The 62,609-nt window shown below is 38.5% G+C and overlaps 3 protein-coding genes, 1 long non-coding RNA gene and 1 pseudogene across 4 annotated transcripts; 2 read left to right on the top strand and 3 right to left on the bottom strand.

Annotated features, from left to right (window-relative positions):
- Positions 1 to 9,646: 9,646 nt before the first annotated feature.
- On the bottom strand, positions 9,647 to 14,755 carry LOC122639131 (glycosyl hydrolase 5 family protein-like). Its single transcript, XM_043831960.1, has 4 exons — positions 14,351 to 14,755; positions 12,831 to 13,078; positions 11,184 to 11,704; positions 9,647 to 10,080 (listed from the first exon to the last, which is right to left on the bottom strand). Exons 1-4 carry the CDS (start codon positions 14,753 to 14,755, stop codon positions 9,647 to 9,649), a joined length of 1,608 nt encoding a protein of 535 aa, XP_043687895.1.
- Positions 14,756 to 22,243: 7,488 nt separating this feature from the next.
- On the bottom strand, positions 22,244 to 54,692 carry LOC122641076 (glycosyl hydrolase 5 family protein-like). The gene is made up of 4 exons (XM_043834395.1): positions 54,290 to 54,692; positions 24,572 to 24,819; positions 23,063 to 23,583; positions 22,244 to 22,687 (listed from the first exon to the last, which is right to left on the bottom strand). The coding sequence occupies exons 1-4, from the start codon at positions 54,689 to 54,691 to the stop codon at positions 22,254 to 22,256; spliced, it is 1,605 nt and encodes a 534-aa protein (XP_043690330.1). The 5' UTR covers position 54,692; the 3' UTR covers positions 22,244 to 22,253.
- Positions 38,674 to 54,540, top strand: LOC122641078. Its single transcript, XR_006329799.1, has 3 exons — positions 38,674 to 38,807; positions 39,589 to 39,786; positions 54,496 to 54,540. It is a non-coding gene; the product is annotated as an uncharacterized LOC122641078 (long non-coding RNA).
- Positions 42,393 to 53,787, bottom strand: LOC122641077 (glycosyl hydrolase 5 family protein-like). The gene is made up of 3 exons (XM_043834396.1): positions 53,538 to 53,787; positions 50,159 to 50,679; positions 42,393 to 42,912 (listed from the first exon to the last, which is right to left on the bottom strand). Exons 1-3 carry the CDS (start codon positions 53,750 to 53,752, stop codon positions 42,476 to 42,478), a joined length of 1,173 nt encoding a protein of 390 aa, XP_043690331.1. The 5' UTR covers positions 53,753 to 53,787; the 3' UTR covers positions 42,393 to 42,475.
- A 4,899-nt stretch (positions 54,693 to 59,591) lies between the features above and the next one.
- The window catches only part of LOC122639130, a 3,370-nt pseudogene continuing 352 nt past the window's right edge, over positions 59,592 to 62,609 (top strand).

The raw sequence follows: 62,609 nt of genomic DNA, 5'->3' as shown, positions 1-62,609 counted from the left end.
TGGGAATTGATTATAAGGATTAACTAATGGGAAGGTATTAAAGAGGAAACTGCTTGTCGGTTCAGATTCTGGGCCAGAATTAGCCAAATAGCTGCAATGTTTGGGCTGGCCAAGTCCAGAAATCGGTTCAGATTCTGGCCCAGAATTAGCCAAAGAGCTGCGAGGTCTGGGCTGGCCAAGTCCAGAAATTAGTTTTTAAGTCCTGTTTCTAGTTTCTACAAGGAATAGAAGATTTTTGAGTAAATTATTCCCCCCTCCCCTCGATTATACTCAAATGACAAACCCCTCCCCTGGGTATTGAGTAATGACTCTTCCCTCCCTGCATTAACAAGATTCTATCAACCGTACCCATTCCGTAAAAAATGGCTGTTAAGTGATGACATCACCCAAAATATTTTCTTTTAAATCCCAAAATGCCATTGTGTTTGTGATATTCCAATAATACCCTTAACCATATCAAAACCCTAAAAACTTAGCCACCACCGCCGCCACCACTTCCGTAGCCACGGTCACCACTACCGCCGCCCTCACGAGGTCCAAAACGAGACTAACGCCATTGATGGTGATGATGAGAAAGCTATTGGGATGCAGAAAGGGAAGACCATAGAAGATCCACATTACACAATTCAGTATAGATGCAAGAAACGGATTAGGTTTGAATCCCTCCACCGCCTTCTTCCATACCTTGTATATGGTTAAAACAGGGAGAGATAGAGAGAGAGAGAGAGAGAGAGATGTGAATAAGAGGGAAAATTCCAATTGGATGTGTTTTGAATCACTTTGAATTAAATTCCTAGTATGTGTTTCATGGTTTAGGTTAAAATTTCAGATGAATCAGTATGGCTATTGAGAACAAGCAACCTCCATCTAGGTTGTTCATGAAACCCACTCTCTCTCTCTCTCTCTAGCTTTCCCTTGATGAAGCCCTCTCTCTTGGTTTTTTAATGTTTACATTTCTTCCCCACTGAAATTTATTCTGCTCTGTGCAGTTCAGGAGAATCAGGGTTTACACATCTACGGTGGTACAGAGATTGAGAAGCAATGAAGAATGTCTCCTCTTTAGCTGCCGAGACATATGAGACACCAAGACCTCTTTTGAGCAACTTTTTGGGTTCTTCTTCATACTGGTGAACCCCAACGACATTGTTGCTCCCATTAGTTTTGTGTGTTTAAGGTTTCTTTAAGATGTGCATTTTTTACTGCTTTTGAAAGAACTCTGTTTTTATTGTGTTGTTTTGTGTGCAATTCTAGCAATTAATTGTTTATGCTATACAGTCGTGGCATCCTCTTTCTGTTTTCCTTGCACTATTGAAGTCTTTGTTCTGGGTGCTCAGGCGAATGATGGCTGAAACAGAGAACAAGCAAACAATGGCGAAATTCGTGACCCAGTAAACTCAAAGCATCATTGGATGAGAAGCGGCCTGGAATCTCTTCTGGTGAGCGATTAAAATCGCAATAGCTAGATGCGTTGCAGCTTGTACTAGCGATATTCAATTCAATTCGATTTGATTTGGAGTTGCAGGAGGAGGAGGAGGAGGAGGAAGAAGAAGAAGAAGAAGAAGAAGACGGGGCTTAGAGGGGCAATATAGTCTTTTTATAACACTTAACAGCTATTTTTGACGGAATGGGTACGGTTGATAGAATCTTGTTAATGCAGGGGAGGGGAGAGTTATTACTCAATACCCAGGGGAGGGGTTTGTCATTCAAGCATACTCGAGGGGAGGGGATAGTAATTTACTCAAGATTTTTCAACAAAGCCAAATGGATGAGCCGCTTTGAATTCAAGAGTGGCATGTACCTTCCCCTAGGCATAGTCGATGCAAAATGATCAACGCACCCCTAGTCTTTTTTGCCTTTTTAGGCGATGCGTCAATCATTTCACCTGCACCTGTGACTAGGCATTGGGATGGAGAGAGCCCCTCAAATATATATGAAGGCAGCAAGAACCTGAATAAACCAGTGTGGGATTACAGATCCATAAATTTTAATGTCTCTTTCATGTTTGGGTAGAATGAAATGTCATTGTGGATTCGAGCAGGGGGAAGGCGGTATTTTCCACTCGCCTTGTATGTGGGGCAAGACTGGGCGCATGGAAATACTGCCCACCTTGGAAGTAGAGAAGTCTCTTCCATGTCATTGTACACGCGGATGGGCATGCAAGGAAATAATCAAAAAACGATGGCCTCTAATACCAATTTAAGTATAGCAACCAAAGAAGGAAAAAACAAGAAAAAAGAAAAAAGAAGAAGACGACAACAAACAATCTCCTATATTAATCTTTAGCCTCTTAAATACAATACCTTACCAACCCTACCTTTCATCTTGAATACAGATTATGATCAAAACAATATCATCAACAAAAAGCATACACTAAAGAATTTTAGCTTGAATGTCTTTGTTTTGTTTTCGTGATAAATTAAAAAAAAGAATTTTTATGTTAATGCCTTTGCATGTGCTTTCATTGGCCCTCATACTGGTGCAGATGCTACACGATTAGACAACGATCTTTTGCCCATAAAATAAAAGAAAAAAATTCTCAATGAAAGAGTGTACCGTTCACGTCCAAACATAGAGATGGGGGCGAAATGATTATCCCACCCTCCATAAAAAATCAGAATACTATCCCATGATACCAACGTGCGTGCTCTCATTGACCCTCATGCGGTGTCGGGACCATGCTACCAAAATTAAATTAGAAATCCAAAATTACATGACCTTCATTAATACTTTCAATAAATAAGATTCATCTTATTGACTTTTTATTTTGGTAGAAAGATTCATCTTATTGACATGTCATGTGACTTAATGGCATTGGAGTTGCATCCCCAACCACTCCAGTGTACTTTTCCATTTTGCCAAACACAATTACTGAGAAGATATTTTCTTGGTAAGTCTAGCCAAGTTCTGAACCTATCATTTCCTACTTTTCCCGTTCTGAGTTTCCTTTTTGTCCAAGGAAGAACTTCAATTGCGTCCGAATTTAATTTTCTGATTCAAAATGAACCGCATTAGGTCGGGCAGAGTTAATGCTTTTATTAGGTCTGATTCAATTTGTCAATTCCCATCCCAGGACCGGCCAACTGCACCCCGCCCAGAAAACTAACCAAACACAGCCACGAGGGATTGGGAAAGCGAAAGACCGAAAATTTTGACTCCAGAAACTGCAATAAAATTGTAATTAGAAGTAAGCTGGAGGTTATTTCAGTCATTTAAAATATAACGCCATTTATGGGACTTGATTGTTAGGGAATTTCGGTCAACTTCATTGAGGCAACAAGCAAGGTGGACCTACCAGCATTAAATGCTAGGGAAAAGACCGTAATCAATAACAGGATAATGGGGGTATTTATGTCATTTAAGGTTAGGGTATTTTAGTCAACTCAATATCCTCCATTAAATTTGCACCAGCCAACTTTAGAGCATTTATAAAAGAAGGAATATTGAGTTATTGACATTAAACTCGAATCTTACTTAAAAAAAAAAAGACATTAAACTCGAATAATGACGGCAGAGTTAACGGCAGTTAATCAAAGCCGGCCTTCCATTTAAAACCAACCTGCCAGTCTAAAACCTCACGTCATCTCTCCGTCACCATCAATTAAACCAACTTTCCGTCATTAAAAGCTCTAATTAATTCAAACTCTGTTTTCCAAGAACCTTCAACTTTGAGCCGCCGACGTGGAAAACCGTATTCAATCATAATTCACCACGTGTTAAACAGTGGGCCCAGCATTAATTTCTTGCCGCACATCAGTTGTAGAAGAAGTCACTGAGCTATACACACGGGTTCCGTGTCACGACGAAATTGTGACATTTAATGCGATATAGATTTTGTTAGGTTTTTAATTGTGAAGTCTAGACTAACGTGCGCTTGAGGTGGCTATAATTCCGTCGTTCTCAAAGGGGGGTTCCATTCAATGTCACGCGTTAATGTTATCGTTGGCTATTAGTTGAGGCTTGGAGGCAGATATTAATTAGAATGCAGATATTAATTAGAATGCGTGTGCGTGTGTGTGTGTGTGTGAGTGAGAGAGAGAGAGAGAGAGAGAGAGAGAGAGTTTAAAAGTCTAATGGGACCTTAAAGCATTAAAGGCTAATGGTCATTTAATATGCTTCGCTTACTTTGTTATGGACATTTAATTTCATGTTCATTGAGAATGGAATAAATGGACAAGAAACAATTACAATTATCAAAGTGAGAAGATTTTAAAGAGTTAAAATAATATTTTCCATGAAAAATGGACAAAAAAGTGTTGCTTGGGAATTCTCCCATGGTAGAAATTAATTGGGTAACTTTAGTTCTATAAATAGATTAGATGTTGAGAGTATAGTTTCCAAGCAAGTACACTAGTTTTGAAGGGGATCAGGATCTTCTGCAGTACGGGCGGGGTGGCGGTGCACATTCAACGGCACAGTCGAGGCCTGGTAATACACATGGCACACATGGCCTCTGCTGTACCACCGGATGTGCACCACCGTCCCACCGGTACTGTTAAAGATTTTAATACTTTTGAAGGTCACCAGCATTTATTTTGATTTTGGTGGTTAATGTAATTTGTGAGGGCAGCCTAAGGGTGAAATACCTTCACTATCCAAAATAAAGTCTGGATTACCACAACCAACAAAATTTTAGAAGCAAATCATTCTTCCTTAGAAGAAATTGTCACACATTAGAGAATCAGAAGTCACAAGGCACAACGTCTCTCTTCGAAGTTCATATAGATGACAAGTCCGAAGCCAAAGCCAAAGATATTAAGAGTCTTATGTAACAAAAGAGTTATACCAATCAATACTTACAAATAGTGGGTGACTAGTTAGGCCAAATATAGTCACACATTCTCAAAGAACAAATAATCCTTCATAAAAATGGAAAAAAACAAAAGATAATACACCACTATTCAAACCTTTTGAGCCATTTGATGACATGCTTAAGGAATTTTCAAGACATGATAGTCTCCAAAAAATATCATTGACAAATTAAAAGTCTTAGGGCTGGTTTTGGTTTTGTATGACTTCGATAGCAATTTTGGATTGATTTCATGAAATAGTCAATAAATCCATTTTGATCAAGAAATTGAAATTGTTTTGTTTGCATCAATCTAAAATATTTCAAGAATAAGAAATTCATTTAATACTTCATTTATGAGAATAGATTCTTTCTCTTTGTTTATTGAATATATTTTTTTTGGGAGAAAGTTTGGGGGCTGCAAACAAATAATTTTCGAGGCTGCAAAAGAAAATTGTTGTATTGCTAAGGGTTGAGGAAGAGGTGATTGACAGTTTCAGAGAGGGCTGCAACATGATTTCACTTCTCATTGCCATAGACACATGTATATCACTTTTCTCCCACTCGCACCAATTTATACCTATTTTGGTTGAGAACGTACAATGGATGCAGAAAGCCATAATACGGCTTTTGAGGATCTGTGATGATGGGGTTGATGTTCTGAACAATAGAGCACATTCTGTTATAGCTGTGATGCTACTAGTGAGGCCTCTATCTCTAACCCATCTTCTTGTGACAAGAGTATGCCATTGTTGAAGGGCCTCTCACCAGAGTCATCCTTCTCTGACAATGTGATCTGTTTTTTCAAGGTCCATAGGTTCCAGTTAAGAGAGGCTCTCATTTCATCGAATCTTCTACGTATGCTTCTGTTTCTTCCCTATTGATTGATCACAAGCCTCTAGCTAGGTCCATGTTACATGCACACCATGCAGGCCATGAATGGGTTATCTACATTGGCGATGGGTATGGTTATTGTAGTGTACTACAATGATAGGGTGTATTACAATGACCGTCTTACCCCTGTGCGAGCACCTTGCCCGAGCAAGGGTAAGGCAATCATTGCTCTGCGCCCTATTTGTGCACCGATCAGACTGCTACAGACAACGCGCCATAGAAGATCTGGATCCGTTGTTATTGTAACTTGTAGTGTCATGGAGTTAGTGGGGGTAATTATTTGATATGGTAGAAATCATGGTAACCAAGTAAGTTATGTAATGGCTATAGAGCTCGGGCTATTATTAGTGATCATGAATGAAGAAAGGATAGATTTGAAAATCCTACAACCAATGCTCTAACGAGTAAAGGTTGGCTACTTGTAAATTATGCCAAGACATCATGGCTTCATCAGTGAAGCCAACTAGCATAATGATTTCTATCTCTCTTTCACCCTATTTTTTTGTTCTCATTTAATCTCCTAGTTTCTCTCTATCTTACTCAACTTATAAAGATAGCTAAGAGGGGATCTCCCATGCACACATCAACTTGGTATCAGAGCCATGTTTGGAGGCTACCACATTTACCCAGGCTTTCATGTCTCCCAACTTAAACAATAGATATGCGAGTGAATTCTAGTATAAACACAACTTCTAGTAATGAAGGACGATGAATCGAGTCTTCATCTGTGACCTTAAGCCACCCTTGAGTATAGACGATACAAGGATGAAACACATGTTTTAATTCACAGGCACGGTTTGTCTCCAGTAGAGGTGACTTGGGAGGATCTCACCACTATCGCCATTTGATTTCTTGAAATGGGGCTTGAGGACAAGCCAACATTTTATGGAGGAGGAGCTGTGTTTTTTTGGGTGTAAATCGGGAGCTTATATTAATATAGTTAAAATATAAAAAAATTACAATCTGTAGTATTTCTTTCCATTGGCATCATTCCGCAAAAGTGTGGAATGTGCCTCTGGAAGATCTATACAAAAGGACACTTCTTGCGCCGAGTGCATGAAACCCGCCAAGAAGTCAGCACAGTATGTAGTTGGTTTCATGTACATGGTGTGAAAAAGAGCAACTACGGAATGAGTTTCTTAAATCTCGCATATTTTCAACCAACCATATAACATCCCGAGGAGTCTGGTAAAGCCCAACAATCATCTGTATGGCTACCAAAGAGTCAGAGCAAATCTGAATCTGAGGTAATCCCAATCTAGCTTGTAGTAGTCCACACTTGATAACTTGGAGCTCCAAATGCACAATATTCCCATCCCTTACTCCCCATGCTGTAGCAAATATTGGCCTACCAAGATAATTACGCCCAATGGCTCCATAGCCCCCCATAGCTTGTCTCACCGAACCATCACAGTAAATTAGTTGTTACATGCACACCATGCACGTCATACATGGGTCATCTACAATGGCAATGGATATGGTTATTGTAGTGTCATGAGTAAATTAGCAGTTATTGTAACTTCAAGTGTTATGGATTAGTGGGGTAGTTATTTGATATGGTAGAAACCATGGTAGTAATGGTTGTAACCAAGTAGTTTATGCAATGGCTATACAACTCTATTTATCTCCCTTATAATTAGTGATCAAGAATGAAGAAGGGATAGACTTGAAAATTCTAAAACTAATGCTCTAACTCCAAGGCTTCATCTGTAAAGCCAACTATCATACTTATCTCTACCTCTCTTCCCTTCTACTTTCAATCTTCTCATTTATCTCCAAGTTTCTCTTTATCTACTCACCTTATCAAGATAGCTAAGAGGGGATCTCCCATGCACGCATCTGTCCATCACCATCGAGGCCTGCTTATGTATCTATCTCTCATTTTTAGTTTATTTTCTTTTCGTTTTTTTTCTTTTTTGGTAGAATTCTGTCCGTCGGGTGGCTCTACACTAGATAAGGGCCAATGAGGGGATGCACGGATTTTTTGACAAACAAAGACAGCCTTAGGCATTAGAAATTCTGCTCAATTTTTTTATTTTAGAATTTTCATTGTTTCTTTATTCTTTCGATAAATTACATGTCACCTCCTGATTTTCAAACGAAACTCAAATCACCCTTGGGTTTTTTAAATACTCAAATCACTCCTTGTACAGTAACGATGTTAATCTGCGGTTAGTTATTGGTGTGAAAGACTATTTTACCCTTGTACTAAAACATTATAATTAAATTTACAATACTACTCTTTCTTAATCTTCAAACTAAAATACCCTACTCCTTTGCTGCAACTCTGCTGCTAGCACCGCCACCGCCGCCTCTGCTTCGCCCTAGCCCTAGGGTCCATTCGATAGGGACGACAGTGTGACCGCTACCATTGGACCTGGTAAGTATCCAACGTTCTTCATTTCAGCTTTGTTCAGCTCTTACCAGAGATTCAGTCTTGAGCAGAGACCAAGCCTCACACTACTAAATCCGTTTCTCCTCCTCCTCCGTAACTTCTTACCTTTTTTTTTTTTTTTTTTTTTTTTCTGTTCAAGTATACACCCTGGATTCTTCAATTGTTACATTTCCTTTATCATTATCATTTTTCATTTTTTTTCCCCATTGTTTCCTGGTTCTGTGTCACTTGTCTATTTCTGGGTTGCAATTAAAGCTTCAGTTTCTAGGTTCATTTTCATTCATTTTTTGCCTTTTGGGTTTGATCGATCATGGCTGGAAAGAAGAGGAGAGGAGACGAAGTCTTCTGAGAAATAAGGTTGGTAGACATTTGGGAGACAAAAAGGGTTGAATAGGGGCAGTGGGTTTTTCTAGGAAGTTGCAGTATAGATTGAAAAAGGATTCATGGAGAGAGGCTAGTAGTAGACATTTGGGAGACAAAAAGGGTTGAAAAGAGGTAGTGGGTTTTTCTGAGAAGTTGCAGTGGAGATAGAAAAAGATTCATGGAGAGAGAGAGACCTAAGAATCGAAACAGAGAAGCGAAGCAAACTGAGAAGATCTATGCTGAGCACTCTAACCTGATCGAGACGAGTCAAAGGTCTTCAGGGGTGAAAGAACCAGCAAAACCGAAGCCTACTTGGACGGCTGGAGCTGCTGCTTCAATCTCCGACCGATCTGTTACTTCAAACTCCGACCGTTGAAATCGCTTGAGTCCCTCTTAATTCCTTTAGAAGAAGAAAAAGAGTGATGGCGTTTTTTTAATAATTTCTGATTTTTCTTCCATTTACCCTAACCGAAACCCTCTTCTATTTCTCATCTTATCTCAATTCCTTGAAGAGCCGAACTCATCTTCTTCCATTTTTTCTGTTCGTATTTCCTACTTTCAAACCCATTTTTCTATTTTCCTAACACTTGCCTCCCACTAACCTAGAATCCCGCCTAGAATCCCGTTATCCATCTCTCTTTCCATCCATTTCTTTTTGTTTTCTTCTTATCCCACCTCCACCAAGATACCAGCTACCATCTAATCCACCGAAAATCCCATTCTCTTCTTCCCTCCATTAACCCGAAACCATCAGCAGCTCATATTTTCATGCTGCTAGAGATTGAGGTGCAAGTGTGAGAAAGAGGATGAATTTGAGGTTTTTAATTGCAAGGGTAAAATCGTAAATCAATAGTGCTAAAGGGTTATTTAATTGGGTGACATCATCACTTAACAACATAAAACTAACGTTAGGGACAAATTTATTATATTGGGGTATAAACCAGTGGTGATTTGAATTTTAAAAAAAATCAAAAGGTAATCTAAGTTTCATTTGAAAAACCAGGGATGACATATAATTTACCTTTTTTCTTTTGGTATTCGACCTTAGCATTTTACAAAGAAATGCTGGAAACAGTGCTTGCAATATATGTAGATGGTATTCCTTCACTAGATATATCAATTGGATTACATAAAGGGTTGTAATTCTCTTGGAATTTTTTTCATGAAGGTGGATTTCAAATGTACATTTTAGGAATCTCAAAACATTGTCAATCATAACGAATGGTACTAGGGATGATATGAAACCACTGAGTTGCAGGTTCACATGATCCAATCAAGCATTTGCATTGATTTGTGACAATGGTGTTGTTAGAACCTAAATCCAAGCACAAGGTAGTATTGCCAACCATTGTTGAGAAGTGGAACTTGGAACTTGTTATTCTCTCCCATTTGGCACTTGGGCTATTGCAATCACCATCAGTTCCAAACTTGACAGGTTTACCTTCTCCATCAGCTTGTAAGCAGTAGTATGAATCTTTAATTTGCAGATTCTTTTCAGGTGTATAAGTCCATGATTCAGGTTGGGCACAAGAATCAAGCTTAACAGGTACTACTGGTGGTGCCTCTGAACTCTTAGGGACACACAATCCGGTAAATGGATGGTAAATTATATCATACTGTTCATGATCAGAAAGACCCGGTCCTACATCACATTGTAAAAAAATAGATGGATAAATAAAATAGGAAGCTTCAATGATGATCATAGTATTAGATTACACACGAGTAACGATCGAGAATCTAGCTCTAATACCATGTTGGAAGTGTAGAACCTAACACGATGCAGAAAAGAATGAAAAAAATGCAAACAACAATCACATAATACGCACAAGTATTTACGTGGTTTGGCAAGATTGCCTACGTCTACGACGGGATGAGATATGTTTCACTACCAATGGAGAATAGGGTTTTAGCCGCTCATCCTCACACCTCTCTCAGATTTTTGTTCCAGAGAAAGAACACTCACAACATATTTATAGCGAAACTCTATGCAAGAACTTTACTGAAATACTCATATAAGACTCGAAGCCTTCGGCTTCTTAACGGCCCTTCAGAATCAATCCACAAATCAAGCAACGAAATACAAGACATCGTACCCCCAACACATCTCCCCTTAACAATCTAGGCTTTTGGGTTGGACCCACCTGTTGAGATTTGGTGTCTTGACTTTTAAGGACTATATGGGTATTTTGGTAAATTTCCTGTATAGGGTTTCGCTATAAACATGTAGTGAGAGTTTTTTCTCTGTAACGAAAAAATTTGAGAGAAACGTGAGGAACGAGCGATTGTAACCCTATTCTCCATTCTGAAAGTTCAAGATTGGAAGGAGAAGAGCTACCTTTAAGTGATAGGGGGGCCCTCATCTCTAGTGCGGGATGGGATGGTTATACTCTTTCCCTGTTTCAATCATAACCAAGGGGCAACTTTCGTGTAGTTTGTGAGGGTTGTTTCTCTAGAACAAAAATCTAAGAGAAGTGTGAGGATGAGCAGTTACAACCTTATTCTCTATTGATAGTGAAACATATCTCATCTCACCGTGGATATAGGCAATCTTGCCGAAGCATGTAAATCCTTGTGTTCATTATGTGATTGTTGTTTGTGATTTCCATTCTTTTTTGCATTGTATTAGGTTTCGTTTTCAACAAAGATGGTACCTCAAGTATATGAAGGTATCAAGGATCTAGAGATTCTGATGTGGGATTTCAAGACCAAATATGATTGAAAACAGAAGGATAATAGATAGCATACCTCGGAAAGGAGACTGTAAAGCAGAGAGCCTTTGCATGAAGCTTGGGTTCCGGACTTCTGACCAGTCCCAATTCAAGACACCATAGTATTCATTCATTGCCATAACAGTTTCTCTATAGTAATAACTGCCCATAAGTGCCCACAAACCCCAATCTAAGTCTAATTCAGCTGCAAGAGCAAAAGCACAGCTTGAGAATCGGTTATCAGCCACATCATTTCCTCTTAGATTCACACCCCACTCACTCATAAACAATGGATATCCTTGATCCAATAGAAAGAATGCATGATCCCTAAAAAACTGCACTTGACTTGCACATACATCGTTAGGGTTGCCATTCCTCCAACCATCAGTGGCAGCAAAACTGTTCCAATGAACCTCAAATACAAGCTTCTCTTTGAAAGAAACATTCACTGGTTGATTCTTAAGCATTCCCAAGTCTTTATCAAAGTCATTACCAGAGAGAATAACAAGAACATTGGGGTTTGCATCGTGCACTACTTCTGCTCCCTTTTGCATGAAGCTATTAGCAAAGAAGATCGAAGAGCATTAGTTGATCCTCGGATTATAAATTTAGATTAAGGGGGAGGGGGTGATGCAAGGAAATAGATCTTCTACAACGCACGGCCCTGTCCTGCCTGTGCTACATAGACATAGGGCCGCGCACAATGACTGCCTTACCCCCACTCAGGCAAGGTACTCAAGCAGGGGTAAGACTGTCATTGCATGTGGCCCGGTGTCTGTATAGCATAGGCAGGACAGGGCAGTGCGTCATAGAAGATTTGGATCTGTGATGCAACTAGTGAAGGTATCCTAATTTAACCCTTGCATTTTTTTTTCTTTTTGATAAAACCCTTGCATGTTACCTCTAATCAAGATATGTTTAAACTATTTGACTTTTCCACATTTTTAGGAAAAAAATTTAAAATTTATAGAAGAAGAAAATGTTTTTTCACCTACTCGAGGGTTATCATCACTCTTATTGTAAGAAGTCTGAAAATGACCTTAGAATTCCAATCTTTTTTTTTTTTTTTTTTTGGTAAATAACTTAGAATCCAATCCAATCGGATTAAAAAACAAAGAATTTCATCACTATGGGTGAAGAGAAATTCATTATCTGACGGACAGAACAAATTTGTTCCTTCCAGTTACCTGCCCAGCCTAGTTCCCCAATACCTGTAATAATTTTCCAATTTCACATAGGAGCTCTATTAAATGTTGACTTTTTAACTTTTTAAAAACAAAATTTTTTTTTAACCCTTGTATCAAATTGCACTAATTTCGTACTAAAAAATTTTTGCACCAATTATATAAATTTTGAGAATAAAACAAGGGACCAAAAAATAAGGTTACAAATCTATTGAACTTGACACCCATTTCAAGTTCTTTAAGTTAAGGGTACCTAAAGTGTCAATAGAATATCCCTATATATGCATATGGGACTTAATGGGAGTGTCTAAATGACACCTTTACTGGTGTACTTAGAACCTTACACCGTCATTTAATTGCCCCTTTGTCTTATTCCTGATAATTCTTTAAGTGTATAAGAGGGTTTAATCAAGCCCATGTGTTGCAACAGATATGAAAATCTTGTTGTAATCAAGGTTGGTGAAAATTTATATTTAAAAATTAGAAATAGGTAAACATACTTGTACCAAACGCTGTTATTCATCCGAGGTCCTCGCAACTCATTCCTCAAGCTCATGCCGATGACATTGGAAACACCATTGAACAATGTGGCAATTTTGTTTAACCCATCAAGCCAGATGCGTGGTTTGAAGTAGCGATCGCCAAAGAAGCCATTGCCATCATATCTGTTGCAACACCACATAGGTTTGCTTACATGGTTGTCTAATATCACCATCACATTGTTCTCCCCAAGGTTCTTAACCACTTCCTGCACAAGTTATAATAAGAAGTTTACTAACAGCAACTATAAAATGATTCAGATAGAAAAAACTTCCTTGGCTTTTGCCATAAACCAAGTTTCTTTCATTGTCCATGAGTATCATATTTGGTAATGTGTTGTAACATGCATGTTCCGCCTTTTTATGGGGATGTAGTGGTCATTTTGCTTTTCCCTGTGTCTAGAAGCAGAGGCAGCGCACCTGCACACGCTTATATAGCGTTCTTTCTCCCCTCATTTATTAAACTCAAAACTTGCAAAAGCCCGGGCCCAGCACAATCCCAAACTGAGAAAACTTGAGCCCAATTACAATTAATGGGTTGAAGCAATTTCAACCCTCTGACATCGAGTTGGGTTCAGGCTGGTTGTTCCTTGTAATGTTTACAAAAACAATTTTTTTTGATTAAAAAAAAAAAAGAAAGATGAAAAAAGACTATTTTGAAAATAAAAAATCCTGCAATGTTGTTGATTTAGGTGTTTTGGTTTTGGGCATTGTTTTGAAAAGGTTTTATAGAAGTTTTGCAAAATTCACTCTTATGTAGGACTTGCATTAAATGAAGTAAGATTGGCATAAATGTCAATCCGAAATGACATAAAAACCCCTGCATCAATGGAGTTGATGGGAGAATCTCTTATGTACGAACATCTTCCTTAAAAGTTTATTTATTGTTTCTATGACGAAAAAGCTCAAAACCCATATAAAAGGTAGAATCCAAAATGTTTATATATGCTTGCATATAATTGTCAATTATAGTCCAAATTTGGTGGATATGTCCTCTTTTTGGAGGTTCCCCTACGGGAGAAAATCTGTTCGGCTACTTGAAGTGGAAAAAAGAAAACCTGCTCTGATACCATGAAGGAGAATGACATTCCAATATTATTCAACACGGAAAAGTTACAAGAATATATCTGATTACAAAGATGGAAAGACTCTAACTAATGTGTACTCATGTTCACGATGGATTATCCCTAACACTACCATGTAAATGTCCAACCCAAGAGATGAAACTATTAGGTGGATCGAAGGACTCACAGATATATGAGGGAGCAGAAGGTCTTAGGGGTAATCAATGTGGGGCTATTCTCCCAACAACTATGTGATGGTGTTTTCACTAGGAAAATTGTAGAAACATAGCAATACATGTATATATAGTGTTACACGATTGAGATAGACCAACAAATTTGACGAATGAATTAATGAGAAAACTCCGTTTTTTCATAAAATAAATATAAATAAATAATAGGAAAATAAATTGGTCTTGCCTGGAGAGCTTGGACTACGGTGATATCAAGCAAAGAAGGATTATTGACTTGCAGGCCAGCGATGGATTCAAAAAGATTGAAGCTCTGGAAGGATTGACGAACAGTCATAGAGGATAAGGTGTCATTGGTAACCATGAAAGTTGGCCATGTAAGCCTAACACAATTGAAACCCATGGATGCAATCTTTTTTGATATTGTATCCAAAGGTTGCTTGCTGAGACCCTCAACCAGCATTGGCTGAAGGTGTCCAACCCAATTCACACAAGCTAACTTCACTCGTTTGTCATCTTCATCCACAATCCATCTTGAATTTGTATGGAGAGGCAATGATGGCAGAGCCAACACCTTCTGGGAGATGATCAAATGAGCTACTACAAGGGAAAATAAGGTGTAGAACTTCTCCATCTCTCTCTCTCACAGCTGAGTTTGGAAAAGAGAGAGTGATTACTTATAGCTGAGTTAATGGTTGGGTGGTGAGGTGGAGTTGGAAGTGAGTAGGTTCCTTGGAATTGGGTCCACGAATCTTAGGCCTATTAATAGCATGTTGGACTGTGGAAGATACGAAAATCCATAAAAAGCAACTCTTTTGAATTTATCTTGGCTGATCTGTAGTTTTTGTTATGGGTTGTTTTTGGATTTAATAATGGGTTTGGATTTACACCTCACTCTCTATTCTGATTTCTGAATTTAGGGTAGAGAAAGAATGAGAAAAGTGACGGTTTTTTTTATTTATGAGAAAATAAAAATATTAACTGACTAAAGAGAAACCATGTACAAAGACTTAGTTATGTGAGTCTTAACAAGGTTGCTAGCTACAGCACAACAAAAAGGGTCTCGGGTCTCTCTTAGAAGTATACTAATTGTCAGGGGTTGCTAAGTCACGGGGTCTGGTCCCAATTAATGTGGCACACTAGCACACACAGAGAGAGAGAGAGAGAGATCTTCACCTCATCGGTGTGTGTATGGGTTTAGTCTCACATCGGGTGTGTGTGTGTGTGGTATGTGTTGTTAATATCTATCATTCTATGATCCTAAAAGTCAGTTAATTTTTTGAGATTGGTGTGTGATTTGTATGATTACATTTTCATTAAAAAAGAAAAAGAATAAATTACATGTCGTCACTGAGAGAGAGAGAGAAAAAGAAGAGAGAGATCTTCACCTCATCGGGTGTGTGCATGGGTTTAGTCTCACATCGATGTGTGTGTGTGGTATGTGTTGTTAATATCCACCATTCCATGATCCTAAAAGTCAGTTAATTTTTTGAGATTGGTGTGTGATTTGTATGATTACATTTTCATTAAAAAAGAAAAAGAATAAATTACATGTCGTCCCTGAGAGAGAGAGAGAAAAAGAAGAGAGAGATCTTCACCTCATTGGGTGTGTGCATGGGTTTAGTCTCACATCGGTGTGTGTGTGTGTGTGTGTGTGGTATGTGTTGTTAATATCCACCATTCCATGATCCTAAAAGTCAGTTAATTTTTTGAGATTAGTGTGTGATTTGTATGATTACATTTTCATTAAAAAAAAAAAAGAATAAATTACATGCCGTCCCTGGTTTTCAATCAAAACTTAGATCACTCCTTAGTTTTTGAAAAAACTCAAATCATCCAGTCTACACTACTCTAAGGGTAACGGTGTTAGTTATTGATATGAAAGGACTATTTTATCATTGTACTAAAACATTAGAATTAAATTTACAAAACTACCCTTCCTTCATCTTCAACCTAAAATACCCTTTAGATCTAAAAACCCCAAAATCCATCATCTTCCTCACATGACCTGCAACTCAAGCGCCGTGAAATTGATCACTAGATGGAAGTATTTCATTGCTGAATCTCCCCTTATGCTTATCAGATTGACATTCGTGGCCTAGATCAGCTATAAACTCGATCAGTGATTCTGAAACCCTAACCCCCAGATCACTGAGATTGATCTTCCTTCTTGTACCTTTTAGACCTTTAGAGTATCAAGTAGCTTTTTTGAAAATATGAAATGCCCAAAAGAAATGGTTGTTGATCAATGTCACAAAATACCCAGAAAGGAAATCTATACAAAAACGAGTTTAGCAGTTCTTTTGGACATTCAGGAAAAAAAACAAAAAAGAATCCAGAGAACGTTTCTAAAACAAGGAAGAAAACAGGGTATCTATTTTAGTAATAAAAAATGTCCTATTCATTCTCATCCGTTTCTTATACAACAAGAAGGGCAGATCCTAAGCCTCCCTTCTTCATTGAATGTTGCAGACAAAGTAATTCCTTTTACCAGAAAAAAGTGATCCGGAGATGCAATGGAGCCCGTTTCAAAACGTCCTCAAGAGCCCATCAGCGGAGATTCTTGTAGGCGACGGCGGTGACGGCAACGACACCGGAAGATTCTCCATTCCTGCAAAAACCATCTCCCTCTTCCATCTCTCGCTGAAGCCCAAATCTCAACCCACCGCCCACTAAAATCCAGCCCCATTCCCTCCCGATTCCCCTTAGCAGAACCCAACCATCTTCCCTTTCCCTCTGTGAATCGATCGACCGAACCCCACTTTGCAGGATACGACCTAGGTGAAACAAAAAACAAAAGAGAGTGAAGAAGAAGAGGAGATAGAAGAGTAACAGCTATTCTGTCCTATTTTTTTACCAGACCTGATGTTCCTTTAATTCCTTCAAATCTTCCAATTAGATTTGGCCCAGATTTTTTGAGGATTGGCTCATCCCATTAAGAGTGATACTCGACCTAGGTTTGGAAGGGATTTGATCCCCTGATTTGCTTTAATTTAAATCTCTTATTTCCTGGACGGTAGTTGGGTATACCGGTTGACGGCTCACAAGTTCGTTTAAGTCGCCTTCCCCAAAGCTCTTCTTCTTTTTCTTCTCTCCGGTGAACTTCTGCTTGAGATTGAGTTGCAGGTGTGAGGAAGATGATGAATTTGGGGTTTTTAGTTACAAGGGTAAAATTATAAATCAACATTTGTCAAGGGTAGTTTAGAGATTTAAAATTATTTAACTGGCTGACATCATCACTTAACATCATAAAATTAACATTAAGAACTAATTTGTCATTTCGGGGTCAAAACCAAGGGGTGATTTTAGTTTTTTCAAAATCCAAGGGGTGATCTGAGTTTCGATTGAAAACCTGGGGGTGACGTGTAATGTACCAAAAAAAAAACATGATATCACCCTAAATATATTCAATTAAATCCCAAAATACCCTTATGTTTCTGATGTCTCCGGCGGTAAATATTCCATTAATGATCTCTATAAAATTTTAAGATTGATTTCAAGTTTTTCACATTTGAAAACACATAACCATTTTCCATACTCTCTCTATGTTTTTCCTACAACCAACACATTGCACCATTTTCAGCTTTATTAAAATATTATTTTCTGGCCTGAAAACTATCAAGAGAGCCAGGCGATTCTGTTGGTAAAATCTCAACCTTGTTTGATAATGCTTTGAGAAGCTACATTTCTGATTTACCACCCTTGTTCACCAGCCCCATCTCTTTTTATTTTTGAGATCTCTGAAATATTAAGCCATACTTACATAGGAAAAAGAATCAGTTCAACTCGGTGCCAATTTACTGGCGTCCCCCCTTTAATATGCTGAAATTAAATGTTGATGGTGCGAGTAGGAGTAATGCAGGAGTGAGTGGTTGTGGGGGTATCATACGTGATAGCAAAGGATCATTGATTGCTGCCTTCTCTAATTTTTATGGTATCTGTTCTAACTCGGTGGCTGAAACGAGAGCCCTTCTGGATGGGTTGCGACTTTGCACCAGTTTGGGTTTATATAGTTTTTTCATTAGCTCGGATTTGGTTTCAACTGTGCATTTTCCTACACAAAGGAAATGTACTCTGTGGAGCTGTTGGTTTTGGTTCCAGGAGATTCTCTTTCTTTGTGACTCTCTTGGTGTTTGCATTCACTTTGCTTATCGTGAAAGCAATCGTATTGCAGATTTTTTGACGAATTTAGCTTATGATTCTTCTTTCCACGATGCTCAAGATATCCCACAGAGTTTATGTCGGATTATTAGTAAGGACAAAGCTGGTTTATTGGTCTTCAGAATGTAATTATTTTTTCAGGCAGTTTTTGTTCATGTAATGTGTGAGAGAGCAAGGCTCTTTGGATTGGGGTAAGGTGGGTTATGTCCCCCCCCCCCCTCTTGTATCCTCTTTTTTAGTTGGTTTATTAATAAATTTTTAGGGCCAGCCCGGGTCGCAGGTAATATTCAGGTTAACAAAAAAAAAATCGATTCAAAATAAGCTTTGGAAGACCTCAAACTCAAAGTTGACAATAAAGTTGTCCTAACTCCAGTAAAAAAAACATTCATCATCTAAACTGATTTCTCCTCCAATTCCAAACCAAAGTCACGCTCCTTCCACGCCATTGAAGAACTCAACTTGAAGATTTCATCGCCCAAGCCAACCTAGTTCAAGAAAGTTGAGCACATCGTTCTGGCGGATTTAAAAAGTCTCCCACCCCATGACAAGGAAGTGACATCTGATGTGGTGGTTTTTCGTGCTCGAAGGAGGGTCCTGCAAGGGTTTCAAGACGGTTGGCTGGTATTTCACTTGTTTGGCAGATCAAATGCTTTGTCATTGCGCTCTGGTCTGGGATATGCTTTTATCTTTCAATTGACCATTTGATTGGCTCATTCTATGGGCAACGGCGATCGAGCATTATTGTTGCTCAGAGCTGAAAACTTCAGATCTGGTTCTAAATCTACCGCCATATTTAATTTCAGGAATTTATCTCTCAAATAATGGTCTGGTGCTGGAATCTCCAAGGCCTGAAATCCATAGGGTTTGTAATTACTTAGTTAATCCATAGAGATGGTCCTACAGGTTTAGGGTATTAAAGAAGAAGAAAAAGGAAAGAAGCAGAGGGGCAGAATAGGATTCGGTTGGTGGCAACCATGGAGTTTGGAGGTTTGAGCTGGGATTTTACATTAGAAAACGGAGAGGATAAGAGATGAAGGAGAAGAAGATGATTCGGTGCGTTCGGCCATGGTGGAGGTGAAGAAGAAGTTGGGGATTTGCTTGCCGCTATAGTTAGATGAATTCGATCATTGGCTGTAGGAGGAAGAAGAAGAAGAAGAAGAAGAAAAAATATGAGGTTAGAGATAAGGGTATTAGTGTCTTTCCATGACATTTCTAACACCGTCAGCCAATATAGGTACGGTTGATAGAATTTTTCAATTTTAGGGGAAGGGAGAGTCATTATTCAATATGTAGGGGAAGGGAGTGTCATTAAGGCATAATCGAGGGGAGGGGACAGTAAAGTACCCAAAAATAAATAATGATCTTGAGGGTTTTTGATGATTCAACAGGTTCTAGAATATGAGGAAAAGTGAATCATGATCTAAGAGATATGGATTGATAGTGAATTGTATCCGCTAAGGGGAGGAAGGTCCAGGTTACACAAGGTAGTGATGTAAACGGATGGTCGAAAATCCAAATTCGATCTGCATCCAAATCCATTTAGAGTTATCTGTATTTGACTAGGGAATATCTAGATCCAATCACATCCGATCTGTATCCGAGTCAAATTCGATCCGTTTACACGCCTAGATTTTGGGGGACATATCGTTATAAGGAAACAATATAACCTTTGAAAACCAGCCTTTCTTAGGACATCTTTGGTATAATTTTATTTTTTATTTTTTATTTTTGTCTTCAAAAACGTTTTTGATTGTGTTTGATATCGTTTATGGGGTATGTTTCTATTTAAAAAGGATTGTAAAAAAACCAAAAATAAAAAATAGATCGAAAGTTGTTTATGATTTTTGGTTGAAAATCATTTCTGACCATTTATGCGGGGACTTTAATGAGCACGTGCTCATAGGTCTCAAAATCGATAAGTAAGAGTGTCATTTCTTTGTTTAATTAGAAATATCCACCCTCCTCCTGCAACTTCTTCTTCTTTCTCATCCGGCGACCCCATTGTCACTCCCAATCATCTTATTTGTCCTGCAACTCCACCCACCCCCTCATCTTCTTCTTCCGGCGACCCATTCCCCAATACCATCGAAGCTCTTTCTGCCTCTGCCTCTCTCTCTCTCTCTCGCGCCGTTCGGTACTCAAAAGCAGTCACTGTCTCCTTTGATCTCTGTCGGACTTGGTTTATGAGGTAGTAATTGTTTGATCTATCGATCTATCTTTTTCTTTCGATTTGTTTCCTATTCCGTACGGCTACTGATCGTTTTTTAAGTTTGATTTGTGGTTTATTTTCACTGGATCGATCTGTAAATCTTTTTTGCTTTATGGGTTTTGTTAAAGTAGGCAAAAGAAATGATCTTTTCTTGTCTTCGATTGTATTTGAGAGAATGGATTCGGAACGATTGTTTTTTTCTGTCGTTGTTCTCTTTGTTGCTGATTTGGGTTTTTTGTTTTGTCGATTAATTGCTTCGACTTGATGCTATTGGGATTTTTTGTGTTTGATTGATTTGGGTTTTTTGTTTTGTCAATTATTTGCTTCGATTTGCGCTCTAATTGTTTTCTGTTTGAAGGGCTTTTTGCGTTTTTATCGATTTCCTCCCCATGTCGTCTTCTTCTTCTTCTTCTTCTGCTTCCGCCATGATCAAGAACGTACTTGCAGAAACAGAGAATAGCCCCAAAAGCCTTTCAAACAACGCAATTCCTCTTCCATTTCTCTTTACTCACCTAAACTCTCTCTATTCATTCTTATCACCTGTGTCATTATCTTTATTTTCCTCCAAACTCTTACTTTAATACAATCCATACACTCTTCCCCATCCTCCCCTTCCTCATGGGTTTTCCTACGCAAATGGGAGAACGTTGTCAACACCACAATTAACTTCAAAAGGTAGATTATTTTGTATATTGGGTCAGGACACACACTATGGTTCATGAAATAAGGAAAACCCAAAGGGATTGATACCCAACAACTCGGTTCTGAGTTTATGCTTTGGGAAAGAAGATGGGTAAAGGTGGCATCTCTCCACCCACCCACTTCAAAAAACTATTATGCACATAGGTATGCCAAACATATTTCTTTGTCTACAATCTATTTTGTGTAGTGGTTACCAAACAATTTTTATGTTTTGACGAAAAATGATTTTCACAAATAATTTTTGTTAAATAGACAAAATTCAAAAATAAAAAACATACCAAAAAGAGCCTTAAAATTCAATAATTTGAGGAAATCAAACATGGCCTTTCAAAGAATAAGAAAGGGCAGGGAAAAAAAATTCAATATTTTGTGACTGTGTGCCTGATTTAATTGGCCAGATGCTCTATGTGTGTGTCTATTAGCTTCAAATGTGGTGAGTCGAATCTCGGGTTCATTGCTCACCTAATTGATTCACTATTCACCATATGTTGACTCATTGTCTTCAAATTGGATTTTGGAATGGACTTAGAGACCGTGAAAAATCAGCCTCTGATCCAATTGGAAAGTTTTAAGCCCCCTTGCGCTCTAGTAGTTCAATTACAGCAAAAGAAGAATACAATGGACCTTACCATTTTCTTTTGTTTTTTTCTTTGAGCATTTTACAAAGAAATGTTGGTAACAGTGCTTGCAATATATGTAGATGGTATTCCTTCACTAGAAATGTTAAGATTAGAACTTGATTTCATTCCTTGATTATCTCTCGACAATAGAAAATATATATATAGACGAGTACATTGGTGAAAATCCTAACTAATTACAACTTGTGAGATCTTTAGAGATCCACTTGAAATGGGAAAGCCATCCTTAGTGATCTAGTTACATTGCATCACAGTGATAATAACTAAGTAGGATAGAGATATATATCTGGCCAACTCAATCTTGGGAGAAAAGATAGTGAGATATTATCTTGGTTGATAAGAAATATCAATTGGAATACATCTCTGATTTTGTTTTAATGAAGGTGGATTTCAGATGTATATCTTAGAATCTCAAAACATTGTCAATCATAACGTATGGTACTAGGGATGATATGAAACCATTGAGTTGCAGGTTCACATGATCCAGTCAAGCATTTGCATTGATTTGTGAGAATGGTGTTGTTAGAACCTAAATCCAAGCACAATGTAGTATTGCCAACCATTGTTGAGAAGTGGAACTTGGAGCTTGTTATTCTCTCCCATTTGGCAGTTGGGCTATTGCAATCACCATCAGTTCCAAACTTGACAGGTTTACCTTCTCCATCAGCTTTTAAGCAGTAATATGCATCCTTGATTTGCAAATTCTTTTCAGGTGTATAGGTCCAAGATTCAGGTTGGGCACAAGAACCAAGCTTAACAGGCACTACTGGTGGTGCATCTGAACTCTTAGGGACACACAATCCCGTGAATGGATGGTAAATTACATCATACTGTTCATGATCAGAAAGTCCCGGTCCTGGACCACACAGAAAAATTAATAGATGGTAAATCAAATAGGAAGTGTTGGGGGTACGATGTCTCATATTCCATCGTAGGTTTTGGAAATTTTTTTAAGGATTATATGGGTATTTCGGTAAAATTCATGTATATGGTTCACTATAAATATGTAGTGAGGGTTTGTTCTATTGAACATATATTGGAGAGGTGTGAGGACGAGCGGCTGTAACCCTATTCTCCATTGATAGTGAAACAAGTCTCTTCTCACGGTGGACGTAGACAATCTTGTCAAATCACGTAAATCCTTGTATTCATTGTGTGATTGTTGTTTGTGATTTCCATTCATTTCTAGCACCATATATTATTGAAAACAGAAGGATAATAAATAGCATACCTCGGAAAGGAGATTGTAGAGCAGAGAGCCTCTGCATGAAGCTTGAGTTCCGGACTTCTGACCAGTCCCAATTCAAGACACCATAGTATTCATTCATGGCCATAACAGTTTCTCTATAGTAATAACTTCCCATAAGTGCCCACAAGCCCCAATCTAAGTCTAATTCAGCTGCAAGAGCGAATGCACAACTTGAGAATCGGTTATCAGCCACATCATTTCCTCTTAGATTCACACCCCACTCGCTCATAAACAATGGATAACCTTGATCTAATAGAAAGAATGCATGATCCTTCAAAAACTGCACTTGACTTGCACATACATTGTTGGGGTTGCCATTCCTCCAACCATCAGTGGCAGCAAAACTGTACCAATGAATCTCAAATACAAGCTTCTCCTTGAAAGAAACATTCACTGGTTGATTCTTAAGCATTCCCAAGTCTTTATCAAAGTCATTACCAGACAGAATAACAAGAACATTAGGGTTTGCATCGTGCACTACTTCTGCTCCTTTTTGCATGAAGCTATTAGCACAGAAGATGGAAGAGCATTAGTTGATCATTGCATTACAAATTTAGATTTAGGTGGAGTGGGTGATGCAACTAATGAAGGTGTCCTAATCTAACCCATCCATGTTATCTCCAATAAAGTCATGTTTAAGCTATTTTAATTTTCTACATTTTTAGGTCAAAGGTTTAAATTTGATAGAAGAAGAAAGTTATTCTTCTCCTACTCGAGGGTTATAAGCCATATGGAATACATTCCTCGTTGGGTAAGGGGTGTGGATTCCATTTGATTGGCATCCAGCATATGAGAACCATTCTAGTACGAGAATGTGAACCAGCCTCTAATTCACTCTTATTGTACAAAGTTGACCTTAGAGTAAATCTATCATTTCACATAGAAAGTGCATTAAATGTGGACATTCAATTTTTTGAAATTCTCTTTTTTACATGAAATTCCATTAAATAACTTTCGAGAATAAAACAAGGGGCAAAAAAAATAAGGTAACAAATCTATTGACACCTTAGGGACCTTAGGGAGAGTCAATAGAATATCCCTATATGTAGGTATGTGATTGTCTAAAAGACACCTTCATTTAATCACCCCTTTCTCTTATTTCTAAAATCTCTTTAAGTTAAGGGTATGAAAGGGTTTAAGCAAACCCATGTGGTGTTGCAACAGATATGAAAATCTTGCTGTAATCAAGGTTGGTGCGTAACCAATGCATGAGGCTCCTGCCATTGCGGGGTCTAGGAAGGGTTATAATGTACGCAACCTTCCCCTATGCTTTAACAGAGAGGTTTTCTAGACTCGAACCCAGGACCACTTGGTCACAATGGAGCAACCTTACCGTTTCACCAAGACCCGCCCTTTGAGTTTCAAAGCATTGCGAACAACTAATCACTCACTAAATTTTCTTCTAAATAGAAGATTTGAACAATGCATGAAATCTTTATATTTGAAGGCATAAATTTAGTTTTAAAAAAATTTAGAAATATGAAAACATACTTGTACCAAACGGTGTTATTTGTCCGAGGTCCTCGCAACTCATTCCTCAGGCTCATGCCAATGACATTGGAAACACCATTGAACAATGTGGCAATTTTGTTTAACCCATCAAGCCAAATGCGTGGATTGAAGTAGCGATCGCCAAAGAAGCCATTGCCATCATATCTGTTGCAACACCACATAGGTTTGCTTACATGGTTGTCTAATATCACCATCACATTGTTCTCCCCAAGGTTCTTAACCACTTCCTGCACAAGTTATAATAAGAAGTTTACTAACAGCAACTATACAATGATTTAGATAGAAGAAACTTCCTTGGCTTATTTTCCATGAGTGGATTATCTCTCTCTCTCCCTCTCTCCCTCTCTCCCTCTCTCTCTTTCTCTCTTCCTTGTAATGTCTACAAAAAACAATTTCATCTTACTCAAAAGAAAAAAAAAAAAAAAAAAGTAAGTCTTCCTGACATTTGCTGGGCCAAAAAGCCCAAAACCCAAATAGAATGGAGAATCCAAAATAGTTACATAGTTACATCATGGTTGCATATAATTGTATGTCGCAGTTCAATTATAGTCCCAATTTGGTGGATATGTTCTGTTTTTTGTAGAAAAAGGCTCGAACTCAGGGGTAACCGATGGGACTATTCTCCCAACACTTCCCTTCACGTATAGATAGGACGGAACTGTGTACACATGTACAATTAACATAGGCAAGTCTGGAGGCTCCTATAGTAAGATAAGAGAAAACCTGTTCTACTACAAATTTGAATGTCCAGCCCAAAAGCTCAAACTATAAGGTGGAAGGACTATATAAGGTCACAAAAGGTATCAGGGGTAATCATACTGGACCTGGCTATCCTCCAGCCGTGGCAGGAGCCCAGCAAAAACAGGGGGGGAGGGGGGTTTGATCATTTCACAGGGGGGCAAATTAAATCACATTGGAACTATTCTCCCGACAACCTTGTGACTGTTCATGCAAAGAACATTGTAAAAACAAACGAAAACATGTATATATAATATTATACGGTTGAGATTGACCAACAAATTTGATAGGGAAATAAGTTGTCTTGCCTGCAGAGCTTGCACAATGGTGATATCAAGCAAGGAGGGATTATTAACTTGCAGGCCAGCGATGGATTCAAGAAGATTTAAGCTCTGGAAGGACTCACGAACAGTCATAGAAGATAAGGTGTCATTTGTAACCATGAAAGTTGGCCATGTAAGCCTAACACAATTGAAACCCATAGAAGCAATCTTCTTTGATATTGAATCCAAAGGTTGCTTGCTGAGACCTTCGGCCAGCAACGGTGGAAGGTGTCCAGCCCAATTCACACAAGCTAGCTTCACTCGTTTGTCATCTTCGTCTACAATCCATCTTGAATTTGTATGGAGAGGCAATGATGGCAGAGCCAACACCTTCTGGGTGATGATCAAAAGAACTACAAGGGAAAATAAGGTGTAGAACTTCTCCATCTGCATCTCTCTCTCTCTCTCTCTCTCACACACACACACACACACACAGCTGAGTATGGAAAAGAGAGAATACTTATAGCTGAGTTAATGGTTAGGTGGTGAGTTGGAAGTGAGTAGGTTCCTTGGAATTGGTTCCACGAATCTTAGGCCTATTTATAGCATGTAGGACTCTGGAAGATACGAAAATCCATAAAAAGCAACTCTTTTGAATTTATCTTGGCTGATCTGTGAGTTTTTGTTATGGGTTGTTTTTGGATTTAAATATGGATTTGGATTTACAACTCACTCTCTATTCTGATTTCTGAATTTAGGGTAGAGAAAGAATGAGAATGGTAAGTCACGGGGTCTGGTACCAACTAATTTGGCACACTAGCACAGGGAGGAGTGTCGAGCTTGGAGAGAGAGAGAGAGAGAGAGAGAACAACTTCATCTCATCGGGTGTGTGTTGTGTATATCCGTCATTTCACGGTCCTAAAAGTCAATTAACCTTTTGGGATTGGTGCGTGATTTGTGTGATTATGCTTTCATAAAAAAAAGGGCAAATTTGACGGACACCCCATCTAAGTATTCAATATGTCATGGAACCGTGAGATTCCACTATGCCACGTGTCCTCATCTTAGGTGTGCACTTGAAGTGTAATTGACGAAGGTGTAATTGAGACGATAAAAATCCCAGGGCATATTATCGAGCAAATCTACGTTCAGGGAATTTTTATCCTCTCAATTACATTGCCCGTACTTGACGTCAAGTACATCTAATAGAGGGAGTTGGACCCCATGTGGACCCCACCTTGGGCAGTGTGTTCGGGCAGGGGGTAGGATAGTCATTTCTGCCTCCTCTATTAGATGTGCTTGACGTCAAGTACGGGCAGTGTAATTGTTAAATCCGTGCTCAAAACCCAGTTTAAAATCCGATCTGACCACCGGTCTGGTTTGAACCTTTTGTGTAGAACCGGGAGTGGAGTACGCTCGTGAACTGTGGGTCATAATACTCAAGCCATCACACAAGATTGTCGACTGCGAAACAGGGGAAGTCCTTGAGGAAAGATCCACCGTCAGAGACAGGGGGAAAATCATCCACAAAAGCATATTCTTGGAATTCCCTTATGATGGGGATCCGCGGGGCCCGCACCTGAATCGCCCTTATCCACTTAGCGATGACTGGGAGTAAGTCACTATCCGAATAATTCATGCCTATGCATGATCATTAATAAGCATAAGAACTAGAATGGGCTTGGGCTTAGGAGCTTAGCATTTTTCTATTTGTAACTAGAACTTAGGACATGGGCCATGGGCCATGGGCCCAAGTGGATCCAATGGCCCAATGACTTAAATTAGACCTTGGGCTTATACCTAACCAAACAAGCTCCTAAGCAAATGGACCTAAGGACTTGAGACTAACCAAACAAGACCTAATGCCTAGATGGGTTATTAAAGACCCAAAACTACTATTCACCTCACATTACAATCCTAAATCGTGGAGAGGAGAGGAGAAAAAGAAAGAAGAAGATGAGAAGAAGAAAGAAGAAGAAGAAAGAAGAAGAAAGAAGAAGAGGAAGAAGGAAGGAGAAGGGAGAAGTATGGTGGAGCACAAGCTATCATCATCAACCCTTGGTGAGTCTCTCTCTCTCTCTCTCTCTCTCTCTCTCTCTCTCTCTCTCTCTCCATCTCTCTTTCCCTAATTCTATTACCTAGGGTTTGAATCGGTTGAGCACACCTTGAGTGCTTCATCTACTCAATTGGAAGGTCATTAATGGCTGACCTTGTGTCTCGTGGGGGTACCTAACCTCACATTGAGCCTCTCTCCCTCTACATCTATTTCTATTAACTAGGGTTTTGGGAATGAACTACCATTGATGGATCATTACTTACCTAAGTAAAGAAGCCATGAATGGATAGTATCATTCTTAAGTAATGAGAGCCAATGAACCCTTATGATTTCTATTTCACCTTAAACCCTTCCCCATTGATAAGCCCTAAGTGGGGTTTTACCTCCATTTATGGGTTTCACCAACCATTTATGGAAAACCCTAGGTGTGAGGTAGAAATCGATGAGTTTTCTTAACAAGGAAAACCCATCTAAGCGTTGGATTCATGAACCCATGTGGGGGATGGCACCTTTAATGGAGTGGAACTCATAGCCAAGAACCCCTAAATAACCCTAAGAATACCCCATTTTATCCCAAGGTAAAACCATTCTCAGAATGGCATGAACAACAAGACTAGCACATGGACAGGCACATGCAAGTGCCTGTCCCTGAGAACCTAGATCTGCCGGTGGGAAGTCCGAGAGGGACAGACACATGGACAGGCACATGATATAGCCTTGCTGTATGTGCCGGTCCCCTATTTCAGCCTTGTTTGATAACTTATGGGGCTCAACTCTTCTAGCCCTAAGGCACTAATCTCTCCCCACGTTGTACACCCTCTTTAGGTTGACTGACCCGGCTCGGGGGCGCATTAGTAAGTGGGACAGTGTACTTGGCATCGAACGTCGATTTGAAGAACTCCGTACTGACGATTGACTGAGAATCAAGGTGAGTGAGTTAAGCAAACGTCTTAATTTATGGAATGTTTGTGTGTCGTGTCTTGCGAATGCCATTCATGCATGTGTGCTATAATATATAATTATTGGTAAGATATAGGACGATATAAATATTTAGATGTTGATAGGACTTTACATTCTTGTCTTGCGATATTATTTATTTTATTGCACTGTGGTGCGAATGGTATTGGATTTAGTTATGGGACTCGGTGCCGGTTGGTGCTGGACCTGGGGATTCCATAATATGGACTCACTCATGGCATGTAGATCTAGGGCTTCGAAAGCGGGATCCAAGTGTCGGTGGGTGCTGGGCTTGAGATTGCTGTACTTGAAATTGCATTAGAGTTGTCCATTGCATTAGGTGGAAACGACATGGTGACCGATCGACTACCTTCGGTATTCACATCTCGTACTTGTATACGTACGTATGGGCTAGAGGGGCGAGAGGATAGCCGACCGACAGTATTTCGGTATCTATGGACTCGGCCTCTGGCCTATGCACATGCTTACCTCACTCATACAGTAGGTGAATGCTGGCTAGGATAAATGTTTATCCAGTACTATGACCCTTACCCACAGAGGGTTAGGTGTCGGTCAAATCCGTGGGTTCCGACCGTTATTCGGGTATACCCACCCAGGAAGTTCGGGCACCAACCGTATTTTGGGCCGAACGCTAGGACGGGATTTGACTTGGGGGTTTGCGTATATCTCTTGGTGGAGACTGGTACGGCAGGCTTCCAGCGCAACTCGGGTTTGTCATCGCCGGTATACCATCCGTTTATGGTACCGATGTCGGGGATGCTACCTAAGGTGTTGCTATAGTACTATACCTGACTTAGTTGTGTGTTAGGTGGATAACAATAAAACTATACATCATCATTCATTCATTCATGTAGCATGATTGTAAATTATATGTGATATACGGTCTACTTTGGTGGTATGGGACACCTTGGTATCCGTTCATCATGTATGGTTTGCAGTCAACCCCATTCATTATTATTATTGTGTATGCTTGTGTGGCTTAGCCACTCATTGGGCTCAGTTGGAGCTCACTCCTCGAGGAAACATATTTTTAGTTGATGCAGATACATTCGAGCAGGACGGTGCAGAGTTCAAGACTCCTGAAGAGTCATGAAGAGTGGTGGACTCCTGAATATGAGGATCATGGACCGGAGTGCTATTGTGAGATGTGTTCCACGAGGGAACAATGATTCTTGGCTGGTGGCCATCTTTTGTTACACTTTGATAAACTATCTTTTGTTTCAAAGGTGTATTCTTTTTATTCCTTTCTTGATAGGTGTATTTATTATACAGTGATAATACATAGATCCTGATTAGAACGAATTGTACATGAAGGGATAAACTTGAGTAGACAATATTTTATATGCTATCACCTAGCTTCTGCTAACTCTGATGTTATTAATATTAATCCTTTCCTTTTACCTATTGTTTGTCGTTGTAAATGAGTTAGTCTTGGATACTGCATCAGTGATTCTGGTGGTTGGGGAGCGTAGTTGTATGCTCTGGTTGCATTTTCTGTCGGTTTAGGGATGGGGGTGTGACAGTAATTGAGAGGATAAAGATCCGCGTTCAGGTTTGTGAAGACTTGGGGTTTACTCCAAAACTCCCAGATGGCTCAAAACCTTATTTCTCTACTGTAATCCCTAATATCGCCATTAAATCGACTATTCTCAATTGGTGCCGTACTAATGGTGTCGAACGACCAACATCTCCAAAGCTCTGCTTTGTGGAGAAGCTCGTTCGTGCACTAATACCGACTGAGAAATCAACTCTCAATTCCACGAAAGAAGAAGAAGAAACAAAGAAGGAAGAGTTGCTAAAAGGAGTGGTGGAGAAGCCTCCAGTCAGATTTTCTTACGCAGCAACCGAGTTAAATCGCCGGCTGACTCACTTCTACACAAGCTCTGAGGAATCGGTAAAGGCCGCGCTTCCCACATGAGAAACACTTGCCCTTGAAACCACCTTCAACGAAGGGTTTGTCATTGGTGGAACCAATCTCTGTGATACGTTTGCGGAACAGAGGGTATAGCGAGCGAGGGTTGCAGAACTGAGGGCATGGATGGGGTGGGGTTGCAAGGGGTGTAGGTTTGGGCGGCGATTGCAGTGGTAGATTATTGAGGAGGTTGGGTTCGCAAAGGGGGCTGTTGGTTGTACTAGTGGTGGTGGTGGTGACGGATGAGAGTCTCAATTGAAAACGAGAAGAAGAAGTGGAACAAGAAAGAAGAAGAAGAAGAAATAGTAGGTGGGTCCCACTTATTTGATTAAAAAAAACGTTAATAGGGAAGATGATGGAATTATAAGAGTTTTTTATTAAATTACTAAGGGGGTAAAATGAACATTTTAACTTTGGTTGCTAGCTGTGCTTAACGTCAGGGGGAAGGTTGCCATTTTGACCAAGTTTAGCAAGTCCGTGACATATTGAATACTTAGAGGGGGTATCCGTGAAATTTGCCCTAAAAAAAAAGACGACATCTTCACCTAAGAGGTACCAAAGGATATTGTCGGATTTAGTTAGGGCTGTAAATGAATAATCAAAAATCTGAATTCATTCCGCATCATTTTGGGATATCTATATTCATTTAGAGATATCTGGAAAGAAAATCCAAAAAGATGAATATTTAATAATAAAAAAATTTAAAGTAAATTACTTCCCCCTCCCTTCAATTATACCTTAATGACAAGCCCTTCCCTTGCATATTGAGTAGTAGGTCTGGATCAGCCATCCACATGGGCAGATAATTTTACACCCCATCCATCTCTCCATGTGACATGTGTCCAATCACAAACGAAGAGTTACTTTTTGGTTATGTATTTATTTTCAAATTTTTTTCTTTTTGTAATTTCTCCCCAGAAGAAATGTGTCCAATACGGCTTTAACTTCACTTCCCCAAACTCTCTCTCCTTCCTTAGTGTCTCTGCAAATTGTAAATCAACTCCTTCGTCTCCATCCGTGTCTTTGCAAATCGCCTCCTCAGTGAACTCCCTGTTTTAGTAATTGGCAAGGTTTTAATTTCCTTGCTTGCCCAGTTAAACTCTATACTCCAAAGAGTATACCTGATGGTTTAGGGTTTCTTTTTCTGATGACTCTGATGAGGAAAGGGAGTTCAGAAGCCTCGGTTGCTTCTCATGGGTGTGAGAGATGGAGAACCAAAAGAGGGAATGTAGAAATGTTGAAGTTGATGTTGATAGCTTCGATGAATATGCAATGAATAAAAGCGATAGACCCATTCCAGAAATATGTTTTTCGATTTGCAGAGACTCTGAAGAAAGAGAGAGAGAGAGAGAGAGAGAGAGAGTTTGGGGAAGTGGAGTGAAAGCCATATTGGACACGTTTCTTCTATTTAGTGGGGAGAAATTACAAAAAGAAAACTTTTTGAAAAAAAAAAGCATAACAAAAAAGTAACTCCTCCATCTAACACGGTTTGCTGTTGGACACATGTCACGTGGAGAGATGGGGTGGGGGTGTAAAATTATCAACCCTTGTGATAGCTGATCCGGAGTCGCTCTCTCCTCCCTTGAAATCAAAAGATTCTATCAACTCTATTCATTCCATGAAAAATCGTTATTAAATCATGATATCACCCTAAATATATTCAATTAAATCGAAAAAATGCCCTTATATTTGTGATATCGCCGACAGTAAATATTTCATTAATGATTTCTCTGAAATTTTAAGATTGATTTCAAGTTTTTCAAATCTAAAAATATAGAACCATTTTCCATACTCTGCTTCTGAGTTTTTCCTACAACCAACACATTGCATCATTTTCAATTCTATTAAAATATTATTTTCTAGCTTGGAATTCATCAAGAGAACCAGGCGATTCAGTTGGTGAAATGTCAGCCTTGTTTGATAATGCTTTGAGAAGCTACAATTCTGATTTACCACCCTTGTTCACTGGCCCCATCTCTTCTTTTTAATTCTGAGATCTCTGAAATATTTGGCCATTAATTACATAGGAAAAAGAATCGGTTCAAAGTAGGGGTGTCAATGGGTCGGGTTGGGCCGGGCCTGCCTAAACCCTGACCCTGACCCTAGAGGCCTTAACTTAAACCTTGATCCTGACCCAACCCTGGCAGGGCCAAGAAACCCTCAACCTTGACCCGATCCTGCCAGGGTTTTCCCTAACCCAGCCCGGCCGGACCCGACCCTGATAGGGTTGGGTCGGCCTTGATTGACCCTGTCTTGACCCTGATTGATATATATCAAAAAATATATCTAAAAAAATCCTAAAAATTTCTTTAAAGAAGAAGAATAAGAGGGCAAGGAGAGAGAGAGGGAGAGACGGACTTGCAAATTTAAATAAAAATAATTCACAAACATCTATAAATCTTGACTGCAAGCTTATCTTAAGTACCTCAATTACATTTTCCTCAAGAACTCAAATTATTGAACACATGAGATAAAAAGAACAAAGTTGGCAAAAGAATAAACAATAAAAATTCATAAATCCTAAGAGCTTAATTTATATATTGCAAGAGGCTTTAATGTTTTATCAATAGCCAATACAACAAATGCAACATTTTGACTTGAATTTAAGGGAGAGAACTATCTACCCACCATAAACAGAAAAACATATACTGTTGGTTCTGTCTATGATGTTCATTTACAGAATAAAGTTCCAACTTTCAATGGCTTGAAGATTTATAAGAACAGTAGCAGGATTGTAAATGAACAGAAACTAATAGTGTATTTGGGTAGGCAAGAGTGAAAAGATAAAGAAGGGATTGTAACTAATGTGAAGGGTCACACTTGGAACAAAGCAAAATAATAGACTAAGTAGAGAATAAGGAATGACGGGCAGGGGTATTAAGGGAAATAAAACAAATAGGGGTTTGAATTAGACTCACGATTGAAGTCTTCTTCAACCTTCGGCTAACAGAACCAGGCAGAACAGGGCTTCAATCTTCTTGAGAGATAGATCTCTCTCATCTGGAGGTCTTTTGTTCTGAAATTTTGAGAGTAGCAACTGCACCCCAAGGCCTCTCAATCCTCAATAGCATAAGCAACTAATAGGAATAAATGCAAATAGTAGCTGGGTAAAAGAAGAAGGAAATCAGTGGAGGGAGGAGTGCACGCAAGGCTCATGGCAACCATCGGTTAACCCAAAAAAAATTTCATTCCAAAACTCTCAAATCTTAGTATTGGTGGATTACAATGGTATTTAAAAAAAAAAAATTTGAATACTCTGACTCTAAAACTGAAACTAGAAACCCTAATTAAAACATAAATAGAATTAGACTCTACTATGGATTCAACTAAACAAACTTCGGCTCAAACTCTGCTTCTTATCCAACGCCTATCTGCATCATTGTACCTTCATGTTGTACTCCCTAGTATTCTACCAGACTACCAGAGTACTCGCGACCCTCCTCTCTCTCTCTCTCTATCGAAATCCATGAACAAACATTGTTGGAAGCAAGCCAGCAGAGAAGACGAACGTAAGAACTCGACGCAGGTAAGCAGCTTCCTTGATCTTCACTGAAGCTTAATAGCAGGGAAGGAGGAAGATGGAGGCACGATCGTCGAGCGGCGGCTTTTCGGATCTGGATAATTGAAAAAATGAAAAGGGATTTAGATTTTAGGGTTTACTATTGGCTTTTTGTCTTTTCCTTTATAATATATACATTAATATATAATATTATATATCTATAACTAATACAGGGTCGGGTCTGAGCCGGGTCGGGCTAAGCCCGAGGTCTTATCCCGGACCCGACCCGACCCTGCCAGGGTCAGCCAAAAACTCAACCCTAACCCACACTTCGGGCTGGTAGATCAGGGTCGCGTTGGGTCCGGGCTCAGGGCGGGTTCGGGCCAGCCGGGCATTATTGACACCCCTAGTTCAAAGTAGTAAAGCTTTGGAAGACCTCAAACCCAAAGTTGACAACAAAGTTGTCCTTAACTCCAGTAAAAAAAATGCATCCGATCACCTAAACCGATCTCTCCTCCAATTCCAAATCAACGTCATGCAAGACCTTCTCCTTCCACGCCATAGAAGAACTCGACTTGAAGATTTCATCGCCCAAGCCAACCCAGTTCAAGAAAGCTAAGCACATCGTTCTGGCAGATTTAAAAAGTCTATCCCACCCCATGACACGGAGGTGAAATCTAATGCCTACCGCCATATCTAATTTCAGGAATTTATCTCTCAAATAATGGTCTGGTGCTAGAATCTCTAAGGCCTGGAATCCGTAGGGTTTGTAATTACCTAGTTAATCCATAGAGATGGTTTTACAGGTTTAGGGTATTAAAGAAGAAGAGAAAGAAAAGAAACAGAGGGGAAGAACAGGGTTGGGTTGGTGGCAGCCATGGAGTTTGCAGGTTTGAACTGGGGTTTCACATTAAAAAACAGAGATGATGAGAGATGAAGGAGAAGGAGATGATTCGGTGGTTTCGGCCATGTTGGAGGAGAAGAAGAAGTTGGGGATTTGCTTGCTGCTATAGTTAGATGGATTCGGTCATTGGTTGCAGGAGGAAGAAGAAGCAGAAAAAGAAAAAAAACGTCTGAGGTTAGAGATGAGGGTATTAGTGTCTTTTTTCATTGTATTTTTAACATCGTCAGCCGGTTGATAGAATCTTTCGATTTTAGGTGAGGGGAGAGTCATTATTCAATATGCAAGGGAAGGGAGTGTCATTAAGGCATAATTGAGGGGAGGGGACAGTAATATACCCAAAAACTAATTAAATAATGATCATGAGGGTTTTTGACGATTCATCAGGTTCTAGAATATGAGGAAAAGAGAATCATGATCTAAGAGAAATGGATTGAGAGTGAATTATATCCACTAAGGGGGAAAAGGTCCAGGTTACACAAGGCAGAGATGTAAACAGATGGTCGAAAATCCGAATTCGATCCACATCCGAATCCGTTTAGAGGTATCCATATTCGGCCATGAATTATCCATATATGATCAAATCTGATACGTATCCATGCCAAATTCGATCCGTTTACAAGCCTAGATTTTGGTGGTGATGTCGTTATAAGGAAACAATATAACCTTTGAAAACCAACCTTTCTTAAAGGTCAATAATTTGAGGAAATCAAACATGGCCTTTCAAAGAATAAGAAAGGGAAGAGAAAAAAAGTTCAATATTTTGTGTCTTTGTGTGCCTGATTTAATAGGCTTAGATAATCTGTGTACGTTACAGTGTGCGCTATGTGTGTGTCTAATAATTTCAAATGTGGTGAGTCGAAATGCTGGTAACAGTGCTTGCAATATATGTAGATGGTATTCCTTCACTAGAAATGTTGAGATTAGAACTTGATTTCATTCCTTGATTATCTCTCGACAATAGAAGATATATATATAGAGGAGTACATTGGTGAAGATCCTAACTAATTACAACTTGTGAGATCTTTAGAGATCCACTTGAAATGGGAAAGCCATCCTTAGTGATCTAGGAAATTACATTGCATCACATGTGATAATAACTAAGTAGGATAGAGATATATATCTTGGCCAACTCAATCTTGGGAGAAAAGATAGGGTGAGATATTATCTTGGTTGATAAGAAATATCAATTGGAATACATAAAGGGTTGTATTTCTCTTGATTTTGTTTTAATGAAGGTGGATTTCAGATGTATATCTTAGGAATCTCAAAACATTGTCAATCATAACGTATGGTACTAGGGATGATATGAAACCATTGAGTTGCAGGTTCACATGATCCAGTCAAGCATTTGCATTGATTTGTGAGAATGGTGTTGTTAGAACCTAAATCCAAGCACAATGTAGTATTGCCAACCATTGTTGAGAAGTGGAACTTGGAGCTTGTTATTCTCTCCCATTTGGCAGTTGGGCTATTGCAATCACCATCAGTTCCAAACTTGACAGGTTTACCTTCTCCATCAGCTTTTAAGCAGTAATATGCATCCTTGATTTGCAAATTCTTTTCAGGTGTATAGGTCCAAGATTCAGGTTGGGCACAAGAACCAAGCTTAACAGGCACTACTGGTGGTGCATCTGAACTCTTAGGGACACACAATCCCGTGAATGGATGGTAAATTACATCATACTGTTCATGATCAGAAAGTCCCGGTCCTGCATCACACAGAAAAATTAATAGATGGTAAATCAAATAGGAAGTGTTGGGGGTACGATGTCTTATATTCCATCGTTAGTTTTTTGAAAATTTTTTAAGGATTATATGGGTATATATTTCGGTAAAATTCATGTATAGGGTTTCTCTATAAATATTTAGCGAGGGTTCTATCTCTAAAACAAATATCTGAGAGAGGTGTGAGGACAAGCGACTGTAACCTTATTCTCCATTGATAGTGAAATAGATCTCACTTCACTGTGGACGTAGGCAATCTTGCCAAACCATATAAATCCTTGTGTTCATTGTGTGATTGGTGTTTGTGATTTCCATTCTTTTCTGGGATCATATATGATTGTAAACAGAAGGATAATAGATAGCATACCTCGGAAAGGAGATTGTAGAGCAGAGAGCCTCTGCATGAAGCTTGGGTTCCGGACTTCTGACCAGTCCCAATTCAAGACACCATAGTATTCATTCATTGCTATAACCATTTCTCTATAGTAATAACTTCCCATAAGTGCCCACAAGCCCCAATCTAAGTCTAATTCAGCTGCAAGAGCGAATGCACAACTTGAGAATCGGTTATCAGCCACATCATCTCCTCTTAGATTCACACCCCACTCGCTCATAAACAATGGATATCCTTGATCTAATAGAAAGAATGCATGATCCCTCAAAAACTGCACTTGACTTGCACATACATTGTTGGGGTTGCCATTCCTCCAACCACCAGTGGCAGCAAAACTGTACCAATGAATCTCAAATACAAGTTTCTCCTTGAAAGAAACATTCACTGGTTGATTCTTAAGCATTCCCAAGTCTTTATCAAGGTCATTACCAGATAGAATAACAAGAACATTAGGGTTTGCATCGTGCACCACTTCTGCTCCTTTTTGCATGAAGCTATTAACAAAGAAGATGGAAGAGCATTAGTTGATCATTGCATTACAAATTTAGATTTAGGTGGAGTGGGTGATGCAACTAATGAAGGTGTCCTAATCTGACCCATCCATGTTATCTCCAATAAAGTCATGTTTAAGCTATTTTAATTTTCTACATTTTTAGCTCAAAGGTTTAAATTTGATAGAAGAAGAAAGTTATTCTTCACCTACTCGAGGGTTATAAGCCATATGGAATACATTCCTCCTTGGGTAAGGGGTGTGGATTCCATTTGATTGGCATCCAGCATATATATGAGAACCATTCTAGTACGAGAATGTGAACCAGCCTCTAATTCACTCTTATTGTACAAAATCTAACACTGACCTTAGAGTAAATCTATCATTTCACATAGAAAGTGCATTAAATGTTGACATTCATTTTTTTGAAATTCTCTTTTTTACCCCTACATCAAAGTCTATTAAATAACTTTAGAGAATAAAACAAGGGGCAAAAAAAGTAAGGTAACAAATCTACTGACACCTTAGGGGGTGTCAATAGAATATCCCTATATGTAGGTATGTGATTGTCTAAATAACACCTTCATTTAATCACCCCTTTCTCTTATTTCTAAAATCTCTTTAAGTTAAGGGTATGAAAGGGTTTAAGCAAACCCATGTGGTGTTGCAACAGATATGAAAATCTTGTTGTAACCAAGGTTGGTGCGTAACCAATGTATGAGGCTCCTGCCACTGCGGGGTCTAGGAAGGGTTATAATGTAAGCAACCTTCCCCTATGTTTTCACAGAGAGGTTTTCCAGACTCGAACCCATGACCACTTGGTCACAATGGAGCAACCTTACCGTTGCACCAAGACCCGTCCTTTGAGTTTCAAAGCATTGCAAACAACTAATCACTCTCTAAATTTTCTTCTAAATAGAAGATTTGAACAATGCATGAAATCTTTATATGTGAAGGCATAAATTTAGTTTTAAAAAAATTTAGAAATATGTAAACATACTTGTACCAAACGGTGTTATTTGTCCGAGGTCCTCGCAACTCATTCCTCAGGCTCATGCCGATGACATTGGAAACACCATTGAACAATGTGGCAATTTTGTTTAACCCATCAAGCCAGATGCGTGGATTGAAGTAGCGATCGCCAAAGAAGCCATTGCCATCATATCTGTTGCAACACCACATAGGTTTGCTTACATGGTTGTCTAATATCACCATCACATTATTCTCCCCAAGGTTCTTAACCACTTCCTGCAGAAGTTATAATAAGAAGTTTACTAACAGCAACTATACAATGATTTAGATAGAAGAAATTTCCTTAGCTTATGTTCCATGACTGGATTATCTCTCTCTCTCTCTTCCTTGTAATGTCTACAAAAAACAATTTCATCTTACTCAAAAGAAAGAAAAAAAAAAAGTAAGTCTTTTTGACATTTGCTGAGCCAAAAAGCCCAAAACCCAAATAGAATGGAGAATCCAAAATGGTTACATCATGGTTGCATATAATTGTATGTCGCAGTTCAATTATAGTCCAAATTTGGTGGATATGTCCTGTTTTTCGTAGAAAAAAGTTCAAACTCAGGTGTAACCGATGAGACTATTCTCCCAACACTCCCCTTCATGTATAGATAGGACGGAACTGCGTACACGTGCACATATTAACATAGGCAAGTCTGGAGGGTCCTATAGTAGGATTAGATAAAACCTGTTCTACTACAAATGTGAATGTCCGGCCCAAAAGCTAAAACTATTGGGTGGAGGGACTATATACGGGGACCAAAGGTATCAGGGGTAATCATACTGGACCTGGCTTTTCTCTAGCCGTGGCGGGAACTAGAGGATCCAGCCCAGCAAAAACAGAGGGGGTTTGATAAATTCAGGGGGCCGAATTAGATCACATTAGAACTATTCTCCCAACAACCCTGTGACTGTTCATGCTAAGAACATTGTAAAAACAAACGAAAAAATGTATATATAATATTATACGATTGAGATAGACCAATAAATTTAACAGGGAAATAAGTTGTCTTGCCTGGAGAGCTTGCACAACGGTGATATCAAGCAAGGAGGGATTATTGACTTGCAGGCCAGCAATGGATTCAATAAGATTTAAGCTCTGGAAGGACTCACGAACAGTCATAGAAGATAAGGTGTCATTTGTAACCATGAAAGTTGGCCATGTAAGCCTAACACAATTGAAACCCATGGATGCAATCTTCTTTGATATTGTATCCAAAGGTTGCTTGCTGAGACCTTCGGCCAGCAATGGTGGAAGGTGTCCAGCCCAATTCACACAAGCTAACTTCACTCGTTTGTCATCTTCGTCTACAATCCATCTTGAATTTGTATGAAGAGGTAATGATGGCAGAGCCAACACCTTCTGGGAGATGATTAAAAGAACTACTACAAGGAAAAATAAGGTGTAGAACTTCTCCATTTCTCTCTCTCTCTCTCTCTCTCTCTCTCTCTCTCTATGAGCTGTGTTTGTCTTGATGAGTTTGGAAAAAGAGAGAGTGATTACTTATAGAGATGATCCAATGGTTAGATGGTGAGTTGGAGGTAAGTAGTTTCATTTGAATTGACCCACGAATCTTAGGCCTATTAATAGCATATAGTTTTTGCTAACTAATTCTGCTACGAAACAATAAACCTTGTGGAAAAAACCAAAAATCTGTAAAAGCAACTCTCTTGAATTTATCTTGGCTGATCTGGATTTTTTGTTATGGGTCGTTTTTGGATTAAAATATGGATTTTAATTTACACCTCACTCTCTTCTCAATTTAGGGTAGAGAAAGAGTGAGAAAAGTGTTGGGTTTGATGGTTTTTATTTAGACCGATTGAAAATTTGGTTCAATGATCTAGAAATGGTAATGGACAAGGTGGAGAAGCTTCTTGTTGTTGTTGTTGGGCCATGTTGGGTCTAAGCTCATGTGTGCAAGTGCCATATGAGTTGACAAGCATATTCTTTTATGAAGTGTGGAAACTATCGCGTCACTTGGGAAAGTGTGTGTAATGGGTTTTCTCTACCATGTGAAGAAAGAGAGTTAGTGGAGGTTTGCAAAGTGGAGTTACCCAAAGAGTTGTGCCTTCCATGTGGTGGAATTTTCAAAGGAGGTGGAGTCTCGAGGAGGTAGAGTTTTCACAGTAAGTGGAATAGTGAAGACTTCAACAAGATTGGATCTTCCAAATAAATGAAAGTGGTCGATGATTGAAGACATTAAGCAAGGAGTCTTTCAAGAGACACCTTGGAAAAAGGCGTGTAGAGGAGGAGAGAGAGTTAGTGGGTTTACTCTATGGAGAGAGAAAACTACAAAGAGAAAAAACTACAAGGCAAAGAAGAAGTCCTATAAAAGGATAGAGGTGTTTATTAAAGATAGTTAGTGTTTGTCTAAGTGAGGAACCAAGATGTGAGGATCCAACTCAGAGTCCAAGAGGTACAATGTGGGTGCAACATGTGTACAAGGACAAAGCAAGGAGCCAAGGTGAAGATTTAGAGTGAATGAGAGATGAGAGAAGGGTATACATGGATACTTGGGTTTGGGTATCGAATCTTAAGGGTTGTACTATTTTCTTTTCTCTTGATTCATAGTGAAATTTGGATCTCACTTCATGGACATGGGCGGTTTTGGCGAACCACATAAATCTCTTACCTCTCTTCTTTTGTGTATGTGCTTGTTTTCTTTTGTGTTTTGTTGATCTTGCACATATCGTGCCAAATTAAGTTAGAAACCTATGAAGACAACCAATCTTAATCAAAAAGTGTCTCTCCTTCTCTCAAGTCTCAACTCATAAAGTCTCTCATGCATACTCTCGAAGTCATGACCAACAAATATCATCAATGTTGGTGAGAACACTGATCGTACACTTTATAGCAAAGGAAATTTTTTTTTTATTTTTATAATATACAATCTCATATATTATATCATATTATCTTTAAAAAAAATAAAAAAAATAAAAAAAAAAAAAATTAATCCACCCACATGACTACATTTGATTCGATCGAGTCACCAAATTTTGAGCTAGGTGAGTCTAGTTGAAAAACTTGTTTTTCCAACTATTGTTGTTAGTATAAACAATTAAACATGTCATGTAGTAACTTTAAGCATTGGAAACCTTGTTAGGTAGGGCATTTGGAAATTAAGAATAATTTCATGACAGTTGATTGACTCTTTGAGCATCATAATTTTCTAAACTCAAAACTTTCTTCTATTATTTATTTAATTTTTATTTTTGGTATTCAACCTAAGCACTTCTATAGTGGTTTACTCTGTGTAATCATTGTTGTAACAGTGAGACTGTAACTTTACAAATTTCCACTCTTCCGTACAATAGGAGACAATTTTCTTTATCCTAAAGGTGTAAAATGGTAGTATACAAATTTGTGAAATAATGTCATTATCCTTTGTCATACATGGTCCACATCACAGTTCATTGTAACCATGCATAATTATTACATGGGGAAACACCCCGTTAAAGAGTCAAATAATTTGTAACCTTAGTTATTTATTTGTCCTCCTAGTATAACATAGTTTTTATATCAACGAAGGTAAAATCACTCATTTCATATATGCAATTGAAAAGTGTGCGAGACAATGACAACTATGAAAATGATATAATGATAAGTACACTTATAAATTCTTTTGAAATCTTTTTTTTTTTACCCGACTTAAAAATATTTTAGAAATAAAATAAGGGGCAATCAAAAGAAAGTTACATGTTCTAAATACACCTATCGAGATGTCATTCAGACGTTGAATTTTGTAAATAAAAATATAGTAAGAATTTAACAAAGAAATGTTGGTAATTAACAACAGTGCCTGCAAAATATCTAAACAGTATTATTTTACTAGAAATATCAAAATTGGATTACATTAAGGATTGTAATTCTCTTGGATTTGTTTATGAAGGTGCTTTTCTGGTGTAAATCCTAGGAATCATAGCGAATGGTACTAGGGATGATATGGAACCACTGAGTTGCAGGTTCACATGATCCAGTCAAGCATTTACATTTATTTGTGACAATGGTGTTGTTAGAGTCTATATCCAAGCACAAGGTAGTATTGTTAACCATTGTTGAGAAATGAAACTTGGAGCTTGTTATTCTCTCCCATTTGGCATTCGAACTTTTGCAATCACTATCAGTTCCAAACTTGACAGGTTTACCTTCTCCATCAGCTTTTAGGCAGTAGTATGCATCCTTAATTTGCAGATTCTTTTCAAGTGTATAGGTCCAAGCTTCAGGTTGGACACAAGAACCTAACTTAACAGGAAATACTGGTGGTGCATCAGGATTCATAGGGATACACAATCCCGTGAGTGGATGGTAAATTACATCATATTGTTCATGATCAGAAAGACCCATACCTACACCACACAAAAAATAAATAATAAAAAAATAATAGATGATAAATCAAATATCAAGATTTTCTATGGTGATTAGAAGATTGACAAGATTGTTGGGGGTACAGTGTCTTGTATTCCGTAGCTTGGAACGTGGGTTGATTCTGAAGGGCCATTAAGAAGTAGTACGTTTTAAGGTCAGAAATTCCTGTATAGGTTTCACTATAAATATGTACTTAGGGTTCTTTCTTTGCAGCAAAATCTGAGAGAGATGTGAGGACAAGCGACTGTAGCCCTATTCTCCATTGATGGTTAGGGGTGTCAAAAAAACCTGGCCATCCCAACCTGGGGATTTGATGTACATTAATATATATCAAGTGGGCTGTGATGCCATAATGGGCTTTGTTAATTTCACTATTCAATTGGCCATTATGGCCAATCAGGGTCTGGCTGGGCTGGGTTGAGGGTATACATGGCCCTGGCAGGGTCGGGCTGGGCTTGGGATTAAGTTAAGGCTGCTAGGGTTGGGCCAGGGTTAAGACCAAGCCCGGCCCATTGTTAAGACCAAGCCCGACCCATTGACACCTCTATTGATAATGAATCAGATCTCATCTCACAGTGTACGTAGGCAATCTTATCGAACAACGTAAATCCTTGTGTTCATTGTGTGATTGTTATTTGCGATTTCCATTCTTTTCTGCATCGAGTTAGGATTTGTTTTTTCAACAAAGATAACAAACCTCGGAAAGGAGACTGTAGAGCAGCAAGCCTTTGCATGAAGCTTGGGTTTCGGATTTCTGACCAGTCCCAATTCAAGACACCATAGTATTCATTCATTGCCATAACATTTTCTCTATAGTAATTACTGCCCATAAGTGTCCACAATGCCCAATCTAAGTCTAACTCAGCAGTAAGAGCGAAAATGCAGCTTGAGTACCGATTATCTGCTACATCATTTCCTTTTAGATTCACACCCCACTCACTCATAAACAATGGATACCCTTGATCCAAAAGAAAGAATGCATGATCCCTTAAAAACTGCACTTGACTTGCACATACATCGTTAGGGTTTTGATTCAACCAGGCATTAGTAGCAGCAAAACTGTACCAATGAACCTCAAATACAAGCTTTCCCTTGAAAGAAACATTAATTGGTTGACTCTTAAGCATTCCCAAGTCTTTATCAAAGTCTTGACCTGAGAGAATAACAAGAACATTGGGGTTTGCATCATGTACTACTTCTGCTCCTTTTTGCATGAAGCTAATGCACAGAAGATGGAAGACCTTTAGTTGTCAGTATACATATCAATCTAAAATAAATGAATACAAAAATGAAATTAAAATATAAAATATGTTAGAAGATAAAAATTATATGTAACAGATGGTTAATTAGTACCGATCCGCTTGGGAGATCGTTGAGGGATCTCCACCAAGAGATGACTTAGTGTCAGAGGGTTTGGGAGATTGGTGAGAGAATACACACTTAGTCTCACATCGACTAAGGAGGGAGATCCTGAGCTATTGATAAAGAGCAGGCTCATCTACTTAGTATGAAACGTTTTGAAATCATGAGACCCATTGGGCCAAAACTCAGATGCGACAAATTGCATGTGATGTGGTATACTCAATACAATTTAAGGTGGATTAGCTTATCTTCAACTTGGCTCATTGAGTTTTAAAGCATTACAAACATACTTGTACCAAACGCTGTCATTCGTCCGAGGTCCTCGCAGCTCATTTCTCAGGCTCATGCCAATGACATTGTGAACACCATTGAACATTGTAGCAATTTTGTATAAACCCTCAAGCCAGACGGTTGGATTGAAGTAGCGGTCTCCGAAGAAGCCATTGCCATCATATCTGTTGCAACACCAACTGGGTTTGCTTACATGGTTGTCTAATATCACCATCACATTGTTCGCTCCAAGGTTCTTAACCACTTCCTGCAGAAGTCATAATAAGAATTTTATCATCTTCAAATATAAAATGGTTCAAATAAAAGAAACTTCCTTAACTTATGTATTAAACCAAAAGTTTCTTTCATTATCCTTGAGTAGATGATTTCCTACTCAAGTTGCTATTTCTGTCATATGGGGGCCGAATTATTCGAGCCCGGATCAGGTCCTCCTTCTATGTGGAGTGTTCTTGGGACTCCTAGCCACCCACATAAGATCCACTGCCCCCATCCCAAGAGAGCGCAAGAGGAGCACAGAGCATCCTGATTACAAGCATCAAGAAGTCACGGAGTGGAGATAGGACAATCTGTTTTACTTGCCACATACAGGGTCTTTCTGGCTAAAGAGTTAGCGAGCGACAGAATTTGCTTTCATAATCTTGGATTTATGCTCTAAATTTTATTTTTTTTTTGGTAATGATTTATGCTCTAAGTTGGTCCTATATTTTGGACATTTGCTTAAAATAAAGAAGAAAGGGTAATTAAGTAATCTTGCCTGAAGAGCTTGTATAACGGTGAGATTAAGCAAGGAAGGATTATTGACTTGCAGGCCAGCAATGGATTCAAGAAGGTTGAAGCCCTCAAAGGATTTACGAACAGTCAAAGAGGATAAACTGTCATTGGTAACCATGAACGTTGGCCATGTAAGCCTAACACAATTGAATCCCATAGATAAAATCTTCTTCGATATTGTATCCAAAGGTTGCTTGCTTAGACCCTCAGCCAGCATTGGCTGAAGGTGTCCAACCCAATTCACACAAGCTAGCTTCACTCGTTTCTCATCTTCATCCACAATCCATCTTGAATGTGTATGAAGAGGAAGAGCCAACACCTTCTTGGAGATAATCAAAAGAACAAGAAGCGAAAATATGGTGTATAATTTCCCCATTTCTCCCTCAGAATTTGTTCTAATTAATGAGTGTGGAACAAGAGAGCTATATTGATTACTTATAGATGATATAATGGTACTTAATTGGTGAATTGGAGGGAGTAGTTTCATTCAAATAGGATCTAACGGATCTTAAAAGCCTATTAATAGCAGGTAAATTTTGGCTATGAAACAATCAAGTTTTTGGGGAATCCGAAAATCCATAACAGCCACTCTTCTGAATATTTTTTTTTGTTCTGGGCTTACTTGGATTTAAATGGATCTCTACTTACATGTAGGGATGTAAACGGATAGGATTCAGCTCGGATAGTGCTATATCCGCGTCCGCATCCGATTAGCTTTCTGACGGATTCGAATAGTGTTAAACGGATACGGACATGGATACGGATCGGATATTTTATCTTTTTACATGTAAATATAGCTTTTCGGATAGTAATAGCATATCCATATTCACATCCGTTTAGCTTTCGGACGGATTCGGATAGTGCTAAACGGATACAGACACGGATTCGGAAACAGATTTTGGCTATTCATTTACACCCCTACTTACATGCCACTCACTCTTCTAAATTTATCTTAGCTTGCTGGTAGAGGTGGTAAAAGAGCTGCCGGCAGAGCTACAAATGAGGGTGGTGGTAGTTTCCACGGCAACCGCATAAGAAAAAGGGTGTTGGGGAGAACCATATATTTCCCATGGAGAAAGTTAGGGATGTAACCGGATATTCAAAAATCCGAATTCGATTTGTATTTGTATTCATTTTGGGATATCCAAATTTTCATTCGAATAATCTAGAAAATCGAAAAAAATTTATACAATCCGAATAGATATCCAATTAATAATAAAAAAATAAGTAACTAATGATCTTGATGGTTTTTGAAGATTCAACAGGTTCTAAAGAATGAGGAAATAAGAATTATGACACCAAAACAACTGAGAGACATGGATTGAGAGTGAATTTGATTTGTATCCATATCCAGGCAGGAAATATCCGGATCCAATCACATCTGATCCATATCGGACCCGTATTCGATCCGTTTACAGCTATAGAGATTATATGGCAAAAAGGGTTGGAGGGCTGCCAAGGGTTTGGAATCTTAGTCATTTCAGGGATTCATTTCTCTATAAGAGAGAAGGAGAAATTAAATGTTCTTTGTAGGGGAGTGGACTGCCTAACTTAGACACAAAGGCGGGGGGTGCTAAATGACCCCGCATGAAAGGCAGAAGTCCCACCCACAAAGATGCCAATGCACTCTCATTGGCCCCACACATGTGCAGGGGCCATACTCCCCACAGAGAACCCAGACCCAAAAGAGATATTTTACTTATTGAATTTATATTTGGCAAAAATTTGGTAGCATGGGTATAATGTCTGGCTTAGCAATACACCCCCAGTAGATTTTGTCCACATAGCTGATGATTCGGTAGCTTTGAGCCATACATATAAATACGTTGTGTCCCTCATGGATTAGTCACATATTAAATCATATAGTCAAATTCAATCATGTACCCAATTGTATAATATTTTGATATGTATTTTTTTCCACGTATATAACTGATATTAAGCCATAATTTTATAAGCAGATAAGGAATGGTAGATCCTACTTACGTACCAAATTTCAGGACTAAATGTATTGCCATATGGAAGATATCAGTTGGGACTTATGTTTAGTTTGGCAACACGGCTTTGATGTTAATCTCTCTCTCTCTCTCTCTCTCTCAAGCTAACCATAGCCATACAAATCCCCCTTTCTTCTTAGAAAACGGCGGCAGCCCTCTTAGGTTTCTTTGTCCCAATCCCCCCATTCCCCCCTCGCGAAGGCAATGACAACGGAGACTAAGGGCTTCAACCGGGCTGGGCCAAATTCCCTGGGGCTCAGCCAAAGCCTAGCCCAACCAAAGATCGGGTTGGAATATTTCAGCCAGGTTTGGTCCTTTTCTGTCATTTTAATTCAAAAATAGTAAAAATAATTTATAACCAAAATATTTTAATACTTAATATACTAAATTAGTGATATCTATTAAATGTAAATTGTGATACTTAGTCTATGGTCCTTGTCTTGTATATGTACATATAATATGTATATTTCTTATGAATTTATATAGGGTTGGGCCCTTTACCAAAAAAAAAATATAGGGTTGGGCCCAATCCAAGGTATCAGCCCAGGCCCAACTAAAACTCAACCTTCATAAAAAACTCTACAAAGTGGATTTACAAATGTTTGGGGTTGGCGGACCAAACTTGCACTCCTATTGGAGACCATGAAGTACCTCTTCATCTCTTTCTCACTCTCTTCTCTCCAAAGTTCTTAATCAAGGTATTAGTAACGATATCGGTCTATGGGCTGATGATACGGGTATCAATAGGGATCAGCTGTATCGAAGGTAGAATTAGATGGTTTTACCCTCGATGAATAAGAACCATTCCACCAAAATCAGACAGGGAATGCTTCATTAGTTGCTTGATCCAAGTGGTGGCCTATGAGTTGAGCATAGTACGATGGCCGATCAACCCCAAACCACAGAGGATCCAAATCCTCTTTATGTTATCACTGCTAGAGCTATTATTTTGTGTCCTATGGTGTTAGGTGATATATGCACGTGTTGCTAGGGTCATAATCAATTTTCAACAGGTCTCTCTCTCCCTCTCTCACTCATGACATCTCATTCATAGCCATGACAAACAAATATAATGAAATTTGTGTAAGGATCAATGATGTAATTATTCATTGTTTTATATTATTCACATCCGATGGTGAAAACTCATTGTAACCATACATAATTACATGAAGAGTATTCCTTTCTAATTGAAAACACTAATAGCAATTTACAAAGAAATGTTGGTAATAACAATGCTTGCAATATATGCATGTACGTAGACAAAATTCTTTTACTAGAAATCTCAATGTGATTTATTACAATTCTGTTGTATTTGTTTTATTAAAGTGGATTTCTAAAGGTACATCCTAAGAATCATAGGGAATGGTACTAGGGATAATATGGAACCATTGAATCGCAGGTTCACATGAACCAGTCAAGCATTTACATTGATTTGTGACAATGGTGTTGTTAGAGTCTATATCCAAGCACAAGGTAGTATTGCCAACCATTGTTGAGAAATGGAATTTGGAGTTGCTTATTCTCTCCCATTTGGCATTCGGGTTTTTGCAATCACTATCAGTTCCATACTTAATAGGTTTACCTTCTCCATCAGCATGTAAGCAATAGTATGCATCTTTAATTTGCAGATTCTTTTCAGGTGTATAAGTCCAAGCTTCAGGTTGAACACAAGAACCTAACTTAACAGGATATACTGGTGGTGCATCTGGATTCTTAGGGATGCACAATCCCGTTAATGGATGGTAAATTACATCATATTGTTCTTGATCTGAAAGACCCGGTCCTGCATCACATACAAAAATTAATAGATGGTAAATCAAATAATTAAGAAGCTTTTGCATGGAGATCATGGGATTGAAAAGATAGGTCGAAAGGAGTTCTATAGGGTGTCAACCGGTTGGGCTCGGTCGGGCTTGTTTGCTATGATTGGGTTAGTGTAATCGGGCTTTAAGAAGTGCAAAACTGGGATATGGGCCTGTTTAAATTTAAACGAGCTTCAAATATTGTAGCCTTAATAACTATGAGTGAAAAAAACCCCCAAGATACAAATATAGGAAGAAATGAATGAAAACAATGCATTGAGAGAATTGTCATAGAAGATGGATCTATGTTTGAATGACTATCAACAAATTTGGCGCATATAAGAACCAGAAGATGGATGTTCCATGAGTTTTTTATGTTTGGTTGATATTGATTCATGAATGGTTCGTAAATGGATTAAAACATCTGATGGATTTTCTTCAATGGTATGATGGAAATCAAAAATAGGATCCCATGGGATGCATGAATCATGTTGGAACTAGCAATGTTTACCTTTCCAAACTTGATGGTTGGGTTCACTGACCTTTGAGAATTATTGAAAAAAAAAGCCTAAAGGGTTGGGCTAGGTTGGGATGGACCTGGTCGGGTTAGGTTGGGTCAATCGGGCACTCGACGGGCTAGGACCCCACAACGGGACTGCTCAACACATTTAGCAAATGGGCCGGGCCGGGCCGGGCTTTAGCCAAGCGGGCACGGTCGGGTCTGCATGGCCGGGACTAGAATTGACACCCCTAAATTTCTAGGTGGCTGCCTATTTTTTTGAATATTTAATTTTTTGCCAAATTTTCTCCGTGCCGGGGGCACAAGCTGCGCCCAAACACATTGGAGTGGGCGAAATGACCACCCCACCCCCCTGAATGATTAACCCATGTGTCTGGGCTCAACCTGTGCTGTTGCACAAAGAACATCAGCCCTTAATTTTTTTTTCCTTTTTCATGTTTTTTAATATAATTTACTTATCCAAAAAAAAGAAAAAAGAAAAGCATACCTCGGAAAGGGGATTGTATAGAAGAAAGTCTTTGCATGAAGCTTGGGTTCCGAACCTCTGCCCAATCCCAACCCAAAACAGCATAGCTTTCATCCAATGCCATAATATGCTCTCTATAGTAATAACTTCCCATAAGTGACCAGTAAGCCCAATCTAAGTCAAGTTCAGCTATAAGAGCAAAAGCACAGCTCGCGAATCTGTTATCACCAACATTATTTCCCCCAAGATTTATACCCCATTCACTCATAAACAATGGATACCCTTGATCCAATAGATAGAATGCTTGATCCTTTATAATTTGAACCTGACTTCCACATACATCATTGGGGTTTCCATTCTTCCAATCATTAGAAGCAGCAAAACTGTACCAATGAACCTCAAATACAAGCTTTTTCTTGAAAGAAACAGTCACTTGTTGATTCTTAAGCATTCCCAAATCTTTATCAAAGTCAAGACCCGAGAGAATAACAAGAACATTAGGGTTTGCATCATGTACTACTTCTGCTCCTTTTTGCATGAAACTATTAACAAAGAAGATGGAACAGCATTAGTTTGTCAGTTTTACGGTGGGCGGTGATCATTGCAGTATAAATTTAGATTGAAGGGGGAGGGGATAATGCAACTAATGAAGCATTCTCAATCTAACATGTGGACCTTGAAGAGTTACTTGGAGACCTCACTTTGTTCAAAGAGCTAAGACCATTGAGAATGTAAGGAAAAGATCCATACATATATGGTGGTTATTGTTATTGGTGAAGCCTGATCTCAGTCTGGAAAGTGTTCTGATTCTTTGGCGGACCGTTTCGCCTTCAAAACGCGCCAGAATTGCCAAAAAGTGCATACTATAGCAAGATCTTCGGCGGACTGTAGAGTTTGTCAAGATTTTCGATTTGATATGTATTTCGCCCTATGTTGGTTCAGGTCCAAACCAGACCGGATGAGTCTCTAGGGACAATTTTGTACTTTCTAAGTTAGGGTTTTCTTATATATTGTAGTCATCTCTTTGAGATATGAGAGAGTGTGGGTTTGTATTTGCTTCATAGAAATAGTGGATTCAATCTATGACTCAGCCGTGGATGTAGCCTTCCTTCTTATGGGTGAATCACGTAAATCGTGTCTTATGTGTATGTGCGATTTCTCTTCCTCTTTGCATTTCTTCTGCAACAAGATCGATTTGTTCGTTCTAATCATTAGAGTATTCTTCAATTTGCTTATTCGTTCTTCCAAATCTTTTAAAATATATTTGATTATTCAAACAAATCGATTTTTTTTTTTTTTTGGTACAGATTCAAACAAATAGATTTGGTATGTGCATTACAAATAGATTTGGTATGTGCAATGCACATAGATTATATTTAATTTAAAAAAAAATACTTTTTTCACTGATAAGAGGTAATTTAATTTATTTTTTTATGACTCCTTGAGACAATAACTTGCATGAGAATCGGCATAAAAACATGAATGCAAACCAACCTTTATTATTAGCCATGTAGAAATTCAGACATAATTTAATCAAGATTAAATACATCATATGATCAAGTAATTAGATAATCGATCGAGGCTAACTAGTACCTTGAATGGAAGAAATAAACTTTGGTCCAAAAAGAAATAAAAAATATTCTTAAAATTTAAAAATAAAATACAGGAAAAAGTTCTCTGTCCAGGAGTGTGGCCTACGCCAGCACTCCCATGAGTCTATCTCTCTCCTCCCCATGTGAAAAGACATCTCTGCCCCCCTTGTTTTAAGGAGGAGAGAGACAGACACCTCCTTGTTTTAAGGAGGAGAGAGATAGACACATGGGAGTGCTGGTGTAGGCCACACTCCCGTACAGAAAACTACTTCCCATAAAATATTTAGCTTAGTTTTAGTATTTTGTACTGAATAGTGACCTACATTTAAAGTATAACAGATAAAATAACATATGCAAATATGCAGTTATGTTATAATTTTATTGGCAATCGATCAGCTTTATATAATAAATTATAAATATCTTTTGGGAAAAGGAGAGCCACCCCGTCGCACATTGTGGCGTGCCCCTGCATTCAGACACAGGGGTGCACGAAATGACTAGTGCACCCATTGAAAGGCAAAAATCATCAGGGGCGCACCAATCATTTCACGCATCCCTATGTCTAGATGTAGAGGCCAGCGCAGCGCACCACAATGCACGATCAGGTGACATTCTTTCTCCCATATTTTTTATAACCTATAATTACCTAAATAGAATCATATAAAAGCTAACTTTTGGACAAATGTGACTCCTTTTTAGGTCATGTAGAGATGCCTCTCTTCTACCCAAAAAAAAAAAAAAAAACCCTCTCTGTATGGTTTGCCTTTTATGGGTCATGTTCATCAAATTGCTGGCTGGATGGGAAGATTCCCTCTTGTGTTAATCTCATTTCAAGTTTAAAATTAAATGTTATATCTATCGTATACCCCAATCATGTTAGGATTTTTATGCAAGCTTTTTCAACAGTTTCCTCTAAGGCTATCAAAGTTGAATTGTTTATTATATTCATAAAATTAAATCCCTCTCCAGAAAAATCAAATTATGTATCAATACTATAGGTAAAGTTGCATAAATGTCTACTTTATTTACTCTTTTTTATTTTCTAAGCATTCAATTTTCAATTTTATAAGTAAGTCTAGGGTTATTTTTTTTCATTTAACAATGATTTCAAGATGTATTAATATTAATAATGTACTAGAGAAAATTACTTGAAATTATGGATTTTAGAGTTACAATTTGTTTCATAACAACTTTTGATAGATAAATAACAAAACCAAGGACAATAAAGCTATATATAAATGATTAAATGTACTTTTAGCCTAATAATGAGGTATATAATATTACATTAATGTGTCCCACAAATAAAGAATTTCTTTACAAAACAATCATAATCTTGCTATATTAGGTGTAAAGTTATGGGTAATTAAGTACTTCATTAAGGGAACGAAATAAAAATAATCAAATTTTCTTTTAGGAGTCGTAGATATTAAGCAATTTTTAACAAAATTTGACTCATCTCAATTCTAAGGTGGATTAGCCGATTTACAATTTGCCTCACTAAGGTTTAAATCATTGTGAACAACTAATTGGTCACCAAATTTTTTTCTAAATGGAAAATTTGAAGAATGCATGAATTTATACCTAAAGAATTAAAAAAAAGGGAGTATCCAGTACACAAGGCTCCCGCCATTGTGGGGTCTGGGGAGGTACATAATGTACGCATCCTCACCCCTACTTTCGCAGAAAGACTGTTTCCAGACTCAAACCCTTGACCACTTGATCACAATTAATGGAGCAACATTTACCAAGGCCCATCCTCACCTAAAGACTTAAAATTATGTTAAAATTTGGAAATGTGATAAACTTACTTGTACCAAACGCTAACATTCGTCCCAGGTCCTCGCAACTCATTCCTCAAGCTCATGCCGACGACATTGTGAACACCATTGAACAATGTGGCAATTTTGTTCCAACCCTCAAGCCAGACGCTTGGATTGAAGTAGCGGTCACCGAAGAAGCCATTGCCATCATATTTGTCACAACACCACATTGGTTTGCTTACATGGTTGTCTAATATCACCATCACATTGTTCTCCTCAAGGTTCTTAACCACTTCCTGTAGAAGTCATACTAACAAGTTTATTTATTTATTTTTTTGGTAGAACATAATAAGAAGTCTTCCAACATCAAATATAAAACGGATTTTCTTATTGATTCCCCTAAAGGATCAACTAATTACTTTCAACTTATTTTTAAAAACCATTTTATATAGGGGTGAAACAGGGTCGGGTTGAGCCGGGTTTTTTAAAACCCAGCCCTAGGTCGGGCTGAGATATCTCAGCCCAGCCCAACCCAGCCCTGATTGACCCTTATCGGGCTGGGTTGGCCCTGAGTATGAAACAAACCAATACTCAAATCACATGTGTCTCATTTCAATCCTAACCCTCTCTCAGGGTTGAAAAATCCAGCTCAAACCCTGTTCGGGCTCAGAGCGGGCTCGAGCCGACAGGACCAAACTTAAATCCCTAATTTGACATCACCGTCTTAACGAACTTTTAAGAATAAGAAAAGGGGCAATTATGGTGCGAAGGGAAAAATAAATACGGAAAGTTGGGCTTGCCTGGAAAACTTGCACAACTGTGATATTAAGCAAAGATGGATTATTGACTTGCATGCCAGCGACTGATTCGACAAGGTTGGCACTTAGGAAGGACTCACGTGCAGTCATGGAGGATAAGGTCTGGTTTGTAACCATGAATATTGGCCATGTTAGCCTAACACAATTGAATCCCATGGAAGCAATCTTCTTTGATATTTTATCCAAAGGTTGCTTACTTAGACCTTCAGGCACCATTAAAAGGTGTCCAGCCCAATTCACACAAGCTAGCTTCACTCTTTTCTCATCTTCATCCATAATCCATCTTGAATTTGTATGAAGAGGCAATGTTGGTAGAGCTAAAACCTTCTGTATGGAGATGATCAAAAGAACTAGAAAGGAAAATAAGGTATAGAACTTCCCCATTGTCTCCCTTAATTAGCTAATGAGTTTATCTTGATAAGTAAGTTTGGAAAAGAGAGAGTAAATTACTTATAGATGACCAAATGGTTAGATGATGAGTTGGAGGGAGTAATTAAGTTTATCCACAAATCTTAAACCTATAAATAGCAGTTGGGTTTTTGGATCAACTCTGAAAAATTCAACCCTAGCAACAAGAGTGGTGGTGATGGTTTCAACAGAAGCTGTGGTGGTCCGGCAAAGAGAGAGAGAGAATAAGATGGGAGACGAAGACTTTGGTCTGGTGGAAGTAGATCGATTTGAATGTGTTGCCTAGCTTAATCACACACACCCAATTGATTTTGGCCACATAGCTGATGATTCCATGGACATGGCTTCCAACTTATAAGACCATATATATCACGCAAGAGTAGAAGGTAATTATTCTCCTACTCTTGCGTGATATGATCTTATACAACTATAAATATAGCTTGGGTCTCTCTTGGATTAGCCACATGTCAAATCATGTGACGGAACTACCAACAAAGGTAGTAGTAGTGATGGAGCCCACAGAAAATGATGGATGAACGAGAAGAGTAGACGTTGTGTTCCAAGAGAAGAACTGAGAGAGATGAAGACTCAGGTCCGACGGAAGTAGATCAATTTGAATGTATTGCCTAGCTTAATCACACACCTCCAATCGATTTTGGTCACATAACTGATGATTCCATGACTTTCAACTATATAGATAGGTCGTGTCCCATGCGGATTAACCATATGACAAAGTCAAATTCAATCATATACCCAATTTTGACGAATTATTCGTGTTTACGTTTGCTCCGTTCACATAAGTAAGATTGGGATACCATTTTATAAGCAAATAAGGAATGATAAAAAATGAGCACAAGAAGGATAAAATAATCTGAATGCTTTTGGATGATTGAGAATTTCTCGGAACTTCTGGATTATTGATAATTGGGCGGTGAATGCTTTTCTATTGAGCTATATGGGTAGGATTGTAAACGGATCGGATTTGGCTCGGATAGTGCTATATCCACATCCGCATCTGATTAGCTATCGGATGGATTCGGATAGTGCTAAACAGATACGGATTGGATATTTTATCCATTTACATGTAAATATAGCTTTTCGGATAGCTATAGCCTATCCGTATCCGCATCCGATTAGCTATCGAACGGATTCAAATAATGCTAAACGGATATGGACATGGATACGGAAACGTATTTCGACTATTCATTTATACCCCTATATATGGGTTTCGTAGACTTTTGTATGCTCTTTCCTTCGTATACTCCGCCTTTTTTTTCTTCTATATAAATTTGATTTACCGATCCAAAAAAAAAAAAATTCTGAATACCCATCTACGAATTATAAAGCCTGCAATTCAAAGATAATATGAAATCCTTTAATCACTTCAATCACACCAACAGCATTGGGGTAAGCAATAATCTAATCCCTTTACCAAAAAAAAAAGCAATAATCTAATCCAAATCTAATTCTTTGGCTTAAGACAAGCTAATGAAAATTGACGAATACTAGCTTCAACCTCATTTGATTCCTAAAAGTTTATCTTTTTTTTTTTTTTTTTTTCCATACTTTATGCACAAAATAAAATTGTTGGAGTTAAAACCAAACAAATTAGGATCAGTTTGGTCCCAAGATCGAGAAAACTTATTTCCCCTTCTGTAGTATATTACAGTATCACTAAATGGATTTCCAGGCGATAGAAGGTTTCAAACCATTACTAACCCCATATTAAGTAAAAACTAGAGATGTAAACGGATCGAATTCCAATCGAATAGGGTACTATCCGAATTCGAATTCGTTTAACAATCCATCATCCGAATCTGATCCGTTTAACCGACCGGATATATAGAATGGTATCAAATTCGAATTCGATTTCTTAAATGGATTCCAGATATTATCCGGTTCGATTCGTTTAGCATACGAATATTAACTATCCGACAAATACCATCTACCAGTTACCGATTATCCAATGACTCCTGTTCAATGTACATAGAAAATCATCAAGAAAGTCAATCGATCTGCTGCATACAAGCCCCAATATATTTATTTTTAAAGAAACCAAGTCTCAAATTGGGCTTGATTTTTACAGACTTCAAGCACAATCCTTTGTGAATCCTGAATATGAACAACCAAGAACTTCAAGTAAAACCTGCAAATAGGTAATAAGTGAAATCCTTATACAGAACTATTGAAAAAACAGCCGAAACGAACAAAGAGAGAGAGAGCAGTAAGTGATGCGAACTTGCGAAGGCTGTCGCACTCTTAGTGTTTGCCGTTTGCAGGTGTACCGTGTCCGTGGAGTGAGCCTTGAGATTTGAGAGAGTGGCAAAGGAGTCGGGGCTTATAGTTAGTAGAGACCTTGAGAGATGCAATGCTTTCCGATAAAGGTTTTATTTGAAATCCCTTGGACGTTGGACCTTGTAGGCTGCAAACACTCAATCGAAGGGGTAACAGAGATTAACACCAACACTATCAACAAGGGTAGCAGGAAGTGCAAAGGGAAAGGTGGTCCAAATAGTAGATAACAAAAAATTCAGATACAGAGACGTGAGGCAGATGCGTAGCTAATATCCGTGAGCCTCGTAAATGCACTCGCAAGTGGCTCGGTACCTTCCCTGCCGCCGATTACACAGCTCATGCTTACGATTGTGCCGTGCCGCCATCGTCTTATATGGTTCCAAGGTTCAAGACCTCCATCACAAGAACTGAAAGAATCACCGATCCTATCGTAGGGTTGTTCTCTTCTCCAAGATGAAGAATGATCGAATGAGGGAGAGAGAGAGAGGGGTGTCGCCGGCTTAGTGGCTTCCTAGGTTAGGGTTGTGAGTGTGACTATCAAAGAATTCAGGAAATGAATAAGATTTTAGGGTTGAGTGACTAGAGTGTGATGTTTTATATCTTCTTTTTATCTCACGGGCCAAACTAAACCCCTAAATCTGACCTTTAGACTGGTATGTATCATTTTTTTTTTATAAAAAAAAGAGAGATTGTCACGTAGCAGTATCACATACTTCTACACTACTATTAATGTAATAAAATTAATATTTAATTAATCTTGTAATTGGATAAACAAATACGGATATAATATTTTGGATATTTTATTACCATCGGATAGCTAAACGAATCGAATAATAATCGGTCGGAAACTAGGATTATCATATTCGTATCCGATTAGTTTTCGGACGGATTCGGATAGTTTCCGGATAGGGATTTTTCGAATACAGATTCACTTAAACGAATACGAACTCGGATCAAATACGGATTTTCGACTATCCGTTTACATCTCTAGTAAAAATCCATCCAATCAAGGTTTTCAAGTGCCTTCCGGAGTCAAGAGTTCAAACCCCATGGGCCAATCGGACAAATTAATGATCCCTAGTTTAAATTAAAACCAACTCAAAACACAATAATTCTTTAATTGGAGATACAGTAACAAGCTAGTCCTTGCAAAAGATAGAACAGAGATTCTATAGAGAATATATATGTACATTGTAAGAAATTTCAAAAGTTCTATCTAAATCCAGTGATTGAAAATGTGTCTCGTTCCCACTTGTTGATTTACGGAACGTACAAACGATAGAAATAATAGAAGAACACACATAGACAAAATGATTTACGTATCGTGCTATCGATACGATATCGGCAAGGTATCGGTGACTAGCAAAATCGATACGTATTGTCCGATGTGGGCAATACAATAATGATACTTAGAACCATGATTTGTTCGAAGAAGAACAATGAGGATGAAATGTTGAATTAAAAATTAATTAAATAAAAAAATTTGAAGAAAAACAAGAAAAAGAACGAATGGAATAAAAAATGAAAGAGAGAAACAACGGGTGGGTGCTTTCATTTTTTACTATTTTAATAATAAAAATAGTAAAACATAGAAGGAGAATGATAGGTAAAATAGGTTAATAGGTTATAGGTGAAAAGAAATGGTGTTCAGGGTGTTTAAAAACATGAGAGTACAAAAAAATGTAAAGAATTTAAAAACAGGATAGTTTCAGAAAAGAAGTTTAAATAGAATCATTTTAATAAATATAGGATAACTGTAAGGTAGTGATAGTAATTGGCCCATGATTTTATCAACTCCCGTCCCTTGTTCAAGTCTTCAGGGTCCGATAAAGACCGCTCAAGAGTCAAGTCTCGACACTAGACAGTCTCAACAATACACCGTTTTGGACTGGACGAGAGACTCATCCTCCGGTCAATTGACGGGTCAACCGCGATTTGGAAAGCAGGCATGATATCTACTTTCTTTCTACGGATTGATGTATTATTAATAATTACCTTGGGTTATAATTTCAACTTTCCATATATAATTTCTTGCAGGCTGCGCCGTCTTACCTACGGTGTGCAATACAGCAAGGCGTAAAATGATGATCTTATCTTACTCGGTAAGGTGTTCACACGTTGCTGTATCCGCACAACACAACACGTGTACGGCAGGACGAGGGGTAACTACTGCGGCAGTAGAGGATCCAAATTGAATATCCACTTTAAATTTAAGGGATGATTCAAATGAAATCTATTTATTCACCACTTGCGAGACTTTGGAGATTCCCTGCAGCTTTGGTTTTTGGGTTTTTAACTCGGGAACAATATTGAGTTTGAGTGATTATAGTACAGGATGGGTTCTACCCGTATGCCCTTCAATGCCGCCTACTCAGTTGTTGTTGTCTTTCCCTTCGTCCTTCTATTGCACCTTTCTTATCTTATATCAGCTAGGGCAGATCAATTCTCAGGTTATAATTGTTCTCGGAACCAATTCTGTGGAAAGTTAAGCATCAGTTATCCCTTCTTCAACAGCTCCAACTGGCGTTGCGGATTCGAACTCATTCACTGTTTAAATGATTCAACAACAGTACTTATCTATATGGGGGAGGAGAATGATGAGAGTACATATGAGGTTGGAAGCATCAATTATGCCACGAAGACGATCATAGCTTGTGACCGGAGATTCAGCCGAGACTGGCACAGCGACAACGACAAATGCAATGCCCTCTTCAACAATTATACAATGCCACCCATTTTCCGTTATCTTTCAGCTCAAGTGATAAGCCCAAACCTTACACTAAGAGTATGCAAGCTCCATCCAGAAGCAAATTATGATTCTCATCAGGACTGCAAAGTTGAGGCCATACCAGATGTATCAGATGCGCCTGCACCTCCACCTCCACCCAGTTCCCGCAACCACTCTCCATATGAGTGCAAACTGGTTCATCTACCCGTGGATGTCCAACCTTCCAAATTCCATGGACCCGTTGATCCTGTCTCGCAATTATTCACTCTTGGGTTTCGTCTTCGGTGGAGCCTTCCCCAACTGTGTCATCAGTGTGAGAAGAATGGAACACTCTGTACTAGCCCCAACATAGGAGATAATGAGTTTTGTAGGAATCCGACGATCTATGGATGGATTCAAGTAAAAGGTAACTCCTAAAGATTAGAATTCTTTTCTTCTTCTGGGTTTTTTTTTTTTTTTTTTTTTTTTTTTTTCCTATTGTTCATTCAAATTAATTCTAGCAATTGCAATGCAAGCTTGTTTTGAATAATTCTTTCTTCACTTATTTTGCCCTGATCAATAAATAATACTTTAGTTCTACCAAAAAAACACAAATAATAATAATAATACTTTAGTTTGAATGGATGGGTTGCTTGGGACTTAGCTCCTGTGCAGCCGTGGCGGGAGCTAGCTGCACAACACACGGGGTGCTCATTTCACATGTGGGGCCCAGGTGGAACACACCTATGTAATGATTACCTTACCCTTATTTTTGTTGTCATTTAGTGGTGTTGCACCTGTGCAGCTTCCGCCATGGCTGCACCAGATCTTTTTCTGGTAGCTTGTGGAGGAGAGAGATAAACACATGGGAGTGCTGGTATAGCCCACACTCCAGGACAGAAAACTGCTTCCCATTAAAATGAATGAAAGCCAGTCAATATGAGTAGAATCTGGCCAGTTGTTGATAAATTAGTCGTGAAGTTATTTATAGATTTTTTTTTAAACCCGAATATTATCTAGGACCGGGCCAGCCCCTAATCTTTTATTAAAAAATATCTCAAAGAATAAGTGAATACAGGGTGGGACATTCCCGTCTTACCCAAACCCAAGATTGAACCCAATTACTCGAACACTCAAAGAAAAAAAACTCAAACCCTTAGTCCCAACAATATACACAAACTTCTTTCGTAACACAGGGAGACCCATAGCATCTTCACGAATGATCTGCCGCAAATCCTGAGACAGAAGAGTGTCTCCATAACAAATCTAATTCGTTGCTGACTCACAAGCCAAAGTAGCCAAATAATTTGCTGCTCTATTACCTTCACGGTAAATATAGGCCATCATTGGTCAATTATTTATAGAATATTTCCAATTAAAAATTTAGAAAATTTCTTCAAGAGACAGATCTCATATATCCCTTTTCTTTTTTCGTTTTAGAAAGAAGTCCGCTTTCAGATTTTATGATGTTATTATTAGACTAACAATCTGTTGGTTCTCATGATCTTGTGGCAGGGAAAGGGAGTACTCTAAATCCGGAAAGTCCGCTTGCAATAGGTAAATAATACTTGATCTGCATTTTGTTTTTTTTTTTTTTTTTTAAATTTAATGGTTCAACAAGTTATTATAGCTATAAGAATAATTAAGTTCTTCGTATTTACAAAAGAAAAAGAACAAGAGTGGATTATTCGCAGACAATAATAAGGTGTATCGCATACACCAAATGCATCTTATACAATTACTTTTTTTTTTTTTTCCTTTTTCTAATTTACTTCAAAACAGGGATCCAGATCTTCTACAGCGCTTGCTGCCCGTCCTGCCGTGCTGCGCAAACACAAGGCGGCATGCCTTGACCACCTTACCCCTGCCCGAGCATTTTACTTGAGTGGGGGTAAGGCTGTCATTGCACACAGCCCTGTGTCTGCGCAAAACAGGCAGGACAGGGCAGCATGCCGTAGAAGATCTGCATTTTGTGAAACTATTAAATGCTTAGTTTCTATGCTGGCGTGGGATTTGCATTTTTATGGATGTATATATTGTCATCATTCCTACTCTAACCAAAAATATATATATATTCCTATCGTATATGATTTTGATTATCTTTTTTTTCTTTCTTTCTTTTGGTGCCCTTACAGCTATTATTGTATCAAGCTCTATATTTGTAGTTTCAATATTAGTGGCAATTCTTGTGTGCTACTTGAGAAGAAAATCATCACCAAATGGATTGTTATCATTTTGGAAGAAAAAAACAAGAGAAATTCAAAAGCTTGAGGCTTTTCTAAGGAATTACGGATCCTTGGCCCCCAAAAGGTATAGTTATTCAGATATCAAGAAAATAACAAATTCGTTCAAAGAAAAATTGGGCCAAGGTGGTTTCGGTGGTGTATTCAAAGGGAAGCTACTAGATGGTCGTTTGGTTGCAGTGAAAGTCTTAAATGCCTCTAAAAGTAATAATGGAGAAGACTTTATAAATGAAGTTGCAAGCATTAGTAGGACTTCCCATGTTCATATTGTCACCTTATTGGGTTTTTGTTTTGATAAATCCAAAAGAGCACTTATCTATGAGTTCATGTCCAATGGTTCTCTGGAGAAGTTCATTTACAACAAGAAATCAATGAAAACATATCCTCACCTCGGTTGGGATAGACTACATCAAATTGCAGTTGGTATCGCTCAGGGATTAGAGTATTTACATCGTGGTTGTAACACTCGAATTTTGCATTTTGATATAAAACCTCATAATATTCTTTTGGAAGAAGACTTTTGTCCAAAGATATCTGACTTTGGTCTTGCTAAACTATGTCCTAGAAAAGATAGTATCATTTCTATGGCAGATGCAAGAGGGACAATAGGATATATTGCACCATAAGTGTTCTCTCGAAACTTTGGAGC

This window comes from Telopea speciosissima, chromosome 9 (genome assembly GCF_018873765.1).
Source record: "Telopea speciosissima isolate NSW1024214 ecotype Mountain lineage chromosome 9, Tspe_v1, whole genome shotgun sequence".
Lineage (NCBI taxonomy): Eukaryota > Viridiplantae > Streptophyta > Magnoliopsida > Proteales > Proteaceae > Telopea > Telopea speciosissima.
The sequence above is the reverse complement of the archived record's forward strand: the minus strand, read 5'-3'. Positions and strand labels throughout refer to the sequence as shown.

Coding starts and splice junctions, on each gene's coding strand:
- LOC122639131 (XM_043831960.1), bottom strand. CDS start 14,755: ATGGAGAAGTTCTACACCTTATTTTCCCTTGTAGTAGCTCATTTGATC. Junction 11,705..12,830: donor AATAACAGCGTTTGGTACAA/GTATGTTTACCT, acceptor CTTTGCTAATAG/CTTCATGCAAAAGGGAGCAG. Junction 10,081..11,183: donor TTTACAGTCTCCTTTCCGAG/GTATGCTATCTA, acceptor AATGTGATGTAG/GACCGGGTCTTTCTGATCAT.
- LOC122641077 (XM_043834396.1), bottom strand. CDS start 53,752: ATGGTGATATTAGACAACCATGTAAGCAAACCAATGTGGTGTTGTGAC. Junction 50,680..53,537: donor AATGTTAGCGTTTGGTACAA/GTAAGTTTATCA, acceptor CTTTGTTAATAG/TTTCATGCAAAAAGGAGCAG. Junction 42,913..50,158: donor TATACAATCCCCTTTCCGAG/GTATGCTTTTCT, acceptor TGTGTGGTGTAG/GTATGGGTCTTTCTGATCAT.
- LOC122641076 (XM_043834395.1), bottom strand. CDS start 54,691: ATGGGGAAGTTCTATACCTTATTTTCCTTTCTAGTTCTTTTGATCATC. Junction 24,820..54,289: donor CAGTTGTGCAAGTTTTCCAG/GCAAGCCCAACT, acceptor TAACTTGTGCAG/GAAGTGGTTAAGAACCTTGG. Junction 22,688..23,062: donor TCTACAATCTCCTTTCCGAG/GTATGCTATTTA, acceptor TGTGTGGTCCAG/GACCGGGACTTTCTGATCAT.